Source organism: Salmo salar, chromosome 18 (genome assembly GCF_965601325.2).
Source record: "Salmo salar chromosome 18, fSalSal1, whole genome shotgun sequence".
Taxonomy (NCBI): domain Eukaryota; kingdom Metazoa; phylum Chordata; class Actinopteri; order Salmoniformes; family Salmonidae; genus Salmo; species Salmo salar.
The window spans coordinates 85,406,702-85,478,790 of NC_138308.1; the positions used below are offsets into that span (position 1 = coordinate 85,406,702).

Below are 72,089 nucleotides of genomic sequence, written 5' to 3' on the forward strand. Positions count from 1 at the left end.
ATTTTAGCTGGAAAATTGAAAGCTTCTAAAGTTTTGAATAGGAATGGCCTTCCAAGATGGCCGGAAGCCTTTTCGGCTTCAACAACCATGATTGATAAATCAATATCTTGTTTATTGGCTTATCGTATTAAACTGATCCTTGTATTTGTTTGTGAGTGTCTATTTTGATAAACCCTGTTTGATATGTATAAATACTGGTAAGACTTTTGCCATTCCATTGCTTTTAAACTTTTATTATTTTATTGGCACAATTTAATAAACGTATGGGTCTATAATCAGCAGGGGACACTCTAGATTTTCCTGTTTTTATTATCACTTAAATAACTGTTTGATACATGGAACTAGGAAGTACTGAATTGAGTGTAAATAGGGGGATACTTTTCCCAAAATGTTGAACAGAATTCTATGGGAAAGCTATCTGTTCCTGGTGCTTTTCTCCATGCGAATGTTTTAACAGTATCTAATATTTCTTCTTGGGTGATCTCTGTTTTTATTGTTCATTTTTTGTCTGCTGTTGTTGAGTCTTAGAAGGCAATAGGATCCGTCCAACTGTTGTTTAATTCTGATTCATATACATTTTCATAGAAGCTATTAAATGTGTAATTAATTGCATTGTTGTTTCTAACTGCCGCTTGTGTATCGTTAACCTTTAAAATTATAACTGGTTTAGCATGTATGCGTCTTGTGATAGCTGCAAGATATTTACCAGGTTTATTTGTCATTAAGTAGTATGTTTTATTTGTTTCTCTTCAAAAGCAAAATAGTGTATGTCTGCTTAAGTTCAGATATTTTATTTTATTCTTTACCTTGTGAATATTTTTTATGTGCTTTTTCAAAGATAGTAATTTATTGTTATTTAATTTCTAAATCAGATGTAACTTTTGCCAAGTATGAGATTAACATTCCCCTAATGTACGCCTTAATGGCATCCCAAATTATATCCTTGGTCGGCTTTTCTCTGTCCTCAGTCTAATGGTAAAGGTTTTCTTTTTTATTTACTTATTTTATAAATATCAGATTTGATTTACTTATTTTATAAATATCAGAAGATGCGCTCTGTTCATTCTCCAAATTCTGTTGCTAAGTATATTTTCTATTGATGCATGATACGGGAGAATGATATGATATCACTATATTCTGAATATTTTTAATCCAGTAAATTGTTGAGTGCATTTTTGCATGTAGTCAATTCTTGAATACCTTTTCTTAGTTTGAGATAAAAAGGAATAGTCCTTTAGAATACACTCCAGGTGTCCTGTAAATTATTTGTAGAGATTAACATTTCTCAGCCTCTTTGGAGTCTCGCTAAATGTAATCTTATGATTTAGGTCACCTGCTAAAATAATAGTTCCTGTCTAGATTTGATCTAAAAAAGCTAGAATTATATCTAAAAACACAAGATTTTCCCCCTGGTGGGATATACGATGAAATCAATGTATATTTTTCACCATGTAAGGTACAATTCCACATTTAAAAATGGTCTTCATGGTCCATGTGCTGGGATATAAAGGAAAATGGTGTATTCTTATTTATCAGGATGCCTACACCTCTGCTTTTACTACACTAGGTGACAGCATAGGCCTCTCCAATCCAGCTCCTATTAAAATGTAAAATTTTTCTCTTCCAAGAAAACCACATCTGCTGACAATCTCTTTAATTGTTTGAGAACCATATGCTTTTTTCCCCCATCATGGAGCCCGTGCACATTATATGTGATAATTCGGATTTTGTTGGTCTTTACTTAGAATCAAAGTTAACCTGATCTATTCTGTCTATCACCCCATTTGTTTCATATGACGTGTGTTACTGCCTGGCTCAGTTAGCAAGCTAACGCTAGCTAGTTAACTAATGAACAGGTGCACATGTTCACTCAACCTAACAAAAAATACTTCAAGCACAAAACTCCTTAGCTAGATGTAAGTATGTAAAGACTTGATTACGAAAAAATATGTATTTTGCAGCTTTATTGTTTTAGTTAGAACAATTCTGATTAAAAGGGGGTGGATTACACTGGTAAAAGGGTCCTCTTTTTATTGTCTCTTCTGTATGCTCCCCCACATGGAGGTTCTCAGCCACTAAGTAGAAACAGTTTGTCTGTACCAGGTCGTTACACAGTAGGAATGTCTTTTGTTCTAGCAAGAGATGGAACGGCCTCCTACTGTGCTAAGTACCTATCTGCAGTGATATTTCTTGGTGTGCCTGTACCTTAAGGAAGAGACCATCTGATATGGTCACAAAATCCTCATGCCAAAGTGGCAGTCTGTTTGTGCGATCATGCTAACTCCTCCTGTCACTCATTGTCATGTTTGGCTTGACAATGACAGAAATGAAGTTGGCAAGAGCACAAACTGATCTGGGAACAGGCTAAAAATCCTAGGGTATTGAATCATTTTCTTACCAAATGTATTGACTTCAAATGTTTGCTGGGCTTTGATTACCTTGCAAGAGCTATTGGGTATATGGGTTTTGGGTCAAGATTCACATGGCATTGACCAACACACTATTCTATTTGCAGATATGGCTTCCTCTAGAAGTAGTCTGCTTGAGAGAGAGTTCAATTGCTCTATATGTCTAGATTTATTCATGGACCCAGTCACCACTCCCTGTTGCCGCAACTTCTGTAAGAATTGTATCGGAATTTACTGGAATTCCAGTGATGTACCCTATGTGTAAAGAGGAGTTCTTCAAAAGACCTGAGCTCTGGGTCAACACGTCATACAGAGAAGAAGTTGATCATTTTAAGTCGTTGAGTGTTAAGGATATGAAGCGCCCCGTCTTCGCTGGTCCTGGCGATGTGGCCTGTGACGTCTGCTCTGGGAGGAAGCTCAAGGCCCTGAAGTCCTGCCTGGTGTGTCTCACCTCTTTCTGTGAGATTCACCTGGAGCCTCACCATAGAGTGGCGACCCTGAAGAGACACACGCTAGTGGACCCCTTTAAGAACCTGGAGGACAGGATGTGTAAGAAGCATAAGAGGCTCCGGGACATGTTCTGTCAGAACGACCAGACGTGTCTGTGTCAGATCTGTGCTGAGGCGGACCACAAAAATAACTTCATTTTAACTGTGGAAAAGGAGTTGGAAGTGAAGATGGTATGTTTTTTTTTCCCACAAGATCCTTCAGCACTTTTATAAAATCAAAAAAACTGTACATAGTAGAAGAAAATGAATGAGCAAATAAGGGCATGAATACAGTTGGAAAATTCCAGTAACTTTAACCTAAAATTCCCAGGTTACCCGGATATTCAAGTTGCAGGATTCCCGGATTTACTCCTGATTCCAGGAGTCATCTAATCGGGATTTCTTGAAAATCTGGGAATTTGGGAGGATATCTGGAAACCTGGGAATTCGTCAAACATTGATTATGTAACAATTTTGTTTACGGTTGTTTCCCCAGGTCAAGCACACTGAGGCAAATGTTCAGCAGATGCTCTTGGAGAGAAGAAGGTGAAGGAGATCAAACAATCAGTGGAGCTCAGCAGAGTGAGTTCTCATGTAAGCATCCTGACTTTCATTGTTCCCATCTATGTGGGCTCCACTTTAAGATACTCTTATCTTGCTGATACATTATTCATGAGGTGTCATTTCTTGCCCCTATATAATCAAAGTCTATTAATCTATTTGTTCTTTAACTTATTTTTGATCTGTTCTTTTTGTTATATTTTTCTTACCAGACGAGTGCTAATAAAAAGTTCATGGACAGTACCCAGATATCCAGTGCTTTAATAAAGTCAATTTCCAAGATCCTTACCGAGCTCTATGAGGTTATTGAGGAGAAGCAGAAAGCAGCAGAGCCATAGACTGAAGGGCTCGTCAAGGAGCTGGAGGAGGAAATCAGTGATCTAAAGAAGAGAAGCGGTGCTCTGGAGCAGCTGTCACACACCGAGGACCACGTCTACCTGATAAGGTACAAAACCATAAGCCACTTTGTTCTAAGCATCATTTGGATATGTATTTCCCACCGGTCTTAGAAGTTGTTTGTGAGTCTGTGAAAATATGTTACAATTTGTATTGTACACATCAAGCATCTCATGAAAAAAAAGAATTTTCCATAAGCATAGTAATATTATTTAATTTTTCTTTCACAGACATGCAGGGAAGTCTGTACTCTTCCATAAGGCAAGAGCTGGACCAACATCCTTGTAGACAAAGACCTGTATCTGGGCTTGGTGGAAAAGGGAATATATGCGATATAGGATTATCTCATGAAGGAAGTGAGAGAGTTATCAGCTGAAGGTAAGCATTTGTAACATTTATTATCATTTCTAAAGGCTTATTTATGAAAAACTATTTTAAAGTCTTAACAAGTATTTTAATGTGTGGGTTGGCAGTCTTTAAATTCTATTTTTGAAATTGGATAAGAATCAATGTTTTCTTCCTCAGAGCTGAAACAGATGCAACAATGTGCAGGTGGGTGTGAATCATTGACTTTTCTAAATCTTGACTAAATAGATTATGGAATAAGAATCTAAATATATGGTTTTGTTCTACTGTTTCAGTGGATGTGACCCTAAATCCCAGAACTGCAGGCATGGAATTAAATACAAACCGAATATATGTATTCAATTTGTGCAATACAAATTTAAAAACTAGAGAATTGCAATTAAATTTCTGAATACAAATTCAGTTTCTGTTAGCGCTAATATCACTCTATAAGCAGGTCCTTGGCTCATCGTCTCTCCAGATAGGAAAGAAGTCCGTAAATCACCAAAAAAACTAAGTTGACAAAACCCAGAAAGATTCACTCAAGATGTCTGCTACAAGACCATGGTGCTTGCCTACGGAGCTGTGAGGGGAACGGCACCTCCGTACTTTCAGGCTCTGATCAGTCCCTACACCCAAAGAAGGGCACTGCGTTCATCCACCTCTGGCCTGCTCGCCCCCCTACCTCTGCGGAAGCACAGTTACCGCTCAGCCCAGTCAAAACTGCTCGCTGCTCTGGCACCCCAATGGTGGAACAAGCTCCCTCACGACGCCAGGACAGCGGAGTCAATCACCACCTTCCGGAGACACCTGAAACCCCACCTCTTTAAGGAATACCTGGGATAGGATAAAGTAATCCTTCTACCCCCCCCCCCCCCCCCCAAAAAAAAGATATAGATGTACTATTGTACAGTGGTTGTTCCACTGGATATCATAAGGTGAATGCACCAATTTGTAAGTCGCTCTGGATAAGAGCATCTGCTAAATGACGTAAATGTAATGTCTGTGTCCTGGCTAACGACGATCATCTCAACGTCAACAAAACAAAGGAGATGATCGTGGACTTCAGGAAACAGCAGAGGGAGCACCCCCCTATCCACATCGATGGGACAGTAGTGGAGAAGGTGGAAAGTTTTAAGTTCCTCGGCGTACACATCACGGACAAACTGAAATGGTCCACCCACACAGACAGCGTGGTGAAGAAGGCGCAGCAGCACCTCTTCAACCTCAGAAGGCTGACGAAATTTGGCTTGTCACCAAAAACACTCAAACTTTTACAGATGCACAATTGAGAGCATCCTGTCGGGCTGTATCACCGCCTGGTACGGCAACTGCTCCGCCCACAACTGTAACGCTCTCCAGAGGGTAGTGTGTTCTGCACAACGCATCACCAGGGGCAAACTACCTGCCCTCCAGGACACCTACACCACCAAATGTCACAGGAAGGTCAAAAAGATCATCAAGGACAACAACCACCCGAGCCACTGCAGGTGCAGTACAGGTGCATCAAAGCTGGGACTGAGAGACTGAAAAACAGCTTCTATCTCAAGGCCATCAGACTGTTAAACAGCCATCACTAACATTGAGTGGCTGCTGCCAACATACTGACTCAATCTCTAGCCACTTTAATAATTAAAAATGGGATGTAATAAATGTATCACTAGTCACTTTAAACTATGCCACTTTATATAATGTTTACATACCCTACACTACTCATCTCATATGTAAATACAGTGAGGGAAAAAAGTATTTTATCTCCTGCTGATTTTGTACGTTTGCCCACTGACAAAGAAATGATCAGTCTATAATTTTAATGGTAGGTTTATTTGAACAGTGAGAGACAGAATAACAACAAAAAAATCCAGAAAAAACGCATGTCAAAAATGTTATAAATTGATTTGCATTTTAATGAGGGAAATAAGTATTTGACCCCCTCTCAATCAGAAAGATTTCTGGCTCCCAGGTGTCTTTTATACAGGTAACGAGCTGAGATTAGGAGCACACTCTTAAAGGGAGTGCTCCTAATCTCAGTTTATTACCTGCATAAAAGACACCTGTCCACAGAAGCAATCAATCAGATTCCAAACTCTCCACCATGGCCAAGACCAAAGAGCTCTCCAAGGATGTCAGGTCTACAAGACTATCGCCAAGCAGCTTGGTGAAAAGGTGACAACAGTTGGTGCGATTATTCGCAAATGGAAGAAACACAAAAGAACTGTCAATTTCCCTCGGCCTGGGGCTCCATGCAAGATCTCACCTCGTGGAGTTGCAATGATCATGAGAACGGTGTGGAATCAGCCCAGAACTACATGGGAGGATCTTGTCAATGATCTCAAGGCAGCTGGTAACACACAACGCCGTGAAGGACTGAAATCCTGCAGCGCCCGCAAGGTCCCCCTGCTCAAGAAAGCACATATACATGCCCGTCTGAAGTTTGCCAATGAACATCTGAATGATTCAGAGGACAACTGGTGAAAGTGTTGTGGTCAGATGAGACCAAAATTGAGCTCTTTGGCATTAACTCAACTCGCCGTGTTTGGAGGAGGAGGAATGCTGCCTATGACCCCAAGAACACCATACCCACCGTCAAACATGGAGGTGGAAACATTATGCTTTGGGGGTGTTTTTCTGCTAAGGGGACAGGACAACTTCACCGCATCAAAGGGAAGATGGACGGGGCCATGTACCATCAAATCTTGGGTGAGAACCTCCTTCCCCTAGCCAGGGCATTGAAAATGGGTCGTGGATGGGTATTCCAGCATGACAATGACCCAAAACACACGGCCAAGGCAACAAAGGAGTGGCTCAAGAAGAAGCACATTAAGGTCCTGGAGTGGCCTAGCCAGTTTCCAGACCTTAATCCCATAGAAAATATGTGGAGGGAGCTGAAGGTTCGACTTGCCAAACGTCAGCCTCGAAAGCTTGATGACTTGGAGAAGCTCTGCAAAGAGGAGTGGGACAAAATCCCTCCTGAGACGTGTACAAACCTGGTGGCCAACTACAAGAAACATCTGACCTCTATGATTGCCAACAAGGGTTTTGCCACCAAGTACTAAGTCATGTTTTGCAGAGGGGTCAAATAATTATTCCCCTCATTAAAACGCAAATCAATTTATAACATTTTTGACATGCGTTTTTCTCGATTCTTTTGTTGTTATTCTGTCTCTCACTGTTCAAATAAACCTACCATTAAAATTATAGACTGAACATTTCTTTGTAAGTGGGCAAATGTACAAAATCAGCAGGGGATCAAATACTTTTCCCTCACTGTACTGTACTCTATACCATCTTCTACATCTTGCCTATGCCGTTCGTCCATCGCTCATCCATATATATTTTTATTTACATATTCTTATTCATTCCTTTTCACTTGTGTGTATAAGGTAGTTGTTGTGAAATTGTTAGATTACTTGTTAGATATTACTGCATTGCCGGAACTAGAAGCACAAGCATTAAAATACACTCGCATTAACATCTGCTAACCATGTGTATGTGACAAATACAATTTGATTTGATTTGGTTCAGCTCTGGAAAACACTACTGAAAGGTGAGATAAGAAAACATTACATTTTACTTAGTTGTTGTGGTTTTGCATCACAAGCTCCATGTCACACAATATAGAAAAGTGAAAAAAGACAAGCAGTATCACATAACACATAATGATCATGCTCGGCTATGAAAAGCCAATTGACATTTACTCCTGAGGTGCTGACCTGTTGCACCCCTCTACAACCACTGTGAATATTATTATTATTTGACCCTGCCGGTCATCTATGAATGTTGCAACATCTTGTCCATGTTCTGTTATAATCTCCACACAGCACAGCCAGAAGAGGACTGGCCACCCCTCAGAGCCTGGTTCCTCTCTAGGTTTCTTCCTAGGTTCCTACCTTTCGAGGGAGTTTTTCCGAGCCACCGTGCTTCTACATCTGCATTGGTTGCTGTTTGGGGTTTTAGGCTGGGTTTCTGTATACTGTAGCACTTTGTGACATTGGCTGATGTAAAAAGGGCTCCTCCAACTCGGGACTTCTGGGAAAACTGGATGATTTTGGAGGTACCGGAATTTGGCAGCCATTTTATTAACATAGACATAGTATATATTTTAGGTGGGCGTGCAGGGCAAATCTAACTGATTCTTAGGAGTTGCACAGTGGTCTGTGAACAGGAAGGAGTTCATCGCGGCGAACCCCACCCAAGGTCTCATCGAAGCCAAAGATATTCAGGCCTGCACTGACACAGCCTTTTCTCTCACTCGTGTTGACGGCTTGCCCACGAAGGTTGGGGTGTTTGTGAATTATGAAGGCGGGCAGGTCTCGTTTTACAACGTCAAGGCCAAGCCTCACATGTACTCGTTCGTCGTCTGTACCTTCAGAGAGAATGTTTTTCCTTTCTTTGCCCCTTGTCGAAGTGACGATGATAAGAAAGAGATCCTACCTCTTGTTTTATCTCCAGTTCAGCTCACAGAATGATACACATAATTTTTTGGGAGTTCAAAGATTTCTTACAAACCTTTTGACTTTGACATTATATTGATTCTTGCTCATAGAAAAACTGAAAAAACAATGAATTTACATCATTAAACAACTGCATAGAAAATAGCATAAGAAAACACTAATTTAATGACATAAATGATGATATATAATACAGAACACTTGCAACATATTACAGGATATTTATTTTCCAACCTGGGAGTTTTGGTAAAGATACTGGCAAAATTGCATAATGTTACTACTGTGTACGAAACCCATATAAAGTGATGAACTAAATACAGTTAAAGTCGGAAGTTTACATACACTTAGATTGGAGTGATTAAAACTCATTTTTCAACCATTCCACAAATTTCTTGTTAACAAACTATAGTTTTGGCAAGTCAGTTAGGACATCTACTTTGTGCATGACACAAGTAATTTTTCCAACAATTGTTTACAGACAGATTGTTTCACTTATAATTCACTGTATCACAATTCCAGTGGGTCAGAAGTTTACATACACTAAGTTGACTGTCCCTTTAAACAGCTTGGGAAATTCCAGAAAATTATGTCATGGCTTTAGAAGCTTCTGATAGGCTAATTGACATAATTTGAGTCAATTGGAGGTGTACCTGTGCATGTATTTCAAGGCCTACCTTCAAACTCAGTGCCTCTTTGCTTGACATCATGGGAAAATCCAAAAGAAATCAGCCAAGACCTCAGAAAAAAAATTGTAGACCGACGGTACCACGTTCATCTGTACAAACAATAGTACGCAAGTATAAATATCATGGGACCACGCAGCAAGCATACTTCCAAAGTTGTGGCAAAATGGCTTAAGGACAACAAAGTGAAGGTATTGGAGTGGCCATCACAAAGCCCTGACCTCAATCCTATAGAACATTTGTGGGCAGAACTCAAGAAGCGTGTGCGAGCAAGGAGGCCTACAAACCTGACTCAGTTACACCAGCTCTGTCAGTAGGAATGGGCCAGAATTCACCAAACGTATTGTGGGAAGCTTATGGAAGGCTACCTGAAACGTTTGAACCAAGTTAAACAATTTTAAAGGCAATTCTACCAAATACTAACTCGGTGTATGTAAACTTCTGACCCACTGGGAATGTAACGAAAGAAATAAAAGCAGAAATAAATCATTCTCTCTACTATTATTCTGACATTTCACATTTTTTAAATAAAGTGGTGATTCCAGCTGACCTAAAACAGGGATTTTTTACCAGGGTTAAATGTCAGGAATTATGAAAAACTGAGTTTAAATGTGTTTGGCTAAGGTGTATGTAAACTTCCGACTTCAACTGTATGTCTGTGTTCCTCAAGATATAGTTGTTGTTGTATCAATGTGGACCAGTGTTTCTTGTCCAAGAAAGAACTCCAAGGTTAAATTGATAATTCACACGATTTACAAAATAACACATTAGTATCCTTATTCTGTAAGTAGTCCATGGAGAGGTATGACAGCAATCCATGATTTGTTTTATTTTCCCTAGTATGGTTTTCAAATGCTAACGTTTTAGCATTTGTGGGGCAAATCCCATGCAAGTCAGCTTTTTTTTCAAATTTGAATTTTTTTCGCACATATCCAAATCATTACAAAATATCTCAAATTGATTGTGCTCAACAATGTCACTATAGATGACTTGGACATAATGCGTTAAACATGCTAATATAGGTACCATGACTTGGCATTTGTACCTTGTCCATGAACTGCTCATATAAAGAAATGTATACCTGTACCTCACACATATTTAGATACAAATTGAGAATCTTAAACTGTCACTTCTATCTCAGTACTCTATTACTAAATCCAACACTACTATGCACTCTGTTCAAAGGGAAAGGTATCATGTATGTATCTGTGTATAGAACCATCTAGAATGCTTGTAAAAGCACAAAGCCTGTTTTATCACGGCCAGTGCCAATTATGGTTTCCACCATTTCAAAGTAGTCAACTGGGTTGGACTTCAGACATAGGCAGCTGGTGGCTGCCTTAATTGGGGAGGAAGTGCTCATATTAACGCCCTGAAACATAGTGGTATTGAACACATGATTTCCATGTGTCAACTCACTCCAGCCATTATTATGAGCCATCCTCCCCTCACCAGCCTCCTGTTGGGTTAACATTTTTAGATATTTAGCAGACCCTCTACAGGAGCAATAATGGTTTAGTTCCTTGCTCAGGGACAGATTTTTCACCTAGTCATCTAAGGGAGTCAAACTAACAACCTTTTTGGTTACTGGTCCAATGCTCTTAACGTCTAGGCTACCTGCCGCTTACAGGATGAATCACAGCATTCCTTCCAGGTCAGCAGGAGGGATCAGCCAACGCATTATACCAGACAGAAGAGAAGGCAAAACACTCGGCTCCCTAATTTCTTCTGATCGGGCAGGGCCACTCTGGTCTACTTATTTCCTCTTTGTGTCCCCTCCCTGCTCACCCCACTAAGTAGACCAGAACCAACTGTTCCCTCTCTTGCATGAGCATGCTAGAGGTTTTGGAGGAACCGTTAGCTCTCGCGTGAAAAGCATGCTCACGTTAGAAAAGAAACGCCCACTTACAAAGACAGGAACCTTGACCATTTCTTTCAATGGTAAACGGCCTGAGTAACTTGTTTATCCACCATATTTGATTATATTTCTGAGCAAATATTCCAGGTCCTGAGGCAGCAAAGCATCATCAAAATATCACATTACTACCACCATGCTTGACTGTTGGTATGAGGTTCTTACTGTGGAATGCAGTGTTTGGTTTTCACTAGGCATAATGGGACACATGTCGTCCAAAAAGTTGCACGTTTGACTCATCTGTCCATAGAACATTCTTCCAAGAGTCTTGATCATCCAGGTGCTCCCAGATGCTTTTTGGCAAACTTGAGTCAACTGTTTGTACGAGACCGGTCCTATGATAAATTAAAAAAACAATGCTTTATTCCTTTAAGGAGGCAAATACTCATCAGCAGAGTTGAGTGAAATACCCCTCAGCAAAGTTTGAAATTGGCATGGTCTAGTTGACTCAACAACTAAAAACACAGAAGTTTAGGTTCCTTAATAAACCAGAAAATCTATACTTATTTCTGGTTGTTCATGAAAGTTAATTGGTCCTACTTTGTAGTATACCCCTCTGCATTTCATGAACAATTTATTGTAGGCTGCATTTCAAAACAATGCATTTTAACATAATTCCAAATATTGTACTGTACATACATTTTTGACATTTGAGTTATTTACCAATGACACCATACTGTATTCTAGAGAATTCTAAAGATGGGGAATACACAGAGTGTCCTTGAGAAGAAAGGATACACTATCCTGAGGAAGGTAGAGAATGGTGTCATAGCTACTGACAAAGATGGGGACCAGTTTGTCATTAAAGAGATCAAACTGAATGAGGTAAGTGGACACCATTTTGTTTTCTTTGAGAGTAACGATTTCCAATAAGGTGTGTTATTTATGTGACTATAGATCATTTATAAGGAATTTGGCATGAGTCTGCTTTTGTTGTGTTAATCATATTTCATAAATTATACTATATGCTGCCACATGTCAGTCTCTTTTTGTACTTATTTGACTTATTTCATTGTATTGTTTTACTGTAAATTGTGTTGCAATTTTAAATTATTTTTTTAATCTTAAAAGGGGGTATATGGTTTAAGCTGATATATGGTTTAAGATGGTTATACTTCTGTATGGATAGTTTAACTATTTGATGTAGATTATCAAAAATATATGTAAATAAATATAAAATATTGAATTTGGCCTTTACTACTATAGCCGATAGAAACGCATTGAATAACACATTCACAAATGGCAAAAAAGACAGTAAAGAAATAAATCGTAAGGAGTAAAGTTTTGAAGTGTCTGTCCTGAATGTAGGAGATATAAGAAGTTCAGGAAATATATATATTTAACCCCTAGCTCCATACTTCCATTCATGTGAAACCATCGTGTTCGTGAGAGTCTCATCTTCCCATAGAGTGGTCATAATAGTTTGTAGGCCAAACCGTTCGGACGCTACCGTCGTTTTCGTGACTAGACAGATTTTCGGGATGTCCCATGGTCTGACAAACACCGCTGTAGCTCGGTCACCTTCCACCACAGATACGGAAGACGGATGCGGATACGGAAGGCGGATGCTGTGGCTAGAGAACAGCCAATGGAGCGTTGTTTTTAGAATACGGAGGAGGTGGCGTGGTTTATCCAGGTTTATCCGTTCTGACGCAACAGTCGTTTTCGTGACGAGACAGATTTTCGGGATGTCCCATGGTCTGACAAACACCGTTGTAGCTCGGTCACCTTCCACCACAGATACGGAAGACGGATGCGGATACGGAAGGCGGATGCTGTGGCTAGAGAACAGCCAATGGAGCGTTGTTTTTAGAATACGGAGGAGGTGGCGTGGTTTATCCAGGTTTATCCGTTCTGACGCAACAGTCGTTTTCGTGACGAGACAGATTTTCGGGATGTCCCATGGTCTGACAAACACCGTTGTAGCTCGGTCACCTTCCACCACAGATGCGGATGCGGATACGGAAGGCGGATGCTGTGGCTAGAGAATAGCCAATGGAGCGTTGTTTTTAGAATACGGAGGAGGCGGCGTGGTTTATCCTCTGGATGCGGAGGATTGAGAAGCGGAAATCTCTAGTTTAAAGTGACAGATTTTTATGTGGATTTTTTTTATGTTACTTAGATTGACGTATCAGTGCTTCAATAGACTCTAGGGGTTTAAATAAAGTTTGAAGGGAGACAGCTATGCCTAATTTACAAACCTTTATAAAGTAAAGTGTTTGGTTTTGATTGAGTAATGTGGTTTTTGCTTTAATAGCCCTCAGATTTAAAGGCCAGTGCTGGAGGCATTTTCTCTGAGGTTGAAACTCTCCTGCAGATAAATCACCCCCATGTTTTAAGCCACAAGAACTCTTTCCAAGGTAACTAATGTGTTTCCTTTTCAGTTTTGAGAGACAATGTTATGGGTGATTTCCCAGATAAAGATTACAACTCCATTGAGAATGCTTTCTAGTCCAGGACTAAACTTAATCTGTGTCTGAGACACCGTCCCAATATGTTTTTTTGCACAGTATCAAGATACCACAGTATCAACATAACATTTAAACAGAGGAGCTAGCATGCTTTAACATTATGTCCCACAACACTATATTCACACAAACTATGCATGATTACAGATGATACAAATTACTATGTAGTGACGGACCATTGTGACGGCGGAAATCTCGCACAGAAGATCAAAGAGGGGATCCCATTTTCAGAAGAGCAGGTTTCTGATGGAATAAAATATTGGTTGTGTTCCAGACTGAATACATTGCAGATGTCACATTGCCTCAACCAATGGTTGCATGCCAAGTCATCAACTCTGCAGTCAGGCATCAGATTGATATATCATATATTAGCTGATATGTTCACCCATCAAGGTGTTGTGAAATCTGTCAGGCTTCTGCAATGTAGTCAGCCTGGAACAAAGCCATTTCTATTTATGACATATCAAATTTATTTTGTTTTAGGCTAAACAAATTCTGGACTGCTTTACTTCTCAGATGATGGACTGGTTTGTCAAAATCTGCATGGCTCTGAAGCATGTCCATGAACTGGGCCTTCTTCACAGAGACCTGAGACCACAGGTACACACTGGTCTGCTAGGTGGTTCTCAACCCTCTCCTCAGCAACCGCCATATGTTCAATGTTTATGATCTACTCCAAAGATGGCAAACAGGTGTGCTAGTTCAGGTTTACTACAACATTTAAATTACTCTCCGAGGGGAGGTTTGAGAACCACCATTGAACACCAATGTCATCAAGGCAAGGGTGGCTACTTTGAAGAATCTCAAATATAAAATATTTTTGGGTTACTACACGATTCCATGTGTGTTATTTCATAGTTTTGATGTCTTCACTATTATTATAGAATTTAGAAAATAGTAAAAATTAAGTAAAACCCTTGAATGAGTAGGTGTGTCAACACTTTTGACTGGTACTGTATGTTTATATAATATATTTTTTTACACATATTTAACCCTTTTTGGGGGGTAGGTAGAAAATTACCTCCATACTTCCATACATTTTTTTAACTGGTACACGTTACCTTTAGACGAGTCCCATAAAACGGAGAGCACCATCGTGTTTGTGAGAATCTCCCCTTTTCACAGTGGGGTCACATTAGTTTGTAGCCCAAACAGTTCGGACCCTACAAACAGAAGTTGGCACATCGACGGTACTAACTTCAGATGAGCCCATTGGGGCTAAATATGTATTTACATGTTTTTGTTATTTTTGAGTTAGTGGCTTCCACGCACCCCAGGGGCCAAATCTGTGTTGGCGCCATATCTATATCTTTCAAAATGTTTTGCTTAGCCGCCCACGCACCACTAGTATACAAAATATATACATCATTTTTTCCATATTAACACAGAAATAATGGTAAATTGTGTTTTGTGGTCGGAAACTAGTTACTTGACAACGTCCTAATATTTCTTAAGGATCAAAACAAGGGTTTCCAAATGATGACTCTTTGACCCCTGTTGGTGCTTTTAGGGTTATTCTGTACATATTCATCATCTTTTTGAAAAGACAAGGGTTAGAGTTATCCTGAATATAGCCTTTATGTGGGACAATTAACTGTATTTGTTATTTGATGTGATATAAATGGTTAATTAGCTGTTTTGTTTTCACTCAACTAAATATATATATTTTTCTTCACTAGAATATATTCCTCACAAAATTTGGGACACTTTGTTTGGGAGATTTCGGAAGAGTCAATGAAAAGTATGTTACCTTTTTTTTTTTTTTTACAATAATAAAGTGGTGAAAATGTATTTGAATACATAGATGTTACATCCTGTTAAATGATTGTCTGCTGATGAGTATCTCTCCTACCAGTGCTTCTCAATGTGGATCTTCAGACAATGGAATGATGGGTTATTTAGGCCCAGAGAGTCTGACTGGTGGAATTTATGACACCAAAAGGTACATTCCAAATAAAAACAAACAAAAATATATCAAAGGGGACCTGCAACCCTGTGATGTCATATGTTTGGCCAAAGCAAAAATAATATTTCCATAATGAACATTTGCCTCCAATGTGAAATCACCATGGAGAATAAATATAAATGCATTTTCCCTCCTTTGCAGTGATATTTGGTCCTTGGGATGTGTGCTGTATGAGTTGTGTATGCTTCAGAGTGCAGTAAGTAAATCCTCCATCTCCTTATTTGCCTCTTGCTAAAGCAACATGCAGTGTGATAGTAACAGTTCTTTCTTAACAGTTCACTGCAGCAAGCACAATCAAGCTCATTCCCAAAATACTGGGGGGTCCTTACCCATCTCTCCCAGAGAGTTTCTCACCTGAGCTCCATAAACTACTGTGTGACATCTTCCAACGAGACCCGACCGGTAGACCTTCAGCTGGTGAAATCCTGGCAGAACCCTTCATTATTAGTTTCCTCACAAAAAAGGTTTGCAATACATGATGATATGTTACAATTGTTTGTTTGTTCATTCATCCATCCATAAATTCCATTCTTCAATCAAATGATCTGTTTGTCTGTCCACACCATTCATCTATCTGTCTAAATTAATTTTCTTATAGAATGAAAAAACTGTGGAGGAGCTCCAGACAAATTTGAACAATCTGAGAACGCTGGCAGACGGCTTGGAGAGTGTGCACCAGGGCACCACCATAGGCAGTCTGACTGGAGGTGTTATTGGGGCAGCTGGAGGAATCACTTCCATAGTAGGCCTCATCCTGGCTCCCTTCACTCTTGGCGCCTCCCTGATCGTCACAGGGGTGGGAATTGGGGTGGCTGTCGCTGGTGGAGCCACAGCCGGAGTATCCAACATCACCAACATGGTCAATCAGTATACCGACCGCAAAGCCATCACGAACATCATCAAGGAGTTCCAGGAGAAGATGAACTCTTTGGTGACATCTCTACAAAACATCGCTGAGGGTTTGGAGACTTGCAGGATGAGTGGCTCCTTTACCACAGAAAGAGTCAGTTTAAATGCAGAGAAGCTAGCAAGTGCTGGGGCGAGGGTTGGGAGGGGCCTAGGAAGCATCCCGGAGCTTGTCCGATTGGTCCAAGTGGCCTCCATTGGCAAGGTGGCAGCCCAAACTGCAAGGGCAGTGCGTGTTGCAGAGATGGCAACAGGAATATTCTCTGCTTTCTTTGTAGCAGTTGATATCTTCTTCATCGCCATGGACGCAAAAGAGATCCACAACATACGACAGGCGAAGGCTGAGAAACAGTCTAGTGATAGCAGTAAGTTACACGTGATGGACACAGACTCTACGACTAAGCTGAACCCTGAATGTGAAGAACCAAAGGCTGAGGTCAAGTCAGAGACCATGAAGTTCATCCAGACGATCAGACATACAGCTGATCAGCTACAGGAGAGCCTGGACGAACTGAGGGACGTCATCTCATTCATTCCTAAGAGAGAGGACTGTCACTTAGACAATTGAAACTAAACTCAGTTGTAGTGATTGTAAAAGATGCAGAAACAAGAAATAGAGCAAATTGAGTCATTCATTGATACACAACTTCTCTGTAAAACACAGGTATAGGCAGTGTGACTTTGACACCCTGATAGGCCTTTAGGTTTTAATCGTGAGCAAAATCCCTTTTCTGTTCTTCAATTTTTGCAAAAATCAGCTATGATACGTAGGTTGTAGAAACATAAGTATATATCTCACAAATCAGCTATGATAAGTAGGTTGTAGAGACATAATTATACAGTATAGCTCTGCTTTTGTCACGTCCTGACCAGTAAAGGGGTTATTTGTTATTGTAGTTTGGTCAGGACGTGGCAGGGTGTGTTTGTTTTATGTGGTTCGGGCTATGTATTTAGGTAGAGGGGTGTTTGGTTTATGTGTTCCGGGATTTGTTAGTCTATGTTCTATGTTAGTGTATTTCTATGTTCTGTCTAGTCTATTGTATTTCTATGTTTAGGTAATTATTTTGGCCTTCAATTGGAGGCAGCTGTTCCTCGTTGCCTCTGATTGAAGGTCCTATATAGAAGGGTGTGTTTTGTATGGGGTTTGTGGGAAGTTGTTTTGCACTGCTAGGGTTAGCCTGCAAACTGTTATGTTGTCGTCCGTTTTCTTGTTTTTGTGAAGTGTTCGTGGTTATTTAAAATAAATGTAAAAATGAGCACTCAACCCACTGCGCCTTGGTCCACTCTTTACGACGACCGTGACAGCTTTAGTACTGAAGCTCTTTCCTTTCAGGTTATTACAGTTGACATGATTTGATCAGTACATTTTTTTTCTTACATTCCACTTTTATACAACCACCATCACCACTTCATGTAGGCTATTATTAGATTGAAACAACTGACACTTTTGTAGTTGTGTAATACACCTGATATAATATACTTATTTTGCTCACGGTGTATTACACAACTACAAAAGTGTCAGTTTCAATCTAATAATAGCCTACATGAAGTGGTGATGGTGGTTGTGTAAAAGTGGAGTTGTTGCAATAAAAGATGTAGTAATTTTTATGAAATTATCCTGGGTAAACAACATCTTATATAATCTATAAAAAATAACTTAACATAGCAACTTAACAAACATATTTTTTGTCCAACTTCTGCTGTGTCCATGATTGATAAATTAATAACTCATAAAACAGTATATCAATGAATCAGATAAACAGTTAAAAATATGAACTTCAATTCAACATCACCTAAAAAGTTGGAAAACGATGTGAAATGGATAAAAAAAATATGAATTATAAAGAGTGAGCTCCAAAAGTATTAGGAAAGGGCAACATTTGTTGTTGTTTTGGCTCTGTACTCAAGTCCTGTACTTTAACCTCAGTCATTTTATAATTTAAAGTACAGACTGACAGCTTTCATTTGAGGGCTTTTTCATCCATATCGGGTGAACCGTTTAGAAATTACAGCCATTTGTGTACATAGTTCCCCCCCATTTAACTTATACAGTACACAGTATGTACTATTAACGTTAACAGGGTATATTTCTAGCATTAACTTTTCTCAGCATGGCCCCCGTTTGACCCTGTCTTACACGCGAGTGGCATGTTAGTGACAGATCGGTATCTCAATGCATACTTTTGTCTAAATTACTATACATTCCAAGTGTGCAGATCCCCACAATCAACCTGATACCCGCAATAAACAATTGTGGGCAACCCTAAATCAATTACGGGCACGGTTGACCTCCACTCGTCCCTCCCGGCCTCATTCTTCTGGCCTCTTTTCATTTTCGGTGCGTCCTCGTAATAGCACACATGTAACTCAAGCCTGTCAAAGTGGATGGCCCTTGATAATGTCCCAATTTCAATATCTGGGTAATAATCAGATTTTCCAAAGGAGAAGAATGTCTCACCTGAGCTGCATGTTTGTCCATTTTACAACCAGCAGCATGAGAGAAGTTTGGATGTGATCTCTCTCCATGCTCACTCGTCGTGGACGGTCTTAGGACTCGAGCCGCACTCTTGCCGCCCGTACACAGGTCGCTGGCTCGGACTCAGGTCTCAGTTAGAGGTGGTGAAGGACAGGGCCGTAGCAAACGCCATTGTCGCCATTACTTCATTTCGTTAGGGCAAATGAAGTCAAACTTCAAAGTGGAAATTCCAAACATTAGAAGCATTTTTTTTTTTAACTCAAATTAACTTCAAGTTTGCATTTCTGTCACGTCCTGACCAGTAGAGGGTGTAGTTGGGTCAGGACGTGGCAGAAGGGAGTGTGTGTTTTTTATTGTTTCATTGATTTTGGCCGTGTGACTTCCAATCAAGCACAGCTGTAGAGGGTTGTGGTTGATTGGGAGTCACACATAAGGAGCATGTTTTTCCTTTGGGTTTTGTGGGTAATTGTTTCTTGTTTAGTGTGTTTGCACCTGACAGGACTGTTGGCTGTCAGTTTCCTTGTTTTGTTTGTTATAGTGTTCTTTCTAATTAAATTGAAAGATGAATACTAACTCTGCTGCATTTTGGTCCATTCCTGAAGACAGCCCTTACAATTTCCTGCTTTGCTGGAAAATTCTCGTAACAAATGAGGGATCAAATTCAGATCCTACATCTGTAGATCAGTATTTGTATTATTTATTTTATACAGTCTTTTTGCTCATCTTTATCAAGGGATCCAATGATGTTTGGGGCACTGTTGGTTTAGCACTGGTAAAAGAGAACTGTAAAGATGAAACTGTCTTTGTGCTCAATATGAGCCGCTCTTAACTTTGAGCTTCACACCCCATACTTCCTACCTTCTCTAACATTTTCTCCTCTCCTCCTGTCACGTTCCAGACCTCAGCCTCATAGTCTCTCCTGACCCTGTAGTTGCCTCTGCTGGGGATGACATCATCCTTCCCTGTCATCTATCTCCTCAAATAAGTGCTGTTGTCATGGATATCAGGTGGTTTAAGGAGGGAGAATTCACTAACCCCCTGTATTTGTATAAGAGCAGAATGGGGGAAGAGGGGAAGGGCTATAAGGGCAGAGTGAGTCTGTTCACCAAAGAGCTGGAGAGAGGCAACATATCACTACGGTTGAAGAATGTCAAGGTGTCTGATATGGGACGCTACAATTGGCTGGCCAGCCACTTGGATTGGATCCAGGAACCAGCCGTTGTGTTACAAGCAATCAAACAGGGAAACGGTTCCAATCGTTTTTCCACTATTCATTTTTTCCCTTAGGGGATTTTAGAAACACTTCAAATAAGGGCTGTGTTTCGTGTAGACTAACCCTGGCAGGACATTTTGATTTACAATGTAAATCTCTTTCGGACAAGGTGACTTATCAATATATTCGGCTCTATGATATCTCAGATTCAAAAACTGCTAACTAGCATCAAAGTAGACCTCATGCAAGATTACAACTCCCTGCAAGCTCCTGCATGTCATCTCTAGTCGGCACCTTTGCTAACAGGTATTGTGTCAATTTAAAACTTGCCCAAGACAGTTCAAAGATTACATTTTAAAGAAATGTTACCAATTTATTAGTACATTTAAGTAACATTAGATAGTTAATCCTGAGATTCTTACCTTTACCCCAATTTGAGTGTCGTCCAGATCGTCATGGCATTTGTAGTTGTTTATGATAGCCACATTAGCAGCTAATTAGAATTTCAATTGTTGGGGTAAATACATGCGAATACATCAATAAAAGTCACTTTGTTATCAAAACATCACGCCAGGGTCAGCCTACACGAAACACTGCCCTTATTTTATGTATCTAAAATCCCTGTGGGGAAAAATGTATGGTGGAATAACAATTGAAGCTATTTGCCTGTTTGATCGCTAGGTTTTCAGGGTATAATGACTCATACTGTGGTAGTCTATTGTCAGTGGTGTCAACCGTAAAATAAAGTCTTACCAAATTTAGACAGAATTGGGTAAACAGATCTGACTCGTCTTTGAGTCTTTCCTGAAGATGTTGACATGCTTAATCTTAGAGAAGCCAACAACTGACAGTAGATGTTTCAAATTAGGCAGTGCAAAATAATCAGAAGTTATGCAGGAACTTTTTGATCTAGATCAGCCTTGGCAGAGCCACATAAAATCAGTTTTGGAATATCTTCCTGATGTATATACAGTAATTCCATCCATTGTGAGCAGAGCAGGGCAGTATCCCCAGGATCTCCATGAGGAAGCACCATAAAGTGTTCATCCCCAGCTCAGCTCGCGCAGCTCAGAGAACTGGTACCCAGAGTCTCACATGCTGTGGACGGATCACAGTGGGAAGGAGATCACCTCAGCAGAGACAGAGACCCAAACAGAAGGAGGGGGGCGTCCTGTACTCCATCACCAGTCACATGAGAATAGGGATGGACCAACTGGAGGGGATCATCCTGTGTGGTAATGTCAAAGGACCGGGGAACCAAGATGGAGTCTGCATCACTGCAGATGACTGGTGAGTTTAGGCACTGCAATGTAGGGCCTAGGAGCCAAAAACAAGTGTAAAAAATGGAAACTATTGTAGATATGACATATGATCGACCTTGACTTTGGTTCCATATTTATGATCTAGATGTACTGCTGTGTACAGGGTTTTCTCTTTATTTTTTGTAGGGCCATTGCCACGTAGCATTAGATCCATACCCATGGGAACAACTGGGTCTAGGGAGAACTGAGCTTCAGTCAGATGTTAAAGTGATATATGACTCATGTCACTGCAGACTACAAAATTGGTCTAATATTAAAATGAGTCAATCATTCCAGGCCATGTGTCATGTAAATGTATGCCTCAATCCCAAATGAATGAACAGACTGTGGGTCAAGCAGCGTCGTAGGCAAGTATAACCCAGAACATGAAGCATGATTCCTAAACCAGGGAACATCACCAGGGGAACAAAAATGTTTCTAAAACCCAGTCATCAATCACGATCCAGTATATACACTGAACATAAATATAAACGCAACATGTAAAGTGTTAGACCCATGTTTCATGAGCTGAAATAAAAATACTTTTTCCATACGCACAAAAAGCTTATTTCGCTCAAATTCTGTGAACAAATCTGTTTACATCCCTGTTTGTGAGCATTATTTCAATTGACTGATTTCCTCATATGAACTGTAACTCTTTGAAATTGTTGCATGTTACATTTTTAAACTTACAGATTTAGGAAAATGTACCCAAAACTGAACTCTGACCCTATCTTGATACAGGCCCATATGAGGGAGGAAGTGCAGCTGCCAACACCAGAGTCTGAAGGGAGACATATCAACAGTAATTAAAACATGTAAGCATATTCTGCAAATGAGACACCTTAATTATGTCAATGTTACTTAGCTAATTCTGATTTCCCCCCTACATTCCTCTCTCAAGGGATTATGTTCTTTCTTGAGAAAATAAGAATAGTAACATGGCAACTTACATGGTACAGGTTATGAAAATCAATACAATGTAGTTAAAACCCTACATTTCCATGTAAACTACCTCCGTTGGGAAACTGAGTTTACACCCTTTATTCCTCAGGACATTATCACAATTTGAAAAAATAGAAATCAGAAACAAAAAATACAGATTGCTAGACACACGCCTCATCACATCAAATAGGACAGTCATCTATCTCTCTGGCATCTGGTACAGTCCACTGGGTCCACATCTTGTACAGTCCAGCCTTTCCATTCAGTTCATTGTTTGGCACCTCTTCAGTCACCACCGTCCATATGGCAACTGTAACGAGAGCGATAAGAACAAAGGCAAACACCATGATGTGCAGAGTCTCAGCTTGGCTCTCCCCTGGCCATCTAGTCCCTCGACGACTACCCTGTGCCATCCTGAAGTCCATCATCCCCCTGGTGGTATGGAACATTCCTGCAGTGGCTGGCGTGGAGCCACGTAGACCTCTATAGCTACTCAGACAGCGGTGGGGGTTGTCAGCAACACCTGGAATGGTCCAGTAAAACCATCTGCAACACAGGAGAATCAGCAGCACACAGCTGCTGTTTTTCCTGCTAGATCAACCATTGCATTGCCTTTGGAGACAGGATCAGAAGAGTTAGTATGTGCCAGACACTTACACACTGCTATTTCAGAGGGGAGAAGAATTGCTTTCAAGAGGTTATCAACCAGTTTCCATAGGCAATTGTTTTACCAGAGGACGTGAGGAACCCACACCATTTCCATAGAGTACCAAAATCATGCACAACCCCAAATGCATACCTGCGGTCAGTGTAGATTGTAACTGACTGGCCTTTAGCCAGGATACAAGCTCTTGTGAGTGCATACAGTTCTGCAGCCTGAGCTGAGAGGTGTGATTGCAATTTAGCACATTCAAGTGTGGTTGCAGCTGTTGTTATAGCATAGGAAACAAAGTGGTTCTCCTTTCTCATACAGTGGGGGGGAAAAGTATTTGATCCCCTGCTAATTTTGTACGTTTGCCCACTTACAAAGAAATGATCAGTCTATAATTTTAATACTAGGTTTATTTGAACAGTGAGAGACAGAATAACAACAAAAAAATCCAGAAAAACGCATGTCAAAAATGTTATAAAATGATTTGCATTTTAATGAGGGAAATAAGTATTTGACCCCTCTGCAAAACATGACTTAGTACTTGGTGGCAAAACCCTTGTTGGCAATCACAGAGGTCAGACGTTTCTTGTAGTTGGCCACCAGGTTTGCACACATCTCAGGAGGGATTTTGTCCCACTCCTCTTTGCAGATCTTCTCCAAGTCATTAAGGTTTCGAGGCTGACTCGAACCTTCAGCTCCCTCCACAGATTTTCTATGGGACTAAGGTCTGGAGACTGGCTAGTCCACTCCAAGACCTTAATGTGCTTCTTCTTGAGCCACTCCTTTGCTGCCGTGTGTTTTGGGTCATTGTCATGCTGGAATACCCATCCACGACCCATTTTCAATGCCCTGGCTGAGGGAAGGAGGTTCTCACCCAAGATTTGACGGTACATGGCCCCGTCCATCGTCCCTTTGATGCGGTGAAGTTGTCCTGTCCCCTTAGCAGAAAAACACCCCCAAAACATAATGTTTCCACCTCCATGTTTGACGGTGGAGATGGTGTTCTTGGGGTCATAGGCAGCATTCCTCCTCCTCCAAACATGGCGAGTTGAGTTGATGTCAAAGAGCTCCATTTTGGTCTCATCTGACCACAACACTTTCACCAGTTGTCCTCTGAGTCATTCAGAAGTTCATTGGCAAACTTCAGATGGGCTCTCTCAGATATGTATTCTGAGCAGGGGGACCTTGCGGGCGCTGCAGGATTTCAGTCCTTCACGGTGTAGTGTGTTACCAATTGTTTTCTTGGTGACTATTGTCCCAGCTGCCTTGATATCATTGACAAGATCCTCCCGTGTAGTTCTGGGCTGATTCCTCACCGTTCTCATGATCATTGCAACTCCACGAGGTGAGATCTTGCATGGAGCCCCAGGCCGAGGGATATTGATAGTTCTTTTGTGTTTCTTCCATTTGCGAATAATCGCACCAAATGTTGTCACCTTCTCACCAAGCTGCTTGACGATGGTCTTGTAGCCCATTCCAGCCTTGTGTAGGTCTACAATCTTGTCCCTGACATCCTTGGAGAGCTCTTTAGTCTTGGCCATGGTGGAGAGTTTGATTGATTGAATCTGATTGCTTCTGTGGACAGGTGTCTTTTTTACAGGTAACAAGCTGCGGTTAGGAGCACTCCCTTTAAGAGTGTGCTCCTAATCTCAGCTCGTTACTTGTATAAATGACACCTGGGAGCCAGAAATCTTTCTGATTGAGAGGGGGTCAAAAACTTATTTCCCTCATTAAAATGCAAATCAATTTATAACATTTTTGACATGCGTTTTTCTGGATATTTTTGTTATTTTTCTGTCTCTCACTGTTCAAATAAACCTACCATTAAAATTATAGACTGATCCTTTCTTTGTCAGTGTGCAAATGTACAAAATCAGCAGGGGATCAAATACTTTTTCCCCCCACTGTACCTCTGAGCTGAACCATCCACAAATAGTTTTGAATCAGCATTTTGCAAAGGTGGCAGGGTAGCCTAGTGGTTAGAGCATTGGGCTAGTAACCGAAAGGTTGTAAGTTTAAATCCCTGATCTGACAAGGTACAATCTGTCGTTCTGCCCCTGAACAAGGAAGTTAACCCACTGTTCCTAGGCCGTCATTGAAAATAAGAATTTGTTCTTAACTGACTTGCCTAGTTAAATAAAATTTAAAAAAAGTTACATCTGACCTTGGTTTTGATACAAGCTCTTTTCAGGGTCACATGAGACATATTAAGAAGCACATACTGATAGAGGAGCAGCCTTGCTGGAGTCAGATGAGCAGTCTTAGCCTGTAAGATGAGAGCATGAACAGTGTGAGGCACATGCACAGTTAGTTGACACATTGCAACAATGTCAGCACAAAACAGCACACTAGCCCTTTAGCAACACTATCTAATTGCTCAGAATGATCTCTGATTCCCCCCATGGTCCTGGGTCAACACAAACGAAATACAACCCCTTTTTTCATACACAAGCAGGTGAAAGGGTTTAGAATGGTCAGGGATCTCCAGACATGGAGAAGTAGTCATGAGATGTTTCAGTTTCGTCAGAGATTTAGGAAATTGTATTCAGGAAATTGTATTCAGGAAATTGTATCGTTACAGATTTAGGAAATTGTACCCAAAGCTGACCTCTGACCCTGATTCTATCTCAGCAGTCTCCCTGACTGTGTCGTTGATATTATAATCAATAATGTGGAGAGACAAGGTCAACCACCAATCAGGATTGTTACTTTATTAAAAATGTATTGATAAGGGAGCAAGTCACAATACACATACAACGTGAATAGAGTGAGACCTCACTGAGTGGCGTGAGCTTCTGGGTTATCAGAGGCTCACTATCAGAACAAAGATGGGTGTAACCTCCAGGGGACGTGTTGTTCCAACCACTAACCCCACACATCCTGTGACAGCACTTGGCCTCCAGTATAAATAACTTGTTGTTTTGTTCAGTACTAAGAACATAAAAGGACATGTATTGTTACTAGTCTCCACCTTGCTAAGTGGACCAAAAGGGACTTAATCCCTCCCCCTGGGCCAGAGGGTGGAGGACTGCTGACAGAGAAACTGTGAAAGAATGTTATTGGTTCCTACAATCACGCCATCCCTTGGTTCATATTAGATACACATTCACATATAGAAACAATGTTCCCTTCTGACCTATTTTGCCATGTTCTCTTTCAGCTACTCTCCACAGCAACAGGGACATGTGATGAACAAGCCTGACTTCTCACCTCTCTGGGCCCCAGGTGACCGAGGTCAAAAAGACTGTGAGTGGTATCTGAGGAGGATGTGAAAGCAAACACTTTCACCCTCAATGAGCATAGTCAGGCAGCCACACCCTACTGTACCCTGCCATACCAGTCAGTGACATAATGTGGTGTCTGGTAACAGGCTGTGGGACAGACAGGATAGTTTGCACTCTCTCTGGACCCAGCTGCCTGCCATTGGGGGTGATATCACCCCCAAATACTTTACAGTTTGGGAGACAAGTTGCAACTTATTTTTTGATACTTTTTGGCAGTTCTCTGCCAGAAAGGTCAAAAGAGCTTGAGTATCAGTTTCACCCGCCTCAAGAGTTTCAGAGCACAATAACAAGTCATCAAAGTACTTTATTAGAGTGCTCCCCTCCGGGGTAATGAAGCCCTTCAAATGTTGTGCTAGTGCAGCTGAAGAAATTGCCGGGGACTCAGTGTAACTCTTTCCGAGGAACGTGAAAGCAAACCAGAACTGTGACTCTGGTTCAACGGGAATGCTAAAAAACACATTAGCCAGATCAATAACAGAACACCAATTAGCTGCGGCTGGGACTGCAGATAACAACGTAGTTGGATTGGGAACCACAGGGGCATGGGCAAAGACAGCATCATTAACTGGCCTTAAATCTTGAACAAAACACCATTCCCCTGAGGCTTTTCTTACAGGCAAGATAGGGGTATTACAAGGTGACTCTGGACACAGGACTAACCCTCCATGCTCTAGCAAAGAAGCATGTACCTGGGTAATACCAGCAATATCTTCTTTACTGAGTGGATACTGTGCTCTGGAGGGGTGCCTGGTGTCTTTAGCAGTCACCACAAGTGGCTCAGCCCCTTTCATTCGACCAAAATCATACTTGTCCCTTGCCCATAGGCAATCGGGGACCCCTCTCAAGAGGGGTGAGTCCTCATTCAAAAGCATGATGTTGCTGACAAATGAGGGCTGATGAGATGAAGTCCATGCACACCCCTGTCAACGGGCGTATCCCAAAGCGTTAATGTGCTGGGTGAATAGGTTGACCCATCTGGATGCATTTCCCAATCAACAGCATTCCCCAGCCCCTTCATCCAGCATCCGTCCACTCAACTCTGTGTGATTTAGCAAGGGACACATGAGGAGCACTGTCTTCGAACAAGTAGAGCTCCTTCTGTGCAGGGGTTAAATTAACCCCTAAAGCACAGACATTGCTGCTACAGTACAAGCCCTCAAACAGCACTGACTCTTCACCTATACTCTTGGAGAACCATTCCTTCTCATAGTGTAAATCTCTTGTCAATGGTGAGAAATTGGAAATGCAATGTAAGCCTGTCTCAGACATGAAACTGCCCTTGTGGCCCCAATTGGTTTTGGCCATTGAGAAAAGACGAGCAATATTGGGCACCTCATTGTTAACGTTCTACGCATAATACCAGTCACAGAACTCAGACATCAACATCAATTGCTCCTCCTCCTCCTCATGTATTACTGTCAGCCTAGTGGGCCCACACGTTATGTTAATTCCCAGCTTACATAGGATGTTTCTGCCCATTAGATTGAAAGGGCAGTGATCAGAGAAGAGGAATTGATGCTGACATTTCTCCTCACAAAAGGAGACTGGCAAGGGCATTGTTACGTGTTCCCTGAAGGGGAGACCCAATGCCCCAACAGTCTTGACTGTTTCACTAGACATGGGATGTTTTTTCATAGTCTTACAGTTCATCACAGACATTGCAGCCCCAGTATCAGCAAGAAAAATCATTGACTCACCATTGACGCAAGCCTCCACTGTTGGCTCAATTCGAGGAAGGGTGTGACTTTTTAAAAACAAATGCTCTGGTTGCTCTGACGATTCTAACACAACTGTCCCTGTCTCGCATTCATGTCAATATTCCTCCTCCTGTCCTGGCCTGGACCTGGATTGTACAAGGTCATCTGTGCCGATGCCCCGTCTGCCATTGCCCAGGCTGGCCTCTTCCCTGAGGGCCCCCATTGGGGTGGAGGCTGATAGGCAGGGGGATGCCACAGTCCTGGAGCTCCTGTTGGCCCATGTCCTCGCCGCCTCTTGGTCCACCCCTGCCTCGACCTCTTCCACCCGTCTGAACTCCAGTCTGAAATGCTTGAGGATATGGAGCTGAGATATTTCTGGATTGCCCATACGTGAAACTATTTCCCGGCTTAGTCTTACCCCCATGACCCTTCCCAGCCCCTGCTTTGGCTGGCCGCTGGCCTTGGTAGAAAGTTAGTTGAGCAGTTTGTTGCTTCTGGGTCTTCAGCTTCTCTTCCTTCTTCTTCTACGTCTTTTAGATCCACACAACATGGCTGCCAGAGCGCGTGTCCCGCCTCTCCTCTCTGGTGCCAACATCTTCTGTCGTCTGGTTCTGCTCGCTGGGGGAGGAGATGTCTTTGACCCCAACTGTGATGATGTGTCGCTGTCCACCTCTACTGCGGACCTGTTTGGGCCTCCCATTTGGGAAAAGGGGTTAATGCTCTTTCTTTCCTTCGCTCTGGCTCCCCCAGCAACTTCTCTCTTTTTTGACAGCTTTGTAGTTCCTCCCATCATATCTGCCAGGCCAGTGAGTAGTTTGGCCACCACATCTGGTGGCCACCACATCAGGGCTTCACCATGAAACATGGTGAAGCCCCAAAATTGCCCTCGCTAGAAGCCTGTGTTTCAGACATAAAGAAGTGGATGGCTGCAAACTTTCTACTTTTAAACTCGGACAAAACAGAGATGCTTGTTCTAGGTCCCAAGAAACAAAGAGATCTTCTGTTGAATCTGACAATTAATCTGGATGGTTGTACAGTCGTCTCAAATAAAACTGTGAAGGACCTCGGCGTTACTCTGGACCCTGATCTCTCTTTTGAAGAACATATCAAGACTGTTTCAAGGACAGCTTTCTTCCATCTACGTAACATTGCAAAAATCAGAAACTTTCTGTCCACAAACGATGCAGAAAAATTAATCCATGCTTTTGTTACTTCTAGGTTGGACTACTGCAATGCTCTACTTTCCGGCTACCTGGATAAAGCACTAAATAAACTTCAGTTAGTGCTAAATACGGCTAGTAGAATCCTGACTAGAACCAAAAAATGTGATCATATTACTCCAGTGTTAGCCTCCCTACACTGGCTTCCTGTTAAGGCAAGGGCTGATTTCAAGGTCTTACTGCTAACCTACAATGCATTACATGGGCTTGCTCCTACCTATCTTTCCGATTTGGTCCTGCCGTACATACCTACACGTACGCTACGGTCACAAGACGCAGGCCTCCTAATTGTCCCTAGAATTTCTAAGCAAACAGCTGGAGGCAGGGCTTTCTCCTATAGACCTCCATTTTTATGGAATAGTCTGCCTACCCATGTGAGAGATACAGACTCGGTCTCAACCTTTAAGTCTTTACTGAAGACTCATCTCTTCAGTGGGTCCTATGATTGAGTGTAGTCTGGCCCAGGAGTGTGAAGGTGAACGGAAAGGCTCTGGAGCAATGAACCGCCCTTGCTGTCTCTGCCTGGCCGGTTCCCCTCTCTCCACTGGGATTCTCTGCCTCTAACCCTATTACAGGGGCTGGGGTCACTGGCTAATTGGTGTTCTTCCATGCCGTCCCTAGGAGAGGTGCGTCACTTGAGTGGGTTGAGTCACTGACGTGGTCTTGGGTTGTGCCGTGGCGGAGATCTTTGTGGGCTATACTCGGCCTTGTCTCAGGACGGTAAGTTGGTGGTTGAAGATATCCCTCTAGTGGTGCAGGAAGGATATATCCCCACCCACTTTGCTGTGCTCTGGCAAAGTGGGTGGGGATATATCCTTCCTGTTTGGCCCTGTCCGGGGGTATCGTCGGATGGGGCTACAGTGTCTCCTGACCCCTCCTGTCTCAGCCTCCAGTATTTATGCTGCAGTAGTTTGTGTCGGGGGGCTAGGGTAAGTCTGTTATATCTGGAGTATTTCTCCTGTCTTATCCGGTGTCCTGTGTGAATTTAAGTATGCTCTCTCTAATTCTCTCTTTCGGAGGACCTGAGCCCTAGGACCATGCCTCAGGACTACCTGACATGATGACTCCTTGCTGTCCCCAGTCCACCTGGCCATGCTGCTGCTCCAGTTTCAACTGTTCTGCCTGCGGCTATGGAACCCTGACCTGTTCACCGGACGTGCTACCTGTCCCAGACCTGCTATTTTCAACTGTCTAGAGACAGCAGGAGCGGTAGAGATACTCTCAATGATCGGCTATGAAAAGCCAACTGACATTTACTCTTGAGATGCTGACTTGTTACACCCTCGACAACTGTGAATATTATTATTTGACCATGCTGGTCATTTATGAACATTTGAACATCTTGGCCATGTGCTGTTATAATCTCCACCCGGCACAGCCAGAAGAGGACTGGCCACCCCTCATAGCCTGGTTCCTCTCTAGGTTTCTTCCTAGGTTTTGGCCTTTCTAGGGAGTTTTTCCTAGCCACCGTGCTTCTACACCTGCATTGCTTGCTGTTTGGGGTTTTAGGCTGGGTTTCTGTACAGCACTTTGAGATATCAGCTGATGTAAGAAGGGCTATATAAATACATTTGATTTGATTTGATTACTGTATGCAGAATTCTTGACGCACAACCGAAAGGGCTGCCATATCCTGCCAGCACGCCCACAAGCGAGCCACTCGGGAGCAGAATGATGACGAGTGGAACAGGGAAAGGAATGAGATGGGAACAGAATTTTGTTGCAAGTTGGGGAGATGGGGCTAATAGCAGAACAATAGATTATTCAACCTTTACTAAAGACTTGTCTAATAGCTGAGCTAGGTGTGAAAAAAAACCTAACGACCAAGGGGTAGCTTGCTACTCAATGTAATACAGTCATGACTTTTCAAATAAGTTACCTTACACGTTATGTTGGCTGACAATTTATTAGCTACGCTGTCCTTTACGAACCGCATAGCATATTACAGCAGTATGTACCGGTATGTTTGCTAGCTACCTAACGTTAGTAGTTATACATCATACTTGCCAGTATATTAACTATAGGCTAACTAACTACCCAACGTTTATTGACTTCATTATTCTGGTCATTCTTAGCTTAGCTAAATGGTATATATAGTCGTTGTGCTTTCTCAATGGACATTAATGGAATTCCATAAAAAGTGTGTACCTTTTAATTTTACCACTACAATCTTCGTCGGACGAAACTGGAAAAAAAAAAAAACTTGTGTAGAAAGTAAACATCCGCACCTCGATGGTGTCAACTGTGCTTATGTCTGCATAAAGAAAAAGTACGGGAAAAAAGTATAACTTCGGACCATTTCTGGTCTAGCGAGCGATGACAAACGAGCTCGCTGGTCAGACTTACATAATTACAACGAGGGGAAACTCCTGATTAAAATGGTGCCCGTGTAACAGTTTTGCTTCCGTCCCTCTCCTCGCCTCGAACCAGAGACCCTCTGCACACATAGACAACAGCCACCCTCGAAGCATCGTTACCCATCGCTCCACAAAAGCCCCAGCTCTCAGTGACGTCACCGATTGAACCACTATTAGTGCGCACCCCACTAACTAGCTTGTCATTTCACACCGACTTGAAAAAAATACTAAATATAAACATTGCGAGATATTTGGAGAAATAGACAGACATGCCCATATTTCCCCCATAGGAAACAATGGGAAGACCGCAGAGTTCCAATATTATTTTTGTTATTTACATTTTGTTGTTTACATTTTAACTAATAAACAACTGAGCAGGTCTCATTGCCAACAATAGTGACGCAGGCATTGTGACGTTGAACAATAAGCTAGGAATAGAACGTCCAGAAGGCGAGTTGGTGCCACGGTGCCCAATACAACTAATAGGAGCTGGCAGGGGGAAAAATGCATGAAAATAAGGCCTGTTTTTTCGCGATTACTTCAAAACGACAGCAAGCAGCTGGGAAATATGGTGATAGTATGAAACTGGGCTCCACGGCGGATGGAATGAACATATTTTTATCCGAAAAGAACGTTACAAATGTAATGTGTCCAGCCTAATATCTACACAAATTTCAGAGCACTCTAGTCTGAGTGTATCAAAGCGCAAAATAATTAATTTATGAGCGCTCAACACTCTTTGAATATGGCCGTGTCAGTAAACTCGGGGGGAAAAAGCATAATCATTTTTTTTCCAGCATTACATTTACGCTATGGTTAACACGAACACTACCTTACCAGCTCTGATAGGGCGAGTAAAATGGTCAGAGTGGTCTCATTTGTGTCTGGAAGTAGCTAGCCAACGTTAGCTTGGGTGCGTCAAGAACGCTCAAATCAACCCTACTCTTCAGCCCAAACTTCCGGTGTGCTCTTTGAGTGCGAAACGGTCTGAATTTACAAACGAACCATTTCTCTCTGAATGGAAACACCATAATATTAATCAAATTAATTAAACCAAATTTCTCAAAATCAATCCCATATACTATGTTATTACAAAAAAGTTTAAATTCTCTGGTAATGCCAATATAGAAAACTATCAAATACTTCTCAAAGATGCCCTCTGGTGGTCAAACTAGCAATAACTTGCAGTAACAGATGAAATGGCTGAGAATTAAATGACGTGCCACAGAATGCTGCGTATGACGCAACTTTTAAAGAAGGAACCACTGTATGAGATGAGTAATGTAGACATTATTAAAGTGGTATTATTTAAAGTGACTAGTGATCAATTTATTAAAGTGGCCAATGATTTGAGTATGTATGTTGGCAGCAGCTTCTTTGAGTTAGTGATTGCTGTTTAACTCTCTGATGGCCATGAGATAGAAGCTGTTTTCCAGTCTCTCGGTCCCAGCTTTGATGCACCTGTACTTACCTTGTGTTCTGGATGGTAGCAGGGTGAACAGGCAGTGGCTCAGGTGGTTGTTGTCCTTGATGATCTTGATGATATATAACATACTATACAGTCAATTTAACATTTTTTTGTTCATTAATGTCAAATGCAGAATGATGTACAGTAACAAAGTTATTTTGAATCCACACAGGAATAACTGAAAATTCCAAACACTATATGCTCCTCTATCAGCAGGGGAGGCTTTTACCTGTATGTAACACACACACACACACACACACACACACACACACAATGTATTTGAAGGGACAACTTACATATTTACTACATGTATTACTTTTGGGCAAATGTGTAGTACACACCAGGTTCATTTAAACTGTCAAGTGTTATACCTTTCTCCAACAGTCAAGTGTTATAGCCTTCTTCAACAGTCAAGTGTTATAGCTTTCTTCAACAGTCAAGTGTTATAGCTTTCTTCAAGTCAAACATTTCTTCCTTTCAGTCTATGTGACTCTGCACCGTGACACTTCACACCCCAAACTCATTGTATCTGACGATAATACATTTGTTAAGTTTGGAGACCTACGGAGAGAAAGGGGCACTGAGAAGAGATTTGAGGAAAAGCAGTGTGTCTTGGGAATGGAGGGATGTGATACAGGTAAACATTACTGGGAGGTTGACCTGGGGAAGAAGAGCCAGTGGAGTGTTGGAGTCGCACAGGATCCAGAGAACAGACACAACATCCCAATGATTCCAGAGAATTGCTACTGGAGTATACATTTGGAAAACAGAGTATTCAAAACAGTTGAAAAGCCTCTTAATGTCCTTCCCATTGAACTGAAACCTTTGAAGCTGGGAGTGTTAGTGGACTATGATGGGGGAAGGATAGTATTTTTCAACGTTGAGAGGAAATGCCACATCCACTCCTTCCTTGGAACATTTACCAAGAAACTCTATCCGTTCCTTGGTAATTTGTTTTGTTTGTAAAGAGGAACTCAAAATCACACCCGTCTGCCAAGAGATAACCTCCTCAAGCTGAGAAGTGAAACTGTAAAAGATTGCAGTTGACAGGCAAGGCCATATCATTGTTTGTTCAGTCTTTGGTTACTACTGCATGTAGCTTTGTTATTTATTAGTACTCTAAAACTACACAACTCTCTGTGGTTTTATTAGTACTCTAAAACCCCGACCCCTTTCTGATAGCCGTTGCTTCTTCAAAGCACGGCCCATATTGCCCAACACAAAAGTCTCTTCCTCAAAATGTCAATTTTTCTCTGTGATGATTCCTCTATTCACTGTAGTGATTTCCCATCTATCTTCAGCTTAGGGTGAGCTGTGTCCACATCCAGAGGAACTTCCACTGTGGAGAATAGGAAAACCGAATATTTTATTCACTCAATATTGAAGATTGGGCAAATAATGTAGGAAAGATAAAGTATTGTATTATCTTCATGTGAGCTGGAGGTAATAAAAAGTGTAACACTGAGAAGATATATATATATATATATATAAATAACACACACACAGTATTTCTAAACACTTAGTACAAAACTGATAACACTTGCTTATGTTCAGAACCTTTGATTGAGCATTCACTGGGATTTCACACATCATTGTGTAATTCATGCAAAATCGTAGTTTTCTGTTAAATACTATGAGGACATTTAGTTTAGTCACCAATACCTCAGATAATGATATGCTCACCATTTAGTCATTTTAACTACTATGAAAAACTACATGTGCAACTGGCTTGACTGGCGTGTGACTACTACAGATGTACTTCCTCAGTTCAAAGGAATAGGCGGAGTCCATGAGAGCCATTAAAATAGTCAACTATCTATTACAAGGCATATTGTTAGTAAGCATGTAGTCTCTGAAATTGAGAGAGTGCTCAATAATGAAGCAGCATTTGGAAACTATACAATGAGTGTACAAAACATTAGGAACACCTTCATAACATTGAGTTGCACTCCCCCTTTTCTCCTCAGAACAGCCTCAATTTGTGGGGGCGTGGACTCTGCAAGGTGTCAAAAGCGTTCCGCAGGGATGCTGGCCCATGTTGATTCCAATGCTTCCCACAGTTGTGTTAAGTTGGCTGGATGTCCATTGGGTGGTCGACCATTCTTGAACACACAGGAAACTGTTGAGTGTGAAAATCCCAGCAGCGTTGCAGTTCTTGACACAAACCAGTGTGCCTGGCACCTACTACCATACCAAGTTCAAAGATACTTAAATCTTTTGACCTGCCAATGGCACACATACACAATCCATGTCTCTATTGTATCACGGCTTAAAAATTATTCTCTAACCTGTCTTTTCCCATTCATCTACTCTGATGGAAGTGGGATTGAAAAGTGACATTAATAAGAGATCATAGCTTTCACCTGGTGTTCTTAATGTGTTTTATACTCAATGTAAAAGGTACAATCACAGACCTATGATATGAGCATACAGATTACAATGTCACTTGCCTTTACCGCTAGGTGGCAGTATATATACAGTGTATTCGGAAAGTATTCAGGCCCCTTAAAACTTTTTCCACAGTTTGTTACATAACAGCGTTATTATAAAATGGACTAAATAAATAAAAATCCTAATCAATCTACATACAATACCCCATAATGACTGAGCGTAAAAGAAATACCTTATTTATAGAAGTATTCAGACCTTTGCTATGAGACTCGAAATTGAACTCAGATGTATCCTGTTTACATTGATCATCCTTGAGATGTTTCTACGACTTCATTGGAGTCCACCGGTGGTAAATTCAATTGATTGGACATGATTTGAAAAGGCACACACCTGTCTATATAAAGGTCCCACAGTTGACAGTGCATGTAAGAGCAAAAACCAAGCCATGTCCGTAGAGCTCCAAGACAGGATTGTGCTGGGGCACAGGTCTGGGGAAGGGTACCAAAACATTTCTGCAGCATTGAAATTCCACAAAAACACAGTGACCTCCGTCATTCTTGAATGGAAGAAGATTGGAACCACCAAAACTCTTCCCAGAGCTCACCTGCTGGCCAAACTGAGCAATAGGGTCACTCTGACAGAGCTCTAGAATTCCTCTGTGGAGATGGGAGAACCTTCCAGAAGGACAACCATCTCTACAGCACTCCACCAATCAGGCCTTAATGGTTAAGGGGCCAGACGGAAGCCACTCCTCAGTAAAAGGCACTGGAGTTTTGGAGTTTGCCAAAAGGCCGCTAAAGGACTCTCAGACCATGAGAAACAAGATGCTCTGGTCTGATGAAACCAAGATTGAACTCTTTGGCCTGAATGCCAAGCAGCCGTATTCTAAAATGGATTAAATAGATACAAATCCTCATGAATCTACTACACACACACAATACCCCATAATGACAAAGCAAAAACAGGTTTTTATCAATGTATGTACATTTAGAACCTCCCAATATCTGTACCACTCCAACATTTAGGCATTCATTGTAGAGTTGCCAGACGGAAGCCAATCCTCAGTAAAAGGCACATGACAGCCTGCTTAAAGTTTGCTAAGAGGCACCTAAAAGGACTGTCAAACCATGATAAACAAGATTCTCTGGTCTGATGAAACCAAGATTGAACTCTTTGGCCTGAATGCCAAGTGTCACGTCTGGAGGCAACCTGGCACAATCCCCACGGTGAATCATGGTGGTGGCAGCATCATGCTGTGGGGAAGTTTTTAGGCGACAGGAACTGGGAGACTTGTCAGGATCGAGGGAAATATGAACGGAGCAAATTACTGAGAGATCCTTGATAACCTGCTCCAGAGCGCTCATGACCTCAGAATGGTGCGAAGGTTCACCTTCCAACAGGACAATGACTCTAAGCACACAGCAAAGACAACGCAGGTGTGGCTTTGGGACAAGTCTCAATGTCCTTGAGTCGTCCTGCCAGAGCCCGGACTTGAACCCGATCGAACATCTCTGGAGAGACCTGAAAATAGCTGTGCAGCGACGCTCCCCATCCAAACTGAAAGAGCTCGACAGGATCTGCAGAGAAGACTGGGAGAAACTTCCCAAATAAAGGTGTGCCAAGCTTGTAGTGTCATACCCAATAAGAATCGAGTCTGTAATTGCTGCCAAAGGTGCTTCAACAAAGTACTGAGTAAAGAATCTGAATACTTATGTAAATCTGTTTTTTATTTTTAATACAGTTGCAAACAAAAAAAACAACTGTTTTTGCTTTGTCATTATGGGGTATTGTATGTATATTGATGAGGAAAATAACAATTTAATAATTTTTAGAACAAGGCTGTAATGTAACAAAATGTGGAAAAGGTCAAGGGGTCTAAATACTGTACGAATGCACTGTATCATTTACATTTATAAAGTGAGTTCCAAAAGGTTTGGGACATGGACACATTTCTTGTTGTTTTGATTCTGTACTCCAGCCCTTTGGACTTCAAATTATACAAAGACTGAGGTTAAAGAGCAGTATTTTCATCCATATCGGTATAACCGTTTCAAAATTACAGCACTTTGTGAAATGGGGGGGCAATGCACACAATGTGTATTAAAGTATAAAAAGTGAAGTATTTGGTCCCATATTACTAGCAGGCAATGCCAACATCAAGATTGTGACTCTAAACATTTTTTGTACAATCATCTTTGAAATGCAAGAGAAAGGCCATAATGTATTATTCCAGCCAGCCCAGCTGCAATGTAGATTTTAGCCACTAGATGGCAGCAGTGTATGTGCAACGTTTTAGACTGATCTAATGAACCATTGCATTTCTGTTCATTTTGTATCAAGACTGCCCAAATGTGCTTTATGTGTTTATTAATAAAGTTTCATGTTGTGCACTCTCCTCAAACAATACATGGTATTTTTTAACTGTAATATCTACTGCAAATTGGACAGTGCAGTTAGATTAACAAGAATTTAAGCTTTCTGCCAATATCAGATTTTCTTATTACTTACAACCTCACGCTAATTGCATTAGCCTACGTTAGCTCAACCGTCCCATGGATGGGACACCGATCCCGAAGAAGTTTTAACCTCATAGTCATGGTTTGATTTCAAATCTAACCTTTTGGAGTACAGGGCCAAAAGACACAAATGCGTCACCGTCCCAATAATTATGGAGGACATTGTATACATACTACGTATATTGTCAAGTAAAGTCAGTTATTTCAATCAAATAATAGAGTATATGAAGGGATGGTGATTGTGTCAAATTGTTGCAATAAAACATTTTGAAGAATGTTGCTGGAATGATTTAGGGAAAGCAAAGTGTTTACAATAAGTTTGGTCTAAAAATAAACATAATTAAGGAGTTTTAAACTCAGTCTACCTTATGTGTCCTAATCGAGAGGGTCTCATCCTGGATACTGATTGGCTAAAACCGCATTCCAGGTGATGTCTATTCAACAAGTTACCACCAGCTTAACCTCTCTGGGCAAGTGGGACGTGACTGTCCCACTCTTCTCAACAGCCAGTGGAACGGCGTGGCGCGAAATGCAAAAAACGCAATAATTTCAATTTTTCAAACATATGACTATTTTACACCATTTGAAAGAAAAGACTCTCGTTAATCTAACCACATTGTCCAATTTCAAAAAGGCTTTACAGCGAAAGCAAAACATTAGATTATGTTAGGAGAGTACACAGCCAAAAATAATCACACAGCCATTTTCCAAGCAAGCATATATGTCACAAAAACCCAAAACACAGCTAAATTATGCACTAACCTTTGATGATCTTCATCAGATGACACTCCTAGGACATTATGTTATACAATACATGTATGTTTTGTTCAATCAAGTTCATATTTATATCCAAAAACAGCTTTTGACATTGGTGTGTTATGTTCAGAACATGCATTCCCACCAAAAACTTCCTGTGAATTTACTAAATTACTCATCATAAACTTTGACAAAATACATAAATTATTTTAAGAATTATAGATACAGAACTCCTTTATGCAATCGCTATGTCAGATAGCTTTTTTAAAATAGCTTTTTGGCGAAAGCACATTTTGTAATATTCTGAGTACATAGCTCAGCCATCAAGGCTAGCTAATTTGACACCCGCCAAGTTCGACGCACACTAAACTCAGAATTAGTATTAGAAATATTGTATTACCTTTGCTGTTCTTCGTCAGAATGCACTCCAAGGACTGCTACTTCCACAAGAAATGTTGTTTTTGTTCCAAATAATCCATAGTTATGTCCAAATACCTCCGTTTTGTTTGTGCGTTCAGGTCACTATCCAAAGGGTAACGCGCGAGCACATATCGAGACCAAAAAATTGAAAATGTTCCATTACCGTACTTAGAAGCATGTCAACCGCTGTTTAAAATCAATTTTTAATGGTATTTTTCTCGTAAAATAGCGATAACATTCCAACCGGACAATAGTGTATTCATTCAAAGAGTAAAAGAAAAAACAGCATGGTTGTGTGAACGCGCATATCCAATCTCTTTGTCACCAGGCAGACCACTGAGAAACCGAGCTACTATACTCTGCCCAGAGACAGGAGACGCCTCAATCCGCTTTCTGAAGGCTTTAGAGAGCCAATGGAAGCCTTAGAAAGTGCTACGTAACCCCACAGATACTGTAGTTTCGATAGAGAATCAAAAAAATAACTACAAATTCTCTGACAGGCCACTTTCCTGCTCGGAATTTTCTCAGGTTTTTGCCTGCCATATGAGTTCTGTTATACTCACAGACACCATTCAAACAGTTTTAGAAACTTTAAAGTGTTTTCTATCCAAATCTACTAATAATATGCATATTCTCATTTCTGGGCAAGAGTAGTAACCAGTTTAAATCGGGTATGTTTTTTATCCGGCCGTGAAAATACTGCCCCCTAGCCCAGAAAGGATATACATTTTAACAGTTAACTGCTAATTGTGCTTGTTTTTCCAAAAACTGAAACAGGTGCAGAAATATGCAGGTACAGAACATCATTTAAGTCATTTAATTTCAGTGCAGAGAATAGAATGTGATGTTTCACTTTTCTACATTAATGTAGTGGACGTGACGATGGACCCCAACACTGCAGGCCCATGGCTTATCCTCTCTAATGATGGAAAACAAGTGAGAAAATTGCCAAGGAAATTGAAGGTCCCAGATAATCCTGAGAGATTCACTAAGGATGTTTGTATCCTGGCAAAACAAGGGTACAACTATGGGAAACATTATTGGGAAGTTGGGTTACAGGAGAAATCAAACTGGGTTTTAGGAGTAGCTTGTGAGACAGTGCCTAGGAAGGAATTCATTTCACCTGATCCTGAGAAATGTTATGGACTCTGTGTTACAGGGATGGCAAGGAATATCTGGTGTTCACAGAAAATCCACACCTTATTTTACCTTTTCCCCGTCCCCAGAAGGTCGGTGTCTTCCTGGATTATGAGGAAGGCCAAGTGTCATTCTTTGATGTTGATGCAAAGTCTCACCTATTCACTTACACAGGGTGCAAATTCTCAGAGAAAATCTTTCCCATATTTGATCCTTTTCTTACTGCAGAAAGAAATTAAGACCTTCCTCTTATGATTACTATGGTGCAGGTAAATTAGTGACAGTACACTCCATACGTAGTGTAGATCCAGCTACAATGTACTGTATATGCTTCAACCGTAGTTAAATTAGATAGGAACATTTGACAGTGCCCATCTTTCACTCTCATTTGGAATAGAGGCATCTACACAATGGGGGACATGCAACGTGTACTAATTTCAACTATAGTTTACTTTGGGGGTCTGAAAATATCTGAAACTTTTATATTCATTGTTATACATTTTGCAAATATCTTGATTATATTTACCTGCCTTGACTGTGACAAAATGAAATGTAATCCCAATTATTCTAATATCCATTTTAGAAACATACTATATATCAAATGGAAATATTGTATTTCAATTCAAACTTTATTTGCCACATGCGCCAAATACAAAGAAATGTAGACTTTACCATGAAATGCTTACTTACAAGCCCTTAACCAACAGTGCAGTTCAAGATGAAGAAGAAAATATTTACCAAGTAGGCTAAAATAAAAAGTAATAATAAAAAGTATAACGATTTCATTTGTATCGCTGTGCATAGTATCTACTGTTGAAATTGGAAATTTACATACACTTAGGTTGGAGTCATTAAAACTCTTTTCAACCACTCCACAAATGTCTTGTTAACAAACTATAGAGTGGGGGGAAAAAGTATTTGATCCCCTGCTGATTTTTTACGTTTGCCCACTTACAAAGAAATGATCAGTCTATAATTTTAATAGTAGGTTTATTTGAACAGTGAGAGACAGAATAACAACAAAAAAATGCAGAAAAACGCATGTCAAAAATGTTATAAATTGATTTGCATTTTAATGAGGGAAATAAGTTTCACAAGCTTTTTTTAAAAAATATGTGTAAGTATTTAATCAGTTCAATAAAATGTATGAATGTCAGAATTAACATAGTGAACAATAACTCATTGACCATTTATTTTATGTGTGTGTGTGTGTGTGTGTGTGTGTGTGTGTGTGTGTGTGTGTGTGTGTGTGTGTGTGTGTGTGTGTGTGTGTGTGTGGGGGGCCTTTCAGTGGGAAAGCTGGGGGTGTTTCTTCAGTTTGATAAGTTTATTGAAGTCTGGTGTGAAGGTTGACAGGGAAACTCGGAGATCATGCTGGCTTTCCAGTATGTTTCTGCTTTTATTTTGAGCACGACCACAGCAGAGAAGCCACTGTCACACAGATAGGTAGTGCTGAAAGGTAGCATGATTCTGATTTTATGACAGGTGAGAGCAGGATACTCTCCCATTGCACTGCACCAGAACTATGGCAGTGTCATTTCCGGGACGCGCCTGTTCAGTCCGGTATCAAACGACAGCTCCACCAGCTGATCCGCATCATTGCTTGGCAACGTGATGCTTTACATCTCCACTCGAAAGGGGTCCCGTATCCAGTTGTCTTGTCTCTTGTTCTACTCCGGGAAGTAGTCACTAAACTTTCCCTGCAGCTTGACAAGATGCTGTTTAATGTTTTTTTCTGTGTGTCGCTGTGTGCTTTGTTGATCAGATTCTGAATGTCAAAATCAGCATTGGGAAACAAGTCAATCCTGCCGTTAGAAACATGATTTGCCCAAATGGTAAGCTTCATCTTGAAGGCATCCACTTTGTCCCTCTGTTCAAATAGATTGTGCCCCCTCCCTTGCATTGACACATTGAGTGAATTCAGATTATCAACAATAACAGCTAGGTCGGCAACCTGTGCGAGCTGTTCCTAACAATCGAAATGTTCGGCCAGAGGTGACTTGTTTTCTGAAAGAAACACAGCATTCTCCGCTCAAAGCTCATAAAAGTGATCCGGCAAGCCTGCGGACCTCTGCATGATAAAGCACCTGCTCGTGGTCCCTTCCCATGTACCTGCAGAAGGCCTGGAAACACCTGCTTTTCGTGGAACTCTTTTTGATGTAGTTGACACACTTGATCACATCCTGGAGAGTGGCATGGAACTCACACCATGTCCTTCGCTGCCAATTCCTCCATGTGTAGGAAGCAGTGGTTCCTTATCGCACTCTGTGCTCTCTCCAGGATCTGCTTTACTACCCTGGAGTGCTTTCCTGTCACGGTAGCTGCCCCATCAGTGGTCACACCCATCCCAGGCCAGTCCCACGGTGCTCAGGTACATATCCATTGTGTTAAAGACAGCCTCTGCAGTGTTGGTGGTGGGGAAATCAGCACTAAAAAGGAACTTCTCCTCGAAGTTATTATCCCAGACGTGTCTGACATAGACCATTAGAATTGCATGGTTAGCTACATCTGGGGATTCATCAAGCTGCAGTGCGTAATGGCCATTTGCACTTACGCGCTCTGATGTCTGGCGCGTTGTGTCCTCAGACATGTCCTGTATTCTCCTCCTCACGGTGTCATTTGGATAGGGGTATGGTTTTAAGTTTGTTCACTGTACACGTCAATCACAGCAGGGATTGTGAGATTCTTTGCGCTGAAGTGTTTTTTGTTGTTGTTGTACTTACCTTGCTGCCCAGCGCATTGCTATGATGAGCGAAGTGCCTTTTCTTGTACCATCGATACGTTCTTCAATTAATCTTGTGAGGCCTCCAGATATTGACTTTTTTTTTTAAGTCAGCGGTCTTATTTTTCTGGCATGGATGCTTGGTGTTCAGATGCCTTTTTATTTTGGTGGGTTTCATGCTCTCATTAGCTAAAAGCTTGTTGCATAGGGCGTATTTTATGAAGTCGGGGTGGTATTTTCTCTTCTTGACAGGAACCGGGCAGTCTGCCTTGTTCTTGACATTGGAAGCAGCAGTAGATGAAGAGGGTGCTGCACATTTAAAAACGTGTCCATGATTTTACTCTGACAGCTAGCCTACATGAATTAAATGACAGCTAACTATCCACGTGTACAATACCTTCAGAACACATCTGCATAGTAAGCTGTCAACCAAGCTAGCTGTCAGAAGAAGATCTGTATTATCTGATTGGATGTGGCACATTTAAAACTGAACAATGTTGCAGAATGTCATTTCATTGGATCAGTGTGTGTGGTGGGGGGGGGTGGGGTGTTATTGTATTGGTCAGTGAGCGTGTGTACCCCACAAACCTTCTGAGACCGACCATAGCCAGCCATTTCCCACTGCGGATGCGCTGCACGTGTGAAGTCAGCAACAATAAGAGGTACGACAGCGGTTACCTTTCAAAATAATGTTGTTTTAAATTAACATATGTTCTTGCAAAAGTCCTGCGACCCCTTAAAATCCTCCCAGTTGAGAATCACTGGTCTAATTGACAAAACAACCAAAGATACATACGTTTAGCTTTCTTAAATAAACCTGAAAAGCTATACCTATTTCTGGTTGTTCATGAAAGTGAATTGGCTAACTCATTGATCCCACCTCTGCATTTAATTAACAATTTATTGTAGGCTGCATTTCATAACAATACAGTTTAATATAGGTAAAATTATTACAATTACAAAATAATTGTTGAGCTTGTTTTCCAAATCAAATGTTATTGGTCGCATACACATATTTAGCAGATGTTATTGTGGGTGTAGCGAAATGCTTGTTATTTATTCACTTCTTATTTAGATTTACAAATATTGTACTGTACATAACATTTGACATTTGAGTTATTTACCAATGACACCATACTGTATTCTAGAGAATTCTAAAGATGGGGAATACACAGAGTGTCCTTGAGATGAAAGGATACACTATCCTGAGGAAGGTAGAGAATGGTGTCATAGCTACTGACAAAGATGGGGACCAGTTTGTCATTAAAGAGATAAATCTGAATGAGGTAAGGTGGGTACCATTTTGGCCATTGTTTTGAGTAAAGCTTTCCTATCATGGTGTTTTATTTATATGATTATAGATAATGTATAAGGAATTTGACACTGGTCTACTTAACTGTGTCAATCATAATTCCTACATACTGTAGACCCCTACATGGCTGTCTCTTTTTGTACCTATTTTATTTCATTGTATTGTTATACTGTAAAGTGTGTTGCACTTTTAAATAAAGATTGATTTGAAGGGAGACACAGCTAGGACTAATTTAGATACCTTTAAAAAGTAAAGTGTTTTACTTTATAAATGGGGGTCTACTAAGCTATATGGAATTGTTTTAAGTAGGTCATATGATGGCAAAGACTGCTGTTATTATAACAGCATACACATTATGTGTATCCAGTGTATCTATGCATTTAACTAAATTCACATAATGTACAAATGAGACTTGCTCCCTCTGCTAGAACACTTCCCCTTTGTCTACATGACTGACTCATGGTTCTGGGCTTACAGCCAAATGCTGTCATTCTATATCCTGTTATTTAGCAGTAGACTGAACTAAGCTGTGAGAGACAAGCAAGACACATGGTTTTGGTTCCTTTGAGAAACACTGTTGCAGAAACAGACTTCACCACCAAGACTTATCTGAACATTTGGGTCACCAACCAGTGACAGCTATTGTTCTGTCTGGTTGTCACACAACCCAAAGGGGGCGGGGGGTTGTACTTTCTATAAAAGCTGATACCGTACTCTATTTTGTTGGGCTATTTACTGTGCACATTTTGAGTGATTGTTGACCGCTCCAGATTTGCTAATATTACAATAAAATAAGTTGTTTTGAAGAATCTTCCTTTCTGGTTAGAATTTCCACGACAGTCATAGCAAGGAGTGATGGACCATTGTGAGGGCTGAAATCTTACACAGAAGATCAAAGAGGGGAACCCATTTTCAGGTTTCTGATGGAATAACATATTGGTTGCGTTCCAGACTGACTACATTGTAGATGTCGCTTTGCATCAACCAATTGTTGCATGCCAAGTCATCAACTCTGCAGTCAGGCATCAGATTGATATAGCATATCTTAGCTGATATGTTCACCTATCAAGGTGTTGTGAGATCTGGCAGGCTTCAGCAATGTAGTCAGCCTGGAACACAGCCATTTCTATTGATGACACTACACAAAACTATTTTGTTTTAGGCTAAACATAAATTACTGACTGGATTTCTTCCCAGATCATGGAGTGGTTTGTCAAGATCTGCATGGCCCTGAAGCATGTCCATGAACTGGGCCTTCTTCACAGAGACCTGAGACCACAGGTACACACTGGTCTGCTAGGTGGTTCTCAACCCTCTCCTCAGGGACCACCAGATGTTCAATGTTTTTGATCTACTCCAAAGATAGCAAACCTAAATTATTTAGTCATCAAATTATCAAGCTGTTGATTAGATGAATCAGGTGTGCTAGTTCAGGGTTAAAACAACATTTTAAACAACTCTCTGAGGAGAGGTTTGAGAATCACTAATGAATTGATGAATTGATTTAACCCTGAAAATGGCAACATACATTATTTGTAGCATAAATGTGCCAACTGGTGCAATTTTTTACCCCAAATTGGTAATGATTGTCTCTTTGCAATGTTTTTTAAGCAATAACACTTAATTATATTAAAAATATTCTCTGATACTTTTGTACATGTTTTAGCCAGTAGTTCTGAAACAAACACTTGCGAGCCAAAAGTGGTCCCTGAAAAATCAATAATATGTCACATACAGTACCTATACAAGTCTACAACCCCTTGGATTTCTTCATATTCTATTGTGTTACAAACTGGGATTAGAATGGATTTCATTGTCATTTTTTTGTAGTCAACGATCTACACAAAATACTCAAGTCAAAGTGGAAGTTACATGTCTTTTTTTTTTTAAGATTGATGAAAAATACCTTGATCACCCCCAAGTCAATACTGTACATGATAGAAATACCCTAGACAGAGATTACAGCAGATTTTTTATCAATTTCATCCATAGCACCTTGTCAATATTTTTTTTAAATTCATTCCATGTGTTTCTGTGATACTCAATGGCTCAGGAATTGGTGATTGAACTCGTCTTACACACCGGTACGACCTACGATGGGCGAATTGGGTTCCGGTACATTCATTGAAAAACTGATGGATAGGGTTCTACCAATAACCATTTTCAACTGAAGAACCCTTTTTGGGAGACTAAGATTCTTTGTAAAGCAAAGGTTTCTCCATAGAACCTTTAACATCCTAAGAACCATTATTGGGAGAAAAGGTTCTTTTGATGACTCTTTAGAAGGCAATAAGGATTCTTTGGAAGACAAGAAGGGTTCGACATTGTTATTTTTCAGTTAAAGTGGCTGCCACGCTCCCCACGGACCAAATCTGTGGTGGCTCCAAGTCTACTGTATATCTTTCAACATTTTCAACTTACCCGTTCACGCACCACTAGTATACAAAACATATTATTTTTAATTCCTCAATATTAACACAGAAATACTGGTAAATTGTGTTTTATTGTCGGTAACTAGTTCTTTGACAACATCCTGAAATTTCTGAACAATCAAAATAAGGGTTTCCAAGTTATGACTTTCTGACCCCTGTTGGCACTTTTAGGGTTATTTTGTACATATTCCTTGTCTTTTTGATAAGATAATTGTTAAAGTGATCCAGAATATAGCCTTTATGTGGGGCAATTAACTATGTAATCTGATGTTATATAAATGGTTAATTAGCTGTTTTGTTTTCACCCTACTAAATATACATTTCTGTCACAACATTTAGGACACTTTGTTTAGGAGACTTCGGAAGATTCAATGAAAAGTATAGTCATTTTTTTGAATAATAACAAATTGGTGAAAAATGTATTTGAATACCTAAAGATGTTACACCCGGTTTAATGATTGTCTGCTAATGAGTATCTCTCCTACCAGTGCTTCTCAATGTGGATCTTCAGACAATGGAATGATGGGTTATTTAGGCCCAGAGAGTCTGACTGGAGGAATTTATGACACCAAAAGGTACATTCCAAATAAAAACAAACAAAAATATATCAAAGGAGACCTGCAACCCTATAATAGATATCTGACATCCATGTGAAATCACCATGGATAGTTAAATGTCAATGCATTTTCCCTCCTTTGCAGTGATATTTGGTCCTTGGGATTGGTGCTGTATGAGTTATGCATGCTTCAGTGTACACTAAGTAATGCTTCCATCTCCTTATTTGCCTCTTGTTAAATCAACATACCCTTTTAGGAGACTATGATGGTATTCTAATACTCTTAAAGAATATGAGTACATGACCCCAAAAAACAAATATGCTTTCCGTTGTACTTGAGGGAAAAGAAGCCTACATCTCAGCCATTATAAGAATTGTCTGATGTTTGTGTTTTTCTTTGTCACATATTGTAGTATAATTTCCTGTCATGGTATACATATATATGCCTACATGTGAAGTTCTCTATATGGGTGATGTTGAGTGGTTCTGGACTGGTTCCGACTCACATTTTGGTGTACAAAGCACTCTGAACGGCGTAGGGTCCAGTGCCTTATAGTTTCAGCAAGCCCTGTCTGTCTGCTCTCCGCTCCCACTTTCTAAGCGGAGCTGACTTGAAGCGTCAAGTTTCATATCCTGCATTTGCATAGGGAGTGACAAGTCACATTTTACGGCCTATCCAGAAAAACAATAGATTTGCTCTTCCTCTGAGCGACTGTGAGACAGCATGAGATGGCATGAAAGGTGACAGCCCAGCGAATCCAACAGTTGTGGTTTGATCTCGCTGTGATATTCTCAGCCAGATTTAAAAACAGTAAGAACACTTTCAGGGAACCATTGTAAACATTCACATTCTCAGAATCTCCATGCAACCTAAAAATGTATGTTTCCAGAACAGGCAATATTTTTACGTTCAGTTTTAACAGTCAAACATTTGGCTTCTTTCCCAGGAAACAAAAAACATGTACATTCCCAGAACTTCCAAAGAACCAAATGTCCTAGCTGGGCAGTTCCGTATTGATAATATATAACAAGGAAAACATTTAGACAAACATTGAGAGTACAGCATACTCAGTGTCAATCTTACCATCTTGTTGACAAAGAGGACCACAATGGAAATACACCTTTAAGGTTTATTGTGTTTTATCCTTGATCAGGTTTAAAGGGGCAGTTAGTGGTTGAAACAGTAACACAACATACTCCCCACCACTGTTTCGGTAAAAAGCTGAGGGATTGTGCTGGAGAAATGTAATCACTAGCAAACTGATAGACAGAGTTATGGATGAAAGGACTGACTATCCATGATATCAAATTATATCAAAATTAATATAGTTTTAACAATGTTTTAATGGTATACAGTTTGTTTACATTTACTTTGTTGACAAACATTGGACTAAAACAAGCTTGTATTTTGGGTTCTGATCAGGTACTGTTGAACTAAGCTCATGAGTCATAATTTATATTTTTCAAGAATCAACAGGTATATACTGTATGATTCATTTATTAATGTAAGTCCAAAAATGGATATAGCAACTGCATATTGACCTTTTAATGAATGTGATGTTGTCTCCTTCCATTTTAAATGATCAGTACAAACCTTTTTTTGTTTAAAATTAGAGTCCTTACCTGTGGTTGTGTGCCTCTTCAGTGTAGTTCAACCTCTGAACAGGAGGTGCGTTCAGTTCGCTTGAACGTTTGCTACGTTGAGGAACTATTTGTACTGAATGACACGTTTCCCCCAAAATGTTTTTGTACGTTCTTGAACAGACTTTGAGGTATGTTTTCTCCCATCCGGTGGGTGAAGCAATAAGTGGCGTATTTAAACGGAAGTGGCCATGTTGACGGCTTTCCCCAACCCACAATCCAAACCCTCCCCATTTTTAAATTGGTCATTCAGGTCAGCACTGTTTCTGTTTAATTTAAAAACGTACTGAACGCAGCCCGGGACAAAGCCTTACAAAGTTTTCATTATGTGTCCTGTACGGTGTGACCAATGGTTGTTGAGCACATACCCATACAAAAAACTTCCAGTGATGTGTTTTTTTTTTCATGAAAGAGGGAGGAGTTTACCAGTCTTCAAAATGCCACCTGAACTCAATCAAGGAAATTCATCAGATTGTGTTTTCCCCCCAGAAGTGGAAGATAATTGTTTCCTCGTGAGCTGTGTTCTGCATACATAGACAGGTGAGTTTCAAAGGAATACTTTTGTCAAATGTGATCTATGCCGCACCATCCCCACATGGCCCTTAATTTCCTCTCAACTGAGTCAAACACAAATGTAACTCTTGACAACTTTTAAGCACTTGCATCCATGTACAGCCTATATTTTGTTAGGTTACAACACAAGGACTTCCCCAATTTTTTAATTTTTTTTGTGTAACATTGTAACCATTTATTGCAACAATCGTTTGTCCACCTGTGTTTGTGGTCACAGTTTTGCGCTGTTTTAAGGGTGCGTGCGCACGTCACTATCTATTATGTCGGTGACTCTGGTAAAATCCAAGATTGCCATATTTTGACAAGATGGTCGAGTGAATGCTTTAATGGAAATGCATGTTCTCAAAGATGGAAGGCAGGAGAATGGCCCCACCTGGTCACACGTTCTTGCCAATGGGTCTCAGAGATAGAGGACTCATCTTTGTATCTGTGCCATTAAAGGATCTGTGACATGGGCAGTGCCAATGAGGCTGTCTCCACTTTAAAATCGTCCATTTCTTTCTTAATTGGCTGATTGTTCCCGACTTGTATGAATCCCCCATCAGTTGCCTACTTTAAAATGGTGGAAGTCCTTTGTGCTCCTGAGTGGCGCAGTGCTAGTAGGTGTCATGACAGACCTGGGTTTGATCCTGGGCTGTATCACATCCGGCTAAGATCGGGAGTCCCATAGGGCAGTGCACAATAGGCCCAGAGTCGTCCGGGTTAGGGGTGGGTTTGACTGTGGGGGACTTTACAAGTAAGCCGTCATTGTCAATAAGAATTTGTTCCTGACTTTTATATGGGTTAAATATTATTGCTATTTAACAAAAAATGTCCATGAGTCTCTATGACAACAGGAAACTGATCTTTTTATTTTTGAAATTCTACAAGCATCCACTTATCAGTGCATATGTAACAACCGAGCCATTGTGACACTTTGATTTCATCAAATAAGTCTTGCGTAGTAAATTGTTTCCAATTCGGCTAGTGGTGGTAGGTTTAGTGGAAAATATATAAAAAATTGTGTGTGCGTGTAACATATACGCCAGGAGTAAGGAAGTGATGCAGAATGTGAGTTTAATAATGAAACGATACAAAAGAACAAACCTAAAGCATACTGAACGTGAGATGAAACCACAACACCACCTAATGACTACTCCCCTTTATTTATCCCTGTGTTTAAGCCACTGCACCTCCATATTGGTATTCACCCACCATTATAAAAACACTTTTGAAGGTAAAGAAAAGCATTAATTCTTAGACACTGTAATAAATACTTTTTAAATTAAATTGTGAGCTAAACAAAATTAACAATTGGTAAAACTGGAGATTACTAATGTTACTGTCCCCATGATGATAAAAAATGTCATTTTTGTCCTTAACCTTTAATTGAAACACGTTAGAATTTTAATTCATTCCTATGGAGGACTGCTCCTATCGGGGAGTGCCAGTATGGCCGAACTGTGGCTTCAAAACCTCAATAGCCAACACATGGCATCAGCAAGCCAGCGTGTGTTAGTGTTCCCGTCTCATGTTTTGAGGGTGCGTGCATCACCTGTCTTGGTGACTCCGGTAAAATGCATTGGTTTATGCAGTTACTGAATAATTGTTAAATTCTATATATTCACTCATGCTTAAGTTAGTGACTGCCACAATCATTATTCATGTGGTCTTCAATGTGTAAGGAACAGTGCTTGACTTGGACTGATATAGGTGCCTTTACTTATTTTGGGTGCTGGTACTGTTTATATTTAGGTGCAGGAGTTCCACTATATTAAAAGTATAATCTATAAGAGCAACACAAGCCCAAGCCGAACATTTGAGGTGCTGTTACTCAGTTCTGGTGAGCTCCTGCCCATGCCAAGCATTGGAAACGGTGTCTGTTAGCATTTTGTATTGCTTGTTTTGGCTGGTCTTTGTATAGCCTATAGGCCTAGGTTTTTGGGAGTATCTGTTCAAGCTCAGGCTACACATGCAGATTTCCATTCATGTGTGTTGACGCGCTTGTTATATGCTCAGCTGAGTGAGTTAGGTCTGATTTTTAGGTTTTCCAAATCTTTTTGTGTCCAAGGGAGACTATTTCTACTGTTTTGTATTTTTCAACGTTGTCATTTTGCCTTCATTTAGCTCAAATATTTTTGTTAAGTTTTCTCTTGCACTGTTATCACTGGGCTGCACTGTAAATAAAACTTGTATTTTTCACCATATTTGTTCTGTTAGTTCAAGCCCTCCTAACTAGATCCTATTCACTTAAAGTAACTGCCCAGTGTTTCCAGATTTCAATGAAATATGACCTGTAACTACTTACAATAAGACTGAATTAGTTGTCCTTCCAATAATAATGAAAAAAAATGGTTGGTATGGTTAAAAAGCAGATTCTCTGTTTGAGTAGATTTATATTTAACCTTTAACTAAGCAAGTCATTTAAGAACAAATTCTTATTTACGATAAGGCGTACTCCAGCCAAACCCGGACAACGCTGGGCCAATTGTGTGCCGGCCTATGGGACTCCCAATCACAGCCGGGTGCGATGCAGCCTGGATTCGAACCAGGGACTGCAGTGATGCCTCTTACACTGAGATGCAGTGCCTTAGACCGCTGCGCCACTCGGGAGCAATATTGGAGGCTGTGGAGGGAAGGATGGCTCATAACAATGGCTAGAATGGTCGACTGGAATGGCATTTGATACCATTCCAGTCAAGCTATTAACACGAGCCCGTCCTCTCCAATTAAGATGCCACTAACCTCCTGTGGTGTGTACGTACCCCTAACAATAGAATGGTGTGGGCATATATTGTCATAAAAAATATTAATGCAAGTAGACTGCCGATTGGCCAACTCATTCTCCTTAGGGAGATCATGTTCTGAGGAAATGGCAAAACAAATTTACTGTCTCTGAGGTGGGTTTTTTTGTCTTTTTATTTCAATTTATGCTTTGGCAACTCAAGTTTACATTTATTTGCATATGAGAACAGAATATAAACTTTTGAAAGTGCAATTTTCTCTGGGCAGTTACTTTGTCACTAAAACTTTTGCTACCTTACCATAATTTTGGGACAAATGTGAATGCGAACAATAGGCTGTACAACGTGGTAGTTTTTGGTTGTATCCAACCTTATCGTTTTCAGTATTCACATTACTTTTTGTCAATGCAATATTTACAGGCTAGTTGCGTTTAGACAGGCAGCCCAATTTGATACGTGTTCATTAATTGATATTTAGACCGATCGTATCAGCTGTGAAAAAGATCTGATGTGATTGGACAAAAGACCCAATTAGGGAGGGTTATCGGAATTGGACTGCCTTAGACTAATTCATGTGCAACTTAAATTTATTTATATGTTTTCTAACCGGTTGTACCCAGCTTGAGGAGATGGCGTCTTACAGCGCCATGTCAGAGGACCAGTTCCTGTGCTCCATCTGTCTTGGTGTCTTCACCAACCCGGCCACAATCCCATGTGGACACAGCTTTTGCAAGCCTTGTCTCGAGGGTGACTGGAACAGCAGTGGAGACTATGCAGTCTGTGCTGTGTGCAATACGAGGTTCACACCGACCCCCACCATCCAGGTCAACATAGTCCTGAGAGACCTTGTGGAAAGTTTCAAGGGGGCGAGTGGAAGTGGCGGCGAGGCCGTAGACAGGCCCACTGTGGCTCCGGGAGAGGTCTCCTGTGACGCGTGCTTAGGATCTAGGATGACCAAGGCTGTCATTTCCTGCCTGGTGTGTATGTCGTCGTACTGCCTGGAGCATGAAATGGTTCACAATGCCCGGTTCTCCAGGCATCAGCTGGTCAGGCCCCTGGCTAACCTGGAGAAGAGGATGTGTTTGAACCATGAGAGGCTCCTGGAGCGTTACTGCCGCACCGACAAGACCATGATGTGTGGGGTGTGTGACACTCATCCGGAGCCGGCCCACCAGGTTGTGTCGATGCAGGTAGAGTTCTTGGCTCAAAAGGTAAGAATGAGTTTTAGAGAAATGGTTCCTCAATCCAGGGTCGGATTCACTAAGCAACAAACGGAAGCTAACGGACTGAAACCGAGAGGGACTTTCCTGAACTTGTCCAATAAATGCTTGTTTCTGATGTGAAATGATTTCGTTCGATCCTGGTCCTTATTTGTATTCATTAAGGCACACCATATCAAAACATTTTGGAACAGAACATTGTTCAAGTAGTCCCTCACGTGTTTCATCCATTTATTTTTTTTATTCTTTAGTTTGGTGCCTAATGAATATGCCCATGGGGACCGTGTTTTTTTTGTTGTTTTTTTCTCCATCCCAGCACTAATGCTAACACTTATGGTCTTCACTTCAGGCTCAGCTGACTGAAGCCCAAGCAGAGGTAAAGGAGAAGCTGAAGGCCACTTGGAAAGAAGCAGAGCAATTCAACTCTTCATTCCATCACTGCAAGGTGAGTTTTTTTTTTTTCATTTGAATTGGCTATAGTCAGAACCTGTTGTAATTGTGCCGTCTTTTGCAGTAGCATTCAATTGTAAAACATTCCAAAAAACCGCACATGGGGTTACAAAGACTCAGGGACAGTTTTCCCTATGCACTTGGGTTAGTCACTGCTTCAGGGCATTTGCTTCCACTGTTGTGCCTACTGAGAGAATCTATTTTGCCTTAGGATGTGTTCAGGATGGTGTAATGCTTTGGAACATTCAGATAGAAATGTGTTGTGTAGAACATGCTGATTGAGATTAAATAATTGTCCATCTATTGTATTTCTATCTGGAACTTTCAGAAGTTATCACATCAATGAAAACCCCTCCTAGATCTGTTTTGTGTATTTGCACCCTTGCAGGATGTAGCAACGAGCCAGATCCGGTTTGTGAATGGGTTCCGACTAGACCTGGTCAGCAAGGTGGGGCTGATTTGTGATCGCTCCAACATTGAGGCCCGTAGGAGGGTGGATGAGATGAAGAGCACAGCCTCCTGTCGGAGACGTGTGCTTGAAGATGACATAACAGCTCTGACAAGCAGAGGTGCTGAGCTGGAGCAGCTGATTGGCTCCTCAGACTCCTTTGTGTTTTTTAATGTGAGTAATTGCAGCCGACTTGAGTCCAGTGTGACTTATCTGCAAATCCCCTTGCAACCATAAATAACTACTCATTGTCACAATTGACTAATTATGCATCATGGTTTTGATGCTCTCGAACATGGCCATTGGCTGCACACTGAATCGCTTCCACTTCTCCCAAAGTGTTTTCTTGAATTACACTCCAAGTCACAGATGTAGCTATGGTGGAAACTTCCTACAGCCAATGCTTACAAAAAGCTAATGCTTTTAAATCCAAGAAGGGTACAAGTGTGGAGAATCTAAACATGGCATTGTTGCGGGTCAACTTGCTTGTATGTTCAACGCCATTCATTCCATCTCTTTTGTTCCTTCTCCTTTCAGATTCTTCCCTCTCTCCCTTCTGCTCTTCCAGATGGGGTCAGAGGACAATGCAGCATCAACATCCTCAAGGACCTACTGGGAAACCTTCTGAATACCTTAATGAAAGACATTGCCAAACTACTCAAGATGGGCTACTTGTCTACAAATGGCTATGCTGTCCCAGGTCTTTTTTTTCTCAGTCTGATGTAGTCAGTTCAGCTTTTTAGATCTTAAAGGCTGCTTTTACACAGGCAGTTCTAACATGTTTTCCAATTATTGGCAAAGATATGGGTCACGTTCCCCTGCTCAGGCGTTGCATACATAAAACAATGGTTGCTCGACTGTGCCGTTGGGCAGCAGTCGAGTGACCCACCACCTGGATTCGGGCCTATATTGCAAATGGTGTGATTTGAAAAAAAAAATGGTTTTACATTTGATAAAAGTAGAGTCTCTTTAAGGATTCACATGTGAGGGCATGTGCTAAACTGAGAGAATACGGTAATGTAGTAAACAACCAAACATTTCAAGACTAAAGTGGTGAAAGTAGTGGCCTACAATAAGGAAACTCCAGGTCTTGGCCTATATCCTAATCTGACTTTTGTGCAGGGTCATGTTCTGCACTTTACCATCTCTGGTAAACACGGACTTTATCACATGCACAGGATACAGTAAGTGTAAACGGTACAGTGAAATGGTTACTTGCATAGTGGAATATTTTGTTGGGACGTGTAGCTAGCTAAACAATGAACCATAATATGAACTCTTAATACCATGCATGAATCTGCAGGTAACTAAAGCTAACCATATAAGTTCAATGTTAGCCACATTTTTTGCGAGGTAGCTATAGCTAGCAATGCAAGTGGCCTACTGAGATAAAAAATAATATTGCAACACAGATCATACACATAACGCTAGCTAGCTGTTAGTATGGAGAGAAGTGTTTTGTACAACAGCCTCCTGTGTTCTCTTTTTGACTCTCCACATTTGGGACTCATCTCTGCTTCCACCAGGCATTCCACCGATTATTTTTTATTTATTTTTTTAAGTCAGTCAGCATGGCATGTAAGTCCTCCAGAAAGTAGTCATCACAACATTTCCCACTGATCTTTGTCGATAGCGCTATTAACTTCAGGTCAGAAATGCGACATTAAGTTCATGAGATATATATTTTTTATTCAAGTGCAGTAGAAAGGATTATCCACACATACTGAGCAGGTCATGTTATAGACAGAAGTATGCTAATTGGCAGACCTACCCAAATGCATATTTCGGAATATCCAGTCCATCCATTATCTCAGCCAATCATGGCTAGCGGGACGGTTCCTGTATTTTTTTTCTGTGGCTAAACCAACTGCGGTCATAATTTTAACAACTGTATTTGTATTTACAGATCGCATACAAGTTTGTTTTATTAAGGCACATGAAATTTCCCATGTTCCAGAAGGCATTTCTACCAAAACAAATTTGATAAAAAAAATAACTTGATGCCTCATCTGAAGTAGTGACATGAAACATATGCTTAGCTTCTTGAAACGGGTCACATATGTCATTAGCTTATACTTAAAATAGCTATCAGGCGTAAGATATGGCATGCCTCTGCAACACCTGGGCAGAGGAATGTGCCCCTGATCTGATTAGTCAAATGACCAATTGGGCTGCGTTTACACAGGCAAACCAGTTCTGATCTTTTTTTCACTAATTGGTCATTTGACTGATCAGCTCTGGGGAAAAAAATTATGTGATTTGGTCAAAAGTAAAATGAGTGGAAAAATGATCAGAATTGGGCTGTCTGTGTAAACACAGCCAAAGAGTCAGTTTATACATACAGAGTGGAACAACTGGTTCAGCACTCCTACTCTGACATGTGAAAATGGGCCCAGATGTTCAACTTTTTGCAGTTTTTTTAACCTTTTGTGTGTTTATCCCACAGAGATTGCTGTGGTTAAAGAGTTCACAGGTGAGCGAAGGTGTAGTTCTGCTTCCCATGTTTTATATTTTGTATACACCCAGCAGATTTTGAATGATTCTGGAAGGTGGATTGCTAACCCCATCACAGGAGGCCGGCGAGGGAGGACCGCTCATAATAATAGAATGGAGTAAATGGTATCAGCCAGATGGAAACTGTTTGTTTTATACCATTCCGATTCACTATGAGCCTGTCCTCCCCAAATGACGGTGCTGCCTGTAAACCTCATGTATCCTTAACTTGGACCTTAACCCTTACTGAACTTGTTTATGTACCAGGGACAAATATACACTTGTCTATAATGGAAAAGGTGCATAAAGATGGAGGAATTCAGCTATGACATCATTGTTTTAGCACTACCCACAGAGTTTTTAAACTATGGTGCTCGACATGATTCAATGTACCAATAAATTTGCACAATCTACTTCATTTTTTTTTTATTTTTTCTTTGGAGCGAGAATTGGGTCATACTGTGCTAATGATTTATTTTTTTTAATGATGGAGAGCAATGTACAATATGGCAAAACGAGGAATTTGTCTGCTATTGAAATGAATCCAACCATGGATCATAAAGTTGTCCTCTACCATACACCCTCCCAAAATGAACCCTTACCTAACCTTTGGATCTGCCGGCCAAATATCTATAATTGGGAACAATTGATTGCTGCGTTCCTCTAGCCCTACCTTTCCCCTTTCTCTTCTCCTCCTCTCAGTTGAGGTGACTCCTGACCCCAGTACAGCCCACCCATCGCTCCTGTTCAAACAGGCATCACGTGAGATCCGAGTGGACCGGAGCAAGATGGGCCAGATGTTTCCCCTGTCGGCCCAGCGCTTCACCCAGGTGCTGTGCGTCCTCGCCACCCAGTGGTTCAGCAGCCACCGAGCATACTGGGAGGTGGAGGTGGAGGACTGGACTTGGACGGGATCTGGTGTGTGGTGTGTGGGTGTGGCAACTAAATCCTCCATGACATCACGAGGGGTGGATCTCACCCCCGAGAAGGGGTTCTGGGTCCTGGTACACCGCGGGGGAAAGCTTTGGCCGTCCACCAACACAACCCCTGTGGCCATCGGAACACAAAGGAGCATGGTATGTTGATGGCATAGTTGAATAGAGGGTACTTGGCCCAAAGTGCTCTTGAGTCTAGGACACCTCTATGGTTAAATAAATATGACTATACTTTAAATGTTCCTCACCAGGAGAGGGCACAATCACACAAGGTTCTCTCATTCTGATTCATGCATGTCTTTTGGAGCTAGCCTTTAAAGTGTCATGATGAATATTTGAAGATACAAGTTGAATATTTCTAATGTTCGATCACTCAATATGTGACGTAGATATGAGTCAAACATTTTATTCCAGTCTCAAAATGGAATAATTGAAAAAATATTTAAGTCCAAAACTGAGATTTGCTAGATGGAAAAAATGTATTTCACAGATTGAAGGGGTACTGTAAAAGTTCTCCTTGGGTTTATTTCAATCCTGCCCACAGCTGGCATCACTCAAGTTGCCATCAATTTGGCTGCAGCTGAACACGACCAGATCGTAATGCCCATGGTTATTTTGGTTTGACAGTGGATATCCCTATGGGGCTAGTTGGAGACCATCAGTAAATTACACTATGTACATGGGACAATATTTTAAAAGGTCAATAGCCTTTTTTTTTTTTTTCTTAACCTCAAACCAACTATACATTGTAGGAATGTGTATATGCATATTGAAACCATTTAATGAGATGACTAAAAGGTGTGTAACATGAAGATATTGTTGCATTGGAGATATTGTTCCATTGTAATTTATTGATGGTCCCTAACTAGCCCCACAGATAGGCTATCCAAAGTCAAACCAACTTTGCCACAGTAGCATACCAGCTGACGGAAAGCTTAATGGCAAAAGAAGTTGGCTTGCTAACTAGTCTACTTCCATATACGACCTGGTTAGACACTTTCAAGTTTTCTAGAAGGGTGATTGACTGTGGGTTTTGGCAGGGAAAGTACAAATGCTTCCCTTGCTCGACACACACACACACACACACACACACACACACACACACACGCGCACTCGAGATGCCCACATCAAAGCACGCCTCCAAAACCCAAATCCTGCTCTGTCGCATTTGCTAATGAGAGGAATTGAAACCGAGGCTAAATCCGGAATCATATCTACGCCTTTAAATTCAAGTCAAATGTATTTATTCTGGAGGGGCAATTTTATTCAAATACAATTTTACTTAAGTAAGTATTAATAAACTTATTGCATACTTTACAGGCACACGTGGGTGTATACTTTGACGGGCTGGAGCGGCGCGTGTCTTTCTACGACGTGAATCTCGGTCATCACCTCTACACATACCACAACGTGCCAACCAATGAAAGACTCTTCCCTGTCTTCAGCCCTGATTTCTTCACTCCTGGAGACAACCCCGCCAACCACGTCATGATTGTTAGACCCCTTACTGCCACAAACCACCTACGTGGATGATGATGCTCAGTGCCAGTCCAAGCATTTTGAGGGAGAATTCTGGTCAAGATCACTACTTTTTCTTGTTTTTCTTGTCAATTTTTTTTATCCAGTTAAAAAAAATGTTTTTAAAGATGTCTTAATAAAAGTAAAACATTTTTTTACCTCGAGCTCCTTATTGTTGCATGTAGAAACCAATCTCTCCCTTCCCGTCTAACAGGACCGTATAGTGGCATTGCCTTATTTTCATTTAATGTGAGCTGAATTTGAAGAGAAATATTTTTCTTTGCTTCCTCTGTCCTTGTTTTCTCAAGGAATCTTATTGGAGGAGGTCTGAAAGAGTGAGCTTGGGTCTTCCCCTCTAATGGAGTTGAGACCCAGGGGAAGTTCTCAATTGCATACTCCTCGTGTCCTCTAGTCTCATTCTCAAAACCCATTGGATGAGTAAGCCAGGGGTCCCTCCCCTCTGTCCTCTTCCTCCAATCGGTTTTGAGGAGGAGACTAAGTGACGGGTATGAAATTGTACTCTTTCCCAGGATGGAGGAATCAAGGGTTGACTGCTAGTAATGTTTTCAGACAGCCATGGTTTAGGCACATGCAGTGCTAGACTTGGGCAGGAGCTCACAGTAACTGCGTACTTGCAAAATGATGGTGGGGGGGGGATGGTCAGACAGTCTTTTCCAAAACCACTCAATTCATTGGGGTGATTTGTTCAGAATGTTGCAGATGGTAAGAGGGCAATTTTTTTTTTATTTTTTTTATCTGGGCTGCATTCCACTTCTCCACATTTCTCCCAAAGTGTACTTGAGCATTCATGTATTTGAAAGCATTGGCTTGGTGTAAGCATTGGCTGGAAAGTTTCCACCATTGTTAAATCTAACTGGGAGTGTACACTTCGGGAGGACAGACATTGTTGACACTCAATCATGACTGGGAGTATGCAAGTGTGAGCGACAGAAGGAATGGGGATGCTGCCTAGGTAATCTTTCTACATCACCTCAACTTTCTTCCATTTTACACTCTGAAGAATTTTCTTTAAATTTACAGTGTATATGAATGGACAAACCATTGACCAATACAATTCTTACAGAAGTTATGGCCCTGAGGATTAGTGAACAATTCCAGACTGAGCAATTGAACTGTCTTTCAAGCAGACTATTTCTAGAGGAAGCTATATCTGATAATAGAATGGTGTGTTGGTCAATGCCATGTGAATCTTGACCCAAAACCCATATCGCTTGCAACTTCACAAACATTTGCAAATATTTCCAATCTATGTTGAGCGCCAACTGATGGCAATGGCGTGAAATGACACTCATGCGTAGGCTACTTCAGTGTGCATTGTCACATCTTGACTTAATCTGGTTAGTTTTTGTAATGTTTTCATGGAAAGGAACAAAACTACAATCCATTATAGCACAGGCCTAATTATGACAATTCTGACAACTTTGCTTAGGCTTCTGGAGTGATTGTGATGTCGTGGTATTGGGGTTGAGTAGGGTGTGGGTAAAGGTGGAGACTAGAGAAGCACTAATTTCCTACCATGTCCTGTATTTGTAAAGCCTTTGACTAGGATTGCTGATCTAGGATCAGTTTTGCATTTCGACCATAATATGATTATATGGACTTGGATAAGGGGCCTGATCCTAGATCCACACTCCTGCTTCGTGAATACAGGCTCAGGTGAAGTTTGGACACACCCACAGTGCTCAGATCAAAGTGCGAGAGAGAGGGAGATACTGCAGGGTGTGATGTTGAGCTCGAGGGAGAGACAGTAGTGTGTTTCACAGGGCCAAAACCTGTTGTGGATTTCCATAGAGAGACTGCCAGTACAATACAGTGGAGTAGGGAGAAAGCTCCAGAATCCTGTACAGAGACACGGGACTGTGTGGACACACGAGAAACAGGATACCTTAATCAGCATGCAGAGTAAGTTAACCTTTATATTTCTAAACATTTTTATCCCTTTTTATTGTTGTAATATATCTCATATGTCATCAAGTTGGTTACTAAGAATGATGGTAAACTTGTTTGGACAGGTTTTTCTCACAGCATGTGGGGGGGAGTGTTTTCAATAGTGCATTTAAAGAAATGTTGATCTAGTATAGAACAATTTACAAAAGTATGAATCGATGGTATGGGCGGAGAAATTATTTTTCAAGTCAACACGAAAGAATAGTATCTAAAAGTAGTATTTTCTTAATTTGTTTTTGCATGAATTTGATAATAGTTCTGTGGAAATTGACATCGGTTATTCTGCCATATGCTCTCCCTTTAACTTCAAACTTCCTGTATTTGTGAAGCTGTTTTGTTAATAGTATTGTTATTTGAAGATGAAAAGGTATTTATCGAAATATGGCATGTCCTTTCAGTTCAAGTATGTTGCGTCCCAAAGGGCACAATATCCTCCATCAGTGCACTACATTTGACCAGAGTGCACTGTATAGGGAATACGGTGCTATTTGAGACGCAGACAGTACGCATCCGTACAGATTCTTTTAAAACCTACAGCAGGTACAAGGTAGACATACAGCCTGCATTTCTACATTCCAGGGATGGTTTACAAATGGAACGTTTGGAACAAACTCTTTCATGACCCGTTTGCTGATGGGAGTGAGCATTGTTGATGTTTAAAAACTTAGGGCTGTGGTGCTCATTTAAACATACTGGCTTTTTCATCTCTCCCTCTTATGCACTCACTCGCGCGCGCACACACACACACACACTCTCTCACTCACCTCCCTCTCTCCTCGCCTCCCCCCTGTCAGGTGTGAGATCCCCAGGGAGGGGGGGCACCTTGTCAGAGGAGTCATTCCAATGTTCTATCTGTCTGGAGGTCTTCGTAGAGCCTGTCTCGACCCCCTGCGGACACAGCTTCTGCAAGGCCTGTCTTCAGGTATCACATTTACTTTATAAAGCCTTTTTTACATCTGCAGTTGTCAGAAAATGCTTTAGTTACCTGGCCTAGACCCTAAAAAGCAAGGAAAACCTAAGCGAAATGTACGTGGGCAGAAAAAAAACATTCTAGATGGTATTAAGGAACCGAGGAAGAATACTAGACTACGTGCTTCCAACCCCGCATTGTGTGTGTGTGTTTCCATGGACTGTAAAGAAAATGTATAGTCTTTCTCCTCCTTCCTCGTTCTGTAGGGCTACTGGGACCACAGCAAGAAGTTCCAGTGCCCCATGTGTAAGAAGAGCTACACCCGAAGGCCGGAGCTCAGCATCAACCGGGTCCTCGCCGAGATCTCTTCCCAGTTCCAGGGGCTCGATGTGGGTGTGACTTCACCGAACACGAAGGCGGGTGCGGTGGCTGGGTGTCTGGCGGCGGGACATGGGTTTCACGGAGAGTCACCGGCAGCTGCGGCGGAGGGTGGAGAGTTCGCCCGGGCGGGCGAGGTGCCATGTGACGCGTGCATTGGGAGGAAGATGAGGGCATTGAAGTCTTGTCTCAACTGTCCCGGGTCATACTGTGACGCACATCTCCGACATCACAAGTGAGAAATAAAAACTATATATATATATATTTTTCCGCCTTCTCCCTATGATTGAAATGTAATTGACCCCCACCCTGACACATAAGCTAAACTTGACCTTAACACAGGAAGGTGAAGTCTCTGATGTCCCACCGCCTGGTTGAGCCCATGCACCACCTGGAAGAGAAGATCTGTAAGAAGCACGAGCGCCTGCTGGAGGTCTACTGTCGTAACGACCACGGCTGCGTCTGCATCTCCTGCGCAGAAGCCTCACACAAGACCCACGAGATTGTGTCCGTCGACCGTGAGTGGAAGAAGAAGATGGTGAGTCCAGGGTAGACAGACAGATACAGCAAAAAGATGGGCTTAATAGCCAGGCTTTAGCTCAGCGGGCTAACAGTCTTGTAGTGCACAGGATACCCTGGTTTATTATAATTACAGAAATTGTGTAGCACTACAGTGCATTAGCTCAGCAGACAGACAGATAGGCAGGCTGAGATGTGTAACACAATATAACTTGTGGATACATTATTGTTGGGTACTGCCAGCCCTTGGGTAACGGAGGTGATTCGGCATTCATCACACCTAGCATCTGCATCACATCTAGCCAGTAATTGCAACAAAAGCACCCCCCCTTGTGTATTTTTGGTTTTGTACAGTACTATACATCAGTCTTGGACATTTTCTGCCCTCACACAGAGTCATCTGGGCAAGTGGAGGTTGGAGCTGAAACACCTGATCAAGGAGCGGGCCAAGAAGTTAGAAGAGATCAACCAGTCCATACGGGTCATAAAAGTGAGTCCCTTGTATAAATGGTGATTTCATCAAAATGCACTGTCTTTGTCTTTTGTGGTGTTTGGTTGAGTGAGTGTAAACTGGATTGTATTCATTAGGGCAAACCATAGCAAATTAACAATAGTGCATTGTACAGTATAGTTGATTGGCATACTGCCTCTTGATCAAGCCTCTTTTTTTTTTCTTCTATTATTTCTGTAACATAAACATCTATCTTGACATATGGTGAATAGTCATATGATGTATAAATCAAATAGAATACATTTGCATAGTGTCATTACCCCCCCATAGTGTCCCCAGCCCTTACGCTAGGTCTTACAGTTGACTACCATAGAAAGTGTTTTTGCTCCCATGTTTGATGGCTCTGGTCCATCCCCTAGGCAGACTAACCAGCATGGCCAGTGCAAACATTTACCTGAGTGCCCACACCCTGTTTTAATCCTATACTCCTTAGCTAGAACCTCCTGGAAACTCCCTTTGTGGACCAAAGAGGTTAATAAGGTAGGATTTCTGTAGGATTTAAAGGGGAAATCCGGTATTCGAATAACAGCAAAACGACCACCCTGCCACTTGTTTAGGTAAACAGCTGAGGCATGGGACTAGAGAAAATGTAGCCACTCTCAAATAGATAGAGAGGCACTAGCCAAGGTCGTGGGGTCAATTCCTACAGGGATTACATACTGTAGACACAGCCAATTGAGACTAGGCTAAATGGTAGTAAACAGGAGAAAACCGGGTTGTTTACTATCTAGCAGTACTTCCTACTCACTAAATCTTCCTAAGTTCACTGCTACACTGGTTGACCAGTCTCCTGGTCAGATATTGACTGTAAATAGAGCACAGTGCAACTGCAGTTCACTTGAGCCATGTTTAAAAATGGGATCAGGTTACAGAGGGAGGGGATATATTGTGGGTTACTTTCTGACTAGAGGGAGGGAGGGGGGAAAGGAATGGGGGGTTGATAACCAATTCTGTTAATAGGTTCTGATTTTCAATGTTTTTGTATTATACACTTTTCCTGTGTAATCATGAACATGTGACATGGAAAGGAAGTATAAGAAAACACAGTGTTTCCTCCAACTCAAACCGGTAGATATTTGAATGTGGGCTGAGGGAGATAAGGCAGCCAGACCTGTTAGGCGAGTTGTGCTGTTGGCAAACCGGGTGGGTGGGTGTCTGTGTGTGTCCACAGCTTTAGTCACTTGGCATCATTCAAACACCTACCTCAGCCGTGTGTGTTTTCACACCACAACCTCTTTCCTGCATCACCCGTCTTTATAGCAGTGCTCAGAGGGAGATGGAGGAGAGCGAAGGATTTATCTCTATCTCCAGAATGTCTGTATACAGTACATTCACAAAGTATTCAGACCCCTTGACTTTTTCCACATTTTGTTACGTTACAGCCTTATTCTACTAGTTTTCCTCATCAATCTACACACACTACCCCATAATGACAATGTGAAAACAGGTTTATAGAAATGAAGGCAAATTTATAAGACTTTTTTTTTTAAAGTATTCAGATCCTTTGCTATGAGATTCAAATGAGCTCAGATGCATCCTGTTTCCATTGATTATCCTTGATGTTTCTACAACTTGATTGGAGTCAAGCTGTGGTAATGTATTTATCTGTATCTCTAGAATATGTCCGTACATGTCACGCTGTCCTCTCCCATCTCTGACTCGCACTGTATATAGACTTTTCTATTGTGTTATTGACTGTACGTTTGTTCCATGTGTAACGCTGTGTTTGTGTCGCAATGCTTTGCTTTCTTGGCCAGGTTGCAGTTGTAAATGAGAACTTGTTCTCAACTGGCCAACCTGGTGAAATGAAACATTGAAAAAATAGAACAATGTCTCAATGTCTGTGTACGTCTGTCTATCACCTGTCTTTATAGAGCACTGCCCAGAGGGAGTTGGAGGACAGCTGGCAGGTGTATGCAGAGCTGCAGCGTCTAGTGGAGCAGAGCCAGGCTGAGCTGGTGGAGCTGATCGCTACGAGACAGCGTGAGGCGGAGAGGCATGCCCAGGAGCTGGCCCGAGGTCTGGAGGACGAACTGATCCAGCTCCGGAAGAGGAGCGGAGAGCTGGACGCCCTGGCACAGAACCAGGATAAAGTCATCTTCCTCCAGGTAGGCTAAGACATGAGGGGATACACAGACCCACACACACAGAAACTCAGACGCACATACACACACGCACAGTTAAACCTCTCCTCGTCCTCCCCTGCAGAGCCTGCCCACCCTGGCGCCCCTCCCAGAGCCCAGTAATTGGTCAGGAGTGAGTGTGAACACAGACCTCTACCTAGGAACCATCCAATCATCCGTCAGCACCCTTGTCGACAGGTTCCAGGAAGAACTGAAGAGTCTGTATGGAAAGGGTGGGTAAAATCAACCATTATTATATAGAGCAAATGATACCTTGTTTTTCAGGGTAAAATAGTGCTGCACTACCCACAGCAGGGGTAGGCTACAGGTACTGCAGGATTTTGTTGCCACTGGGCACCACTCCTGACCAACTGAGCTAATTGATCAGTCCAGTGATTGCCTAAATTCAACACACCTGGTGTTCCACGTCGGTTAAATCAAAAACATGAAGTTCTACGGCACTCCAAGACCAGGGTTGCCTACCCCTGATCTACAGTATAAGGCTTTAGTCAAAAGCGTAAAACTGTTAAAATCGAGAGACAACCATTTTCACTTGCTTACTGTGACCTCACTTCCTGTTTCCAAATCCCATTTCTCTCCAGATAGAATATACCTGTAGGCACCAATCTAGGATCAGTTTAGTTTCACTCAATCCTTATCTCAACTACAAAGAAGGAAAAAAAAACCCAAACTGACCTTATGTCAGTGTTTATCACGGCTCATAATAATGGCCAGAACGGAGGGAATGGAATGGCATCAATGGAATGGCATTGGTTGGATGTATTTGATACTATTCCACTCCAGCCATTACCATGAGCCCGTCCTCCCCAATGACGGTGCCACTAACCTCCTGTGGTGTCTATGTAGATATCTAGATGTAGGTCATTAGACTAGCACCTCTATATATATATATATATATATATATATATATATATATATAGAGTCATCAGATTGAGGTACAGTAGATGCCAAAGGTCAGCCATCTGTTAGTAATGAGATGGCAACAACAGGTGACTGACTGACAGCGCCGACTGTCGCTCGCCCGCCCGTGCCAACTGTCGCTCTCCCACCCGCACCGACTGTTGCTTTTTTTTGTACCATCTTTGAAATGCAAGAGAGAGGCCATCATGTATTTTTCCAGCCCAGCTGCATTTTAGATTTTGGCCACTAGATGACAGCAGTGTATGTGCAAAGTTTCAGACTGATCCAATGAACCATTGCATTTCTGTTCAACATTTTATATCTAGACTGCCCAAATGTGCCTAATTTGTTTATTAATAACTTTTCATGTTCAAAACTGTGCACTCTCCTCAAACAATAGCATGGATTCTTTCACTGTAATAGCTACTGTAAATTGGCCAGTGCAGTTCGATGAACAAGAATTTAAGCTTTTTGCCAATATCAGATATGTCTATGTCCTGGGAAATGTTCTTGTTACTTCCAAACTCATGCTAATCGCATTAGCCTACGTTAGCTCAACCGTCCCGCAGGCGACCCACCAATCCTGAAGAAGTTTTAAAGTACAAAAGGGAAAATAAATAAACATAAATATGGCTTGTATTTACAATGGTTTTTGTTCTTCGTTCTTCACTGGTTGCCCTTGTAGCAACAGGTCACAAATCTTGCTGCTGTGATGGCACACTGTGGCATTTCACCTAATAGATATGGGAGATATCAACATATGATTTGTTTTCAAATTCTTTGTGGGTGTGTAATCTGAGGGAAATATGTGTCTCTTATATGGTCACACGTTTGGCAGGAAGTTAGAAATCGCAGCTCAGTTTCCAACCTAATTTTGTTGGCAGTGGGAACATCCTGTAGACTGTCTTCTCTTTAGTGCCAGGTCTGCCTACGGCGGCAGCTCTCAATAGCAAGGATATTCTCACTGAGTCTGTACATAGTCAAAGCTTTCCTTAATTTTGTGTCGGTCACAATGGTCAGGTATTATGCCACTATGTACTCTCTGTTTAGGGTCAAATAGCATTCTAGTTTGCTCTGTCTTTTGGTTCATTCTTTCCAATTTCAAGTAATTATATTTTTGTTCTTGCTCTCTGTCTTTTCCAGAGCTCAGGCAGCTGCAGAACTATGCAAGTGAGTACAGTTACCTGTGTTCTTTTTTAGATTGGTGCGAATTTGACTTTCAACTGTGATGATTTGGCTAAACATACTCCTCTTTGAAACAACTTTGTTTTAACGTTAATGACAGAATCCTGTGGATTACTAAAATGTTGGTCGATATCAGATGAAAATAGTAAGGCTTTGTTGAACCTCAGTAATTCAGCTCTGTCTATACTTCACCATACATTGTCAGTACTGGGTCATGATAACAGTTAGGATTTGATACAAACCTGCAGTGGAGGTTGGTGGCACCTTAATTGGGGAGGACGGCATGGTAATGGCTGAGCAGCGTAAGTGGAAAGGTATCAACAACATCAAACACATGGTTTCAATGTGTTTGATGCCAATCCATTTGCGCCGTTCCAGACATTTATTATGAGCCATCCTCCCCTCAGCAGCCTCCACCGGTTGTTCACTCCAGGGATATGTCCACTCTAGAGGTTGGCCAATTATGATTTTTCAAGGCCGATATCGATTTATTGGAGGACCAAAAAAAGCCGATACCGATTAATCGTCCGATATTTATTTATTTATTTATTTATTTATTTATGCATTTTTATTTATTTGTAATAATGACAATTACAACAATACTGAATGAACACTTATTTTAACCTCCCACGGTTCACACTATTCAACAGCCAGTGAAAAATCTGAGCGCCAAATTCAAAACCACAAAATGTCATAATTCAAAGTTCTCAAAGTACTATTTTACACCATTGTAAAGGTACACGTCTCCTTAATGTAACCACATTGTCCGATTTCAAAAAGGCTTTATGGCGAAAGCCTAAAGTTAGATTATGTTAGGACTGTTCCAACACAAGAGCACACAGCCATTTTCCTAGCAAGGACAGGCGTCACAAAAACCAGCTAAAATGATGCACTAACCTTTGACGATCTTCATCAGATGACACTCCTAGGACATCATGTTACACAATACATGCATTTTCTGTTCGATCAAGTTCATATTTATATCCATAAACCCCGTTTTACATTGGCGCGTGACGTTCAGAAAATGTTTTGCCTCCAATACTGCCGGTGGATCAGCACAACAATTTACAAAAATACTCACCATAAACGTTGGTAAAATATTAAACTGTCATTCAAAGAATTATAGATGAACATCTTTATGCTAACGCTGTGACAGATTTCAAAAACGCTTCACGAGGAAAGTACACTTTGCAATAATCTGAGTACTGCGCTCAGAAAAATACACTAGGCAATACAGATACCCGCCATTTTGGAGTCATCTAAAATCATAAATAGCATTAGAAATATTCACTTACCTTTGATCTTCATCAGAAGGCACTTCCAGGAATCCCAGGTCCACAATAAATGTTGCTTTGTTCGATAAAGTCCATAATTTATGTCCAAATAGCTCCTTGTTGTTAGCGTGTTCAGTTAGCTACTCCAAGTGTAGGAAGTGCGTGGAAAATGTCACGACAAAAAGTTAAAAGTTCTATTTATGTTCGTTCAAACATGTCAAACATTGTATAGCATCAATCTTTAGGGCCTTTATCACTTAGAACTTCAATAATATTCCAACCGGACGATTCCATTGTCTTGAAAAATGTTTTGGAACACAGCTACCTCTCACGTGAATGCGCGCCAATGAACTGATGTCCTTCCCTGGGTCACCAACTTACCCACCTTCTTGTTCGCTCTGTGTTCATCATAGACGCCTCAAACAACTTTCTAAAGACTTGACATCTAGTGGAAGCCTTAGGAAGTGCAAAATGAACCCTAAGTCACTGTGTTCGATAGGCAATGACTTGAAAGGACTACAAGCACCAGAATTCTCACTTCCTGGTTAGATTTCTCTCAGGTTTTTGCCTGCCATATGAGTTCTGTTATACTCAGACATCATTCAAACAGTTTTAGAAACTTCAGTGTTTTCTATCCAAATCTACTAATAATATGCATTTTCTAGTTCCTGGGCCCGAGTAGTAGGCCGTTTAATTTGGGTACGTTTTTCATCCGGCCGTGAAAATACTGCCCCTACCCTAGAGAAGTTAACTTAATATTATACATCAATAAAATCAATTTAGCCTCAAATAAATAAATAATTAAACATGTTCAATTTGGTTTAAATAATGCAAAAACAAAGTGTTGGAGAAGAAAGTAAAAGTGCAATATGTGCCATGTAAAAAAGCTAACGTTTAACCTGTTAGTGACCCCTTAACACGCGAATCCCGTTAGCGGGATTGATTTCACAACAGCCAGTGAAAAATCTGAACGCCAAATTCAAAACAGCAAAAATCACATTCAAATTTCTCACACATACAAGTATTATACACCATTTTAAAGATAAGGTTCTCCTTTATCTAACCAAATTGTCCGATTTCAAAAAGGCTTTACGGTGAAAGCAAAACATTAGAATATTTTAGGACACCACATAAACAAGAAAAGCCACACAGCCATTTTCCAAGCAACTAGATGCATCACACATACCAGAAATACAGCTAAAATATTCACTAACCTTTGATCTTCATCAGATGGCACTCATAGGACTTCATGTCAGACAATACATGAATGTTTTGCTCGTTAAAGTTCATATTTATATCCAAAAACCTCATTTTACATTGGCGCGTAATGTTCAGAAATGTTTTCCCTCCAAACCTCCGGTCAATGAGCACACATATTACAGAAATACTCATCATAAACTTTGATCAATATAGAAGTGTTATGCACAGAATTATAGATACACTTCTCCTAAATGTAACCGCTTTGTCAGATTTCAAAAAAGGTTCACGGCGAAAGCACAATTTGCAATAATCTGAGTACAGCCCAGACGACACCAACAAGCAAACAGAAACCCGCCATTTTGTAATCAATAAAACTAAGAAATTACGTTATAAACATTCACTTACCCTTGATTATCATCATCAGAAGGCACTCCCAGGAACCCCAGCTCCACAATAAATGTTCGATAAAGATTATCTTTGTCCAAATAATCAATTTTGTTCGTGCGTTAGGTTCACTATCCAAATACACAACGCGCATGCTTACTTAGTCCAGACGAAAAGTCAAAAAAGTTATACTACAGTTTGTAGAAACATGTCAAACGATGTATAGAATCAATCTTTATGTTGTTTTTAACTTCTCTGGGCTAGGTGGGAGCGCCCCACTCTATTCAACAGCCAGTAGTAGAGCGTGGTGCGAAATTAAAAACCTCAAATGCTATAATTTCAATATTTCAAACATAGGACTATTTTACACCATTTGAAAGATAAGACTCGTTAATCTAACCACATTGTCTGATTTCAAAAAGGCTTTACAGCGAAAGCAAAACATTAGATTATGTTAGCAGAGTACATAGCCAGAAATAACCACACAGCCATTTTTCAAGCTAGCATATATGTCACAAAAACCCAAAACACAGCTAAATGCAGCACTAACCTTTGATCTTCATCAGATGACACTCCTAGGACATGATGTTATACAATACATGCATGTTTTGTTCAATCAAGTTCATATTTATATCAAAAAACAGCTTTTTACATTGGCGTGTGATGTTCAGAAATTGTATTCCCACTGAAAACTTCCGGTGAATTTACTAAATTACTCATGATAAACGTTGACAAAATACATCATTATTTTAAGAATTATAGATACAGAACTCCTTTATGCAATCGCGGTGTCAGATTTTAAAATAGCTTTTCGGCGAAAGCACATTTTGTAATATTCTGAGTACATAGCTCGGCCATCAAGGCTAGCTATTCAGACACCTGCCAACGTCGGGGCTCAGTAAACTCAGAATTACTATTAGAAAAATTGGATTACCTTTGCTGTTCTTCGTCAGAATGCACTCCCAGGACTGCTACTTCCACAACAAATGTTTTTGTTCCAAATAATCCGTAGTTATGTCCAAATACCTCCGTTTTGTTCGTGCGTTCAGGTCACTATCCAAAGGGTAACGTGCGAGCGGATATCGACACAAAAAAATTCTAAATGTTCCATTACCGTACTTAGAAGCATGTCAAACGCTGTTTAAAATCAATTTTTATGCTATTTTTCTCGTAAAATAGCGATAATATTCCAACCGGGCAATACTGTATTCATTCAAAGAGAGAAAGAAAAAACAGCATGGTCTCGTGAACGCGCATTTCCATTTCCATTCCC

At 41.1% G+C, this 72,089-nt stretch overlaps 3 protein-coding genes, 1 long non-coding RNA gene and 1 pseudogene across 7 annotated transcripts in view; 4 read left to right on the top strand and 1 right to left on the bottom strand.

The window, feature by feature from the left end:
* The first annotated feature begins 2,422 nt into the window (after positions 1–2,422).
* Positions 2,423–3,795, top strand: LOC145861701 (E3 ubiquitin/ISG15 ligase TRIM25-like; annotated as a pseudogene).
* On the top strand, positions 3,368–17,851 carry LOC106577984 (uncharacterized). Of its 2 annotated transcripts, XM_014156487.3 has the most exons (13): positions 3,368–3,490; positions 3,670–3,902; positions 4,084–4,231; positions 4,379–4,405; positions 11,935–12,072; positions 13,505–13,607; positions 13,863–13,954; positions 14,232–14,315; positions 15,395–15,456; positions 15,571–15,657; positions 15,823–15,877; positions 15,957–16,145; positions 16,280–17,851. In XM_014156487.3, the coding sequence occupies exons 5-13, from the start codon at positions 11,947–11,949 to the stop codon at positions 17,153–17,155; spliced, it is 1,674 nt and encodes a 557-aa protein (XP_014011962.3). In that variant the 5' UTR covers positions 3,368–3,490; positions 3,670–3,902; positions 4,084–4,231; positions 4,379–4,405; positions 11,935–11,946; the 3' UTR covers positions 17,156–17,851. The 2 variants fall into 2 exon arrangements, with proteins under 2 accessions (XP_014011962.3, XP_082821362.1); XM_082965236.1 differs by lacking the exons at positions 3,368–3,490; positions 3,670–3,902; positions 4,084–4,231; positions 4,379–4,405 and having other exon boundaries at positions 7,440–12,072.
* A 4,755-nt stretch (positions 17,852–22,606) lies between these two features.
* LOC106577968 (uncharacterized) lies at positions 22,607–32,750 on the bottom strand. Of its 2 annotated transcripts, none has more exons than XR_001322248.3 (3): positions 28,156–32,750; positions 25,339–25,440; positions 22,607–23,134 (listed from the first exon to the last, which is right to left on the bottom strand). It is a non-coding gene; the product is annotated as an uncharacterized LOC106577968 (long non-coding RNA). The 2 variants fall into 2 exon arrangements; XR_001322249.3 differs by having other exon boundaries at positions 31,524–32,745.
* A 16,740-nt stretch (positions 32,751–49,490) lies between these two features.
* Positions 49,491–59,601, top strand: LOC106577965 (E3 ubiquitin-protein ligase TRIM58). The gene is made up of 8 exons (XM_014156463.3): positions 49,491–49,623; positions 53,000–53,590; positions 53,949–54,044; positions 54,438–54,671; positions 55,035–55,197; positions 56,944–56,970; positions 57,693–58,066; positions 59,246–59,601. The coding sequence occupies exons 2-8, from the start codon at positions 53,009–53,011 to the stop codon at positions 59,456–59,458; spliced, it is 1,689 nt and encodes a 562-aa protein (XP_014011938.1). The 5' UTR covers positions 49,491–49,623; positions 53,000–53,008; the 3' UTR covers positions 59,459–59,601.
* Positions 59,602–61,102: 1,501 nt separating this feature from the next.
* LOC106577964 (E3 ubiquitin-protein ligase TRIM39) overlaps positions 61,103–72,089 on the top strand; it is a 15,924-nt gene continuing 4,937 nt past the window's right edge. The window contains exons 1-8 of one of the 2 annotated variants that reach the window (XM_014156461.3): positions 61,103–61,366; positions 62,206–62,333; positions 62,588–62,934; positions 63,042–63,237; positions 63,613–63,708; positions 65,604–65,837; positions 65,938–66,085; positions 67,917–67,943. In XM_014156461.3, the coding sequence (XP_014011936.1) occupies positions 61,360–61,366; positions 62,206–62,333; positions 62,588–62,934; positions 63,042–63,237; positions 63,613–63,708; positions 65,604–65,837; positions 65,938–66,085; positions 67,917–67,943 (1,183 nt within the window). In that variant the 5' untranslated portion in view covers positions 61,103–61,359. The remainder of the gene's footprint in view (positions 61,367–62,205; positions 62,334–62,587; positions 62,935–63,041; positions 63,238–63,612; positions 63,709–65,603; positions 65,838–65,937; positions 66,086–67,916; positions 67,944–72,089) is intronic. The other variant, XM_014156462.3, reaches the window with a different exon arrangement.

Coding starts and splice junctions, on each gene's coding strand:
- LOC106577984 (XM_014156487.3), top strand. CDS start 11,947: ATGGGGAATACACAGAGTGTCCTTGAGAAGAAAGGATACACTATCCTG. Junction 13,955..14,231: donor TCCCATTTTCAGAAGAGCAG/GTTTCTGATGGA, acceptor TTTACTTCTCAG/ATGATGGACTGGTTTGTCAA. Junction 15,457..15,570: donor TTCGGAAGAGTCAATGAAAA/GTATGTTACCTT, acceptor CTCTCCTACCAG/TGCTTCTCAATGTGGATCTT.
- LOC106577965 (XM_014156463.3), top strand. CDS start 53,009: ATGGCGTCTTACAGCGCCATGTCAGAGGACCAGTTCCTGTGCTCCATC. Junction 55,198..56,943: donor AAATGGCTATGCTGTCCCAG/GTCTTTTTTTTC, acceptor TTTATCCCACAG/AGATTGCTGTGGTTAAAGAG. Junction 56,971..57,692: donor TGTGGTTAAAGAGTTCACAG/GTGAGCGAAGGT, acceptor TCCTCCTCTCAG/TTGAGGTGACTCCTGACCCC.